At 36.5% G+C, this 72,089-nt stretch overlaps 2 protein-coding genes across 2 annotated transcripts; one reads left to right on the forward strand and one right to left on the reverse strand.

Annotated features, from left to right (window-relative positions):
- The first annotated feature begins 1,252 nt into the window (after positions 1-1,252).
- TDO2 (tryptophan 2,3-dioxygenase) lies at positions 1,253-11,933 on the forward strand. Its single transcript, XM_053941051.1, has 12 exons — positions 1,253-1,332; positions 1,702-1,807; positions 2,974-3,064; positions 3,881-3,951; positions 5,668-5,795; positions 7,216-7,402; positions 8,140-8,247; positions 9,191-9,302; positions 9,429-9,486; positions 9,994-10,073; positions 10,654-10,744; positions 11,594-11,933. The coding sequence occupies exons 1-12, from the start codon at positions 1,298-1,300 to the stop codon at positions 11,745-11,747; spliced, it is 1,221 nt and encodes a 406-aa protein (XP_053797026.1). The 5' UTR covers positions 1,253-1,297; the 3' UTR covers positions 11,748-11,933.
- Positions 11,934-12,203: 270 nt separating this feature from the next.
- Positions 12,204-22,169, reverse strand: CTSO (cathepsin O). Its single transcript, XM_053941052.1, has 8 exons — positions 21,890-22,169; positions 21,190-21,295; positions 20,047-20,180; positions 18,827-18,994; positions 17,302-17,423; positions 15,963-16,126; positions 15,410-15,502; positions 12,204-14,057 (listed from the first exon to the last, which is right to left on the reverse strand). The coding sequence occupies exons 1-8, from the start codon at positions 22,034-22,036 to the stop codon at positions 14,023-14,025; spliced, it is 969 nt and encodes a 322-aa protein (XP_053797027.1). The 5' UTR covers positions 22,037-22,169; the 3' UTR covers positions 12,204-14,022.
- Between the last annotated feature and the right edge of the window lie 49,920 nt (positions 22,170-72,089).

Below are 72,089 nucleotides of genomic sequence, written 5' to 3' on the forward strand. Positions count from 1 at the left end.
GATGTGCAAGATTTCCACATTTGTAAATCAAGTTGTTTGAGTGCAAAAACGTGAAAAGTGCTTTCAACATTTAATTTCTGATGTCCTCACTTTCATCTCTAGTTGTCCACATCGCTGAGCACATGTGTAGGTGTGCATAAGGAGAGGATTATTTTCTTCTGTCAGGTTTTATATCATGAAGGAAGAACTCCTTGACCTTGCTTGGTGAGTTGCTTCAGTGAAGTCCTACATTTCTTGTGGCTTAACTTAATTTTAAGCTGATTTGTATAAAGCTTGACAAATGACATCTGGCTGGACAGGGTATCCATCCCATCACCCACATCCTACATCTGCATTTTTTTATGAGATGACCACTCTTAAGTGACTGGAACAGCTGAAACCACCACACAGACACCACTAAGCAGAATAAGTCTTGCAGAGAGCAAATGATCCAGGGTCACAGAGGTGCTGTAGTTTTGTTTGCAGTGAAACGGAGCATTAACTTTTTTTCCAGAAAGGGCTGGCAGGCAGAAAAGAAGCGTATGCTAGTTACATGTTACTTCATTGTGTGTTGAGCTGATGACCAGATAGAATTGAGTAACATTTGTCAATAAATGAGACTGAAACTTTTGTGCAAGGAGATAAAATTAAGAAATTATTCTGAATTATACAGTTGGAAGATCAGCATGAGAGGTTCACGATGCTTTTAGTACTTTACTTAATCTGTGTGCATTTTTTTAAATCATATATATTACTTGAAATCTCTTTGAATAAGCATTATTTAGTCTGCCGTAGAAACATGTTTTTCCTCTTCCCCCACCCCCTTTATCTCTTTCCATGTGTCTGATTTTTTAAACTTAATAGTGTCCTGATACAAAAAGCTGCAGGTTAAAAACCTACGTTAACAATTACTGCATTTATTAAATATTGTCTTTTTATCACACACAGACCTCTCATTTGACTTACACACTACACCTTACACCTGCATCCAAAGAAGCAACTAGTGGAAGCCTTGCAGTATAAACCAAAAAAAGCTTATGCCATAGGACAAAACAAGCATGTCATCGATTCATTTTTTAACTGGCAGAGGAAAACACAGTCCTGGAGAGCCAACAACACATGAACTTCCTGACCTTTGTGCTGTGATAGTTTCTGTCATTATTGAATTGTGGGGATGGGCTGAGGGCTAAGGAGAGGAATTTGGGGGTTGGCCTTGGCAGTGAGATAAGGCTACATATAAGGGAGCTGCAGCAGGTTTGGGAACACTAACAGGGAATTTTCCCCGATCTGCAGCTCAGCGAGTTTGGATCCTGAAATCATGAGCCAGTGCCCCTTCGCGGGGAAGAATTACCTGTGAGTCCTTCCTCTCTCTGTTTTTGCTTTATAAATTCAATTCAAATGATAAGGTGTTAGTGCAAAATATGAAAGCTCAGAGAGGAATTACTTATTATCAACAAATAGACAGCTGTAACTATCATTTAGCTATTGCTAAGTGAGTACAGATTATACAAGGACTTGTCTGAGCACTTGTTATTTTATGTGATGTTACCAGCTGTTACTGTGACAAGAGGAATTTCAGTTTTTATCAAAAGCCTGCTTTACTTGTTCTGTTTATCAAAATAAAGCATTGTTTGAATTGTAGATGCATCTGTTAGTAAAATGCAGGTATATTCATAATTCTTTAATTAAACAGTTTATATATTTACTTCATTTTCTTCTTAGATTTAATTTTAACAAGCTATCTTTGGAAGATGAAAATGATGACAAATCTCAAGAAGGAATAAATAAAGCCAGCAAAGGTGGGCTTATCTATGGAGAATACCTACAAGTAAGTTTAAGGATTTTATGTTTGCTGTCCTGGTTTGCTGTCATGTTTGCTGTCCTGCCTCTTATGACTTGAGGCAGCACCTGTGACTGACACTTCTCCCAGCAGTCAGTCACTTACTGAGACAGGTCTCCAGGTGTTACAGGCACAGGTGCCCGTCTCAGCTGTGACCTCAAGGTGGACTGTGGGAAGACTTCTCAAGCTGCAAGGAATAGGGATATTTTGGGAGGGTTGGTTGGGAATTATCCATATTGGTAAGCCTAAACTGTAAAGTGACATACCACTAAAAGCTTGCTTTGGTCTGACAATAATCACTCAGCAATTTCTGCATGTCAGCAGGCTCTGTGCCACGTCCTTGAAAGTCCAGAACACTTGTCTGGAAAAATCTATTTCAGAAATCTAGGGTGTAGGATGATAACTAGGGGGGGAACATAAAAAAAAACCCAAACAAAAACTGTAAAAGCTAGAAGTAATTAAGAAATAAGTAAAATAAAATACCATAGGTAATAAAAGAATCCAGAAGCTATTTTTTTTTTTTCCCAGACAGCATGAAGTGAGGGGAATTACTCTGTGCTTTTGAACTAAAGTATGAAGAGTATGTCAACTTTGATTTGTTAACATACTCTTTAGAATCTTACAAAGATTATTTGCAAAAAGCTAGGATTAGATTGTAAATTTGACTATGAAAAAAATTGAGTAATATCAGAACTGAAATTATTATTATTATTGCCTCAACTCAGATCTCTTATGCTGATGTTGCTGTATGATTACTCAGAATATTGCTATAGGAACTCTGTTTTCATGGGACACAACAGTATAGATCTAAAATCTGGAAAACATGCTGGATATTTTGTTTTATCGATTTTTTTAAAACTATAAATATATATGTATATATTTATATAATTAAAATTACCCCTAAAATTATTTTCAAAACTTTATTACTTGAGGTACCTAAATATTCCATTTCAGGCAAGATTTTTTTCTAATTGAAAAGTAAAAGTCATACCTGAGACAATTAAGTCAAACTTCTAATGTCACCTAGATTGTGAGGTCTGTATGTGTATTTTTTAAAAATATTATTCTTAAAAATTAGCTGTACGCAGTAAAACTGCCATTACTAATAGTAGAATCGCGAGCTTTACAGAACAGTTCTTACCTTTATTTTTAAGCTGAACAAAATATTGAATGCTCAAGAACTTGAGAGTGAGAAGAAAGGGAAAAAAATCCATGATGAGCATCTTTTCATTGTGACACATCAAGGTAAGTGGAGGAGTGCAGTGGTGGTTGACCACAATTTTTGCCACAGGGAATTATTTGGTGCTGACACATGCAATACACGATTTGGCTTCATTTTAGACACTAGCACAGCTATATCTCTGTCTTTTATCTGTTTTTATATATGCATATATTCATATATACATTGTAAGGCAGTAATCAACTCTGTGCTTGTAAAGCTGTAAGTACTTTGGATTTGGTAACCCAAGAAATGGATGGGTCTATTCTTAGAGAAATTAAGGTGGTGAAAACCTTGGTGTTGTCCAAGCAACAGGTTGCTATGCGGGTTATAGTAGGCAAATTTTGTGTGTTGCCTTGTGCCTTCTCTGAAACTTCAGTTTTAGCCATCTAGGCTCTGTCTAGAAATCATCACACCAGTTAGGCACTCCCTAATGCCCATTTCTTCCTGTTTTTCAGACCCTGGCCTGATGGTATTTTCTGTTATTGACAGAAAACACATAGTTTGTTAGCAGGTGTAGAGTTAGATTTTATTGAAGTATCAGATCTGGATTTTCTCTTTCCTCCTTTTGTAATGAACAATCTGCAGATCAAACATCTTATGTGTAAAACATATTTTTAAAAATTCTGTCAGTATTCTTGACTCTAGATTATTTTGCCTAATACTACCTAGGTAAAGGACAGAATACTGTAACAAGTGTATGTGTCAGCATCTTCTTGCACACTGGCAGTGTCAATGTAGGCTGTTAATTTCAAATCAACATGTAAGAATTTTTCTTTCTCAGTGCTAAGAAGAACGAAGTAATCTTGAAGTTGATGCTAACAGTGTCTTTCTTGTTGTAGCATATGAACTTTGGTTTAAGCAGATTTTATGGGAAATGGACTCTGTGCGAGTGATCTTTCAAAATGGTCATGTAAGTTAAAAACAGATACTAATTTTGGGAAAATTCAGCCCTGATTTTCTCTTGCTTCCTGCCTCTCAGTCTGATATACTTGGGTTTACTAAAACAAAACGTGTTCTTTTTAGAAACAGCATCAAAAGACCAAATAAAATTTGGCCGAGTGGCTCTTCTATCCTGATAGTATAGATTTTTGATCAGCAAAACCTTATTTCCTCCTGAAGTATGCATTTTAGATCACCTTAGTAGATGCCTTAGTAGATCGCTTTGCAAGGCCAATTTAATTGGCCAAAATGCTCTCATGCTCTCTTGCTAGTGCTGAGTAACTGCAGAAAATTAAGTTGGAAATATCTACTGCAGATAAAGCAGGTTCAGAGACAGAACTGAAAAGCAGAAGGCTCACAGATATTTTTATGTTAAAAAGTAATTTCTCCTTTGTTCAGTTTCTGAAATCTACATACTATCTCTTTCCATCCAATATCTGCTGTGAGGAGAACTCATTTTTGTGATTTGTTTAATATTAAATCCAACAGAGAAGTAAGAATCCAAAGCACTATAATACTGTGCAAGAATTTCTGAAAATTACAAATATAAGCATATCTTCACTTTTTTCCAAAGCTAAACACACGTTATAACAGTAGGTAAGAATGGAAAACTCTTGAATTGATACTACATCCACAGAAAAATCTGACTGCATGCAGTTTGAGAAATACCTTGAGTACATGTGTCTATGAAGCAAATTTGAAATTAGAACAGTTGAAAGAAGGAATCTTCTTTTCATAAGATCCAATGAAAATGCTCTCTGTTGTCTACTATATTCCTAATTTCACTGGCTTTTAGTTTAATATTTTATCAAATTATTACTGACCATAATCAGGTCTTAAGAAGAGTAATTTTTTTTTTTTTAATGAAGCCTTGCTTGTAATCAGAATTTGAAATGTCAGTGTTAAGGTCAAATACACAACTAAGCAATTAGGGAAATGAATATCAGCTGCCATTTTTTGTAGTTTGATATTTCCTGGTTGCATGCCCAGATTTTAGAGAGAAGTTTAATCCCATTTAAACTGAAAGGAATTTTAGCAGACTCCTCTGCAGGCAGAGTGTTTAATTTAGCAAAAAAAGAGAATTTCTGTGTTTTCCATTTAATATTTTCTATTTCCCACCAGGTGGAGTCTTTTCTCTTCTTCTCTGCTTGCTAATGCACATTTCTGATGAATGTGTTTTAGATGTGCTCTCCTGATGTAGCTGTAAGATTATTTCACTTCTCAACTTTTAAGTAATTTCCTTACCTGCCTTATGGCTTGTAGAATGGAATAAGAATAGAACTTATTCTATAAGTAATTATAACAGAAATTATATAATTTTCATAGATATATTAAGTTACAATAATATTGTAATTATTGGAAATTATAAATTATTTTTAAAATTTAATCTTACTTCTATTTTAGTCAAAAACATAGAAAAGAAAAAAAAGCTGTATTAGGCCAATAGGCCTACCTGTAATGTAACATCAGTCAGAAAAAAACAGATTTCAGTCTTTGAAAATTAGAGTTTCAGTTTTAGGTTAAAACCAGAGTGCTCTATTCCATATGAGATTCTGCCTCTATGGATTTCACATGGAACGGACTTGGAAACTATAGTGATGTACAACAGTGAAAAAACATGAAATAACTAGGTAGGATCTAGAGAAAACACCATTCTGGTTATGCTATTTTTTTTTTTTTTCTACAGGTAAGAGATGAGAGGAACATGCTGAAGGTTATTACTCGAATGAACAGAATTTCACTGATTCTGAAATTACTTGTGGAACAGTTCTCAGTTTTGGAAACTATGACTGCATTGGACTTCTTTGATTTCAGGTAAAGACTTATTCCTCCACAGCAATCCACAAGCTGGTAATTTCCATCCTTGTAACTGATTGTGAATTTTGCATGCGTACTAGTGTCCATCAGCAAGCTAAGAGCTCACCTTGGAGAGGCAAACATGACATTAAAGTGCAAGGGTCAATTATGAAATTGACCCTGACTGTAAGTCCAGCGTGTTCTGCAAAGAAGTACAAGTGAATTGTTGACGCTTTTGCGTAGGGTACTGGTGACTGATTTCAGGGTCAAAAGTTAAAACAGCAGAAACAACAGAAATGGCTCACAGTTCTGCTAGCAATTTAGTTGAAACTTGACACTGCAGATTGATAAATCGTAGATAATCTTGGGGGAGAGACATGCACTCTCTCTAGATTATCAAACAGGTATTTTCAGCTGTCTTGGTTTGCATGGTGTTGCCTTGGGTCTGCCTTGTGACCTCAGTGCCATCCAGCATCCCATCCACTTCTGTGTTTTGGTACCCTTGCCGTTCTATCTTTTAATGCTCCCTATTGAAAAGAGCAGGAAACTATGATTTTTCTTCACTTGTTTGAATCTAGCATTACCCTACAGCAGGGGAAATCCATGGGCTAATCATCCGTTTTGATCCGTACTTGCTTCAGCTTTTCAACCACATACTCATTTGATAAGTAAACATAAGAGTAAATCAATGATGTGTCTCTGTCAAACCTTGTACTCGCAATTCAAAATGCATTACAATTATCTATGTGGGATTACAGGTTGCTTTTATTAGTAATTGTTTTTCAGCATGGTCAGATGATTTAACTCTTAAGATTCCCGTTACTGAATCCCTCAAAAAAACCCACTGGAAATTTTCTGAGCATTATTCTACTCTATAGAATAAGGCAGTATACAATATTGCATATATATATATATATATATATATATATATATATATATATATATATATTACATGTTAGAGACTATTATATATAATAATATATAGGAATTATGCTGTGTAGGAATTATGCTGTGTATCAAAATTATTTAAAATGGCATGTTATTGGCATGTTATTGCTGTGAAAATATTTGTAACAGCTTTTTGGGGTGCAGCTGCTTAGTCTATTTGGAAAGGAAATTATATTCACTAATATAATCTGTACATGACATGCACAAAGCTGCTCTTTTAAAGCACAAATTCACATGTTTACGTTTGTACTACCTGTGTATGCACAAACAATACAGAACTAGAAAATGAGATTATATGTACACTGTAGTTGCATTAAAATTGCTTGGTTTTTTTTCCTTTTCCTAAGTGCAGTCATATAAAAAAGTCCTCAGATAGTTATTTGATATTCTTCAGATGTGAAATATGGGGGGCTTTTAGAGAACAAGAGAAATCCACCATTGTAAGAGAACATCCTGCATTTTTGTATCTTCTTTCCTTCTGTTCTCAAAGATACTACCTAAGCCCAGCCTCAGGTTTTCAGAGCCTGCAGTTTCGCTTGCTAGAGAACAAGATTGGTGTTCCCCAAAGCCTGAGAGTCCCCTATAACAGAAGGCATTACCGTGATAACTTCAAGGGAAAGGATCATGAACTACTGCTTCAATCAGAGCAAGAACCAACACTACTGCAACTTGTGGAGGTAACAATGTCTGTCTTGAACCTTGCTTCATTTTCCCCATCTCCCAAGAATGTCCTTCATTAGTGTCAGTGACATATTCTCCTACCTTAAGAGAAACAAGCATGTTGGCAAATTCTCTGTCAATTGTGTTTTGGATTCTTGACAAATTTGGCATGAAAGAGAGTTGTTAGTAAACCAACTGACTTTTCACAGCATCTCCCTTTCATCTGAAAATTCTGGCTGCTAAACTGATAAATTGAATTGTGGAAGTGTAAGCTAAGAATGTAAATGCACAGTTTCATTTGCATTGTTTTTCATGACTATAAGCCCTTTTGGGAGGAATACTTTAAAAATAGTCCCACTGTTAGTGATGGATATTAGAGAAGTTAAAAACTACAGATGGCTCTGTCTTCCTTCTGAGATTTATCATTACTCTTATCCTATATATTTAGAATAAGATTTGTTTTCCTGTAGTTTGTTTTAAAGATATCCTTAGAACAAGAAAGCTTCTGTCTTCCAACACCGGCCATGCAATTTGAAACCTGGGGGAGCTGGTATGGCACCATTATGCAGGTGTAAATCATCCACATAGACATGCTGAATTTAGCAATAAGGACTTCTACAGGATACTAACCCAGAATTGTAGTAGTAGAATTTCTGTTGCTATAACTTGCAATTATAGGATAATGCAGTTGCATTGTTATTGTTTGAATGTATTATTATTATTACTACTACTACTACTGCTATTATTACTAAAGGCATGGCTGGAAAGAACTCCGGGACTTGATTCAGAAGAATTTGATTTCTGGGGACAATTTGAAGAGAATGTTTTAAAAGGCCTAGAAGAGGAATTTGCCTTGATACAGGTATATAGTTTACTCTTGAACTACCTATAAGCAAAGACATCTGGCAAAATTATATTCTGACATAAATTTAACTTTTGGCCTACTCAAAGTTTCTCACTCACTTCACTTAATCTTCATCAGTCTTTGTCTGCAAGAAGCAGAAAAAATTGCAAATTTTTCAGGAAATAGGAATATTTTTTAAATTTGACATCTAAGACAATTTAAAGCATGAGATACATGGATGATTTGGATTGCAAAAGGGGTGGATTAGTATCAATGGAAGGACTGAAGTTGATTTTACTGAAATTACAACTTCACCATTAGTTAGTACTTGCATCTATAATCTAGACTAAATATGAAGTTTGGGCCCCTGAGCTGTGGCTATGGAATGCCACTATTAACAAGCTGTTTCTGTTTAACAGTATACAGCAATTTGCTGCTATGTGATAATTTGAATTGCACTGGCAAATAAGCACCAAAAAATCCCTATTTTAAGACTTGCAGCTTTGAATAGCATTTTTTAATATTTTCATTTTTAATGAAAAAAAACAGTAAGAATTTATCAACTTATTGAGAATATCTGTTTATGACTTTCTAACTTATCTAAACTTTTTATTTACAATTTTCTTGCCCACAGCTCTGCAAAGATGTAATTTTTTGGCCTTGAAAACAAATAAATCAGACTTCAAACAAATTATGATTAACTTTTTTAAGGCCTCTAGACCAAGAAATGTGATAAATTGCCGGTTTGTTTGGATATTCATTTATCTGAGTTGTGTTGGAATCTATTTAATTGTACTTTTCAAAGGACAGTGACTCATGTATCTTATTTGAAAATAGAGTTCTTACATCTAAGATTCAATCTTCAGAGTATTCATTTAAATAAAAGTTGCAAAATGAGTTATTCAAGTGCTTAATTTTTCCTGTTGAATTCTAAAGCTTGTCTTTGTTTTAAATACCAAAGGCCAAAGCAGAATCAGAAGAAAAAGATGACTTACTGTCTGAATTCCAAAAACAAAAAGATATATTACTTTCATTATTTGATGAAAAACGCCATGAACATCTGCTCAGTAAAGGTAGATTTTATTACCGTACGTCAATATGCATTTTGTATGTTTTATACATGTTATTTATAAATGTTTGTTATAGCATTAAAGTTGCAGAAGAATGAGCAACAGACTGAGGACACTTGTATTTTGCAGGAGAGAGACGACTGTCCTACAAAGCACTGAAAGGGGCCTTGATGATCTACTTCTACAGGTAATGTTGTAAGGTGTGTCTTTGGTGGTGGCTGGCAGGAGGAGAGGTGAAGGTTAAGAACAGCAGCACAGGTTCAGCTAGGCTGGAATGGGATATGGGAAGCAATCAATTTCAGCCCTCCACAGGAGCCCTGATTAGTCAGTTACAACTCAAAGGTCAGACCAGGCTGCTCAGTGCCATGTCCTGCTGGGTTCTGGGTATCTTCAAGGATGGAGGTTGCACATCCCCTCTGGGCAGCTGGTCCTCGCTTGACCAGATGCTGCTTCTTAGATTGTAACTGGTAAATGCCTTGTTCTACCTGTACTAGAAAGATCTGGAGTCCTTTTCCAAAAAATAAAGGGGCAGATCAAGACTTACACAGCAGAAGCATTTGTTAAAATATCTAGTGATATTCCAGTACCAATTTAGGAAAAGCATGCTTTAAGTCACTAAGCACTGGTGAAATGCAACTTAGAAAAATACAGCTTATGCCGAGAGGTCTCACTGTCTCCTCTTTCTTTTTCCAAGGGAGGAGCCTCGTTTCCAGGTTCCCTTTCAGCTTCTTACCTCCCTTATGGATCTTGATGTGCTCATGACTAAATGGAGATGTAAGTTTGATTTTTTTGACTGTGACACTCCCTCTTCTAGATGCAAATAAATGGTTCAGGTTCTGTCTCTGAGTTACACCCAGTCTTAGAATTGAGCTTTGGAGTTCATGCTTTAGGAATGACTTTTTTTGTTTGTACTTCAGCCAAGAGGAAAGATATAGAGCTGCTTCTGTGATCATTAGGTACATGGGTATAGCTACCACTTCTCTGACCTGCTTTAAGTGTACTACCTTATTTAAGGGACGAGTATCTATTTTTCAGCGCATCCCAAAAAGTCATAATGACATGTCTTTATATGCAAACATTCCTTCTGCCTCCTACCCTATCTAGACATACATAAGTGAATGTATAATTCTGTATTAACAGAGCACAGTAATGTGTAATAATTAGTGTGTTCATTCTGAATTAACAATAATTTTATATTAATTGACTGAAGAATGGCAGAATGAACTCCTGCATTGCTGAAGACCTAATAGTTCTGTATCCCTGTAAAGATCTCTGAATGACCTTTAATAAGTGTGACTCTTTAGTTCTATTTAAATACTGAACATGTGCTATTTTCTCCTATTGTATCATTTAGATAACCATGTCTGTTTGGTGCACAGAATGATTGGTGGCAAGGCTGGTACTGGAGGCTCATCAGGCTACCACTACTTGCGCTCCACAGTGAGGTAGAAATAACGTGGTTCCCCTGTTACCTGCAACAATGCAGTTCATAAATACTTTAATGCTGGGACACATATTTCAGATGGCTCACTGGAGGCCAAAGGGTTGCTGACTCTTCTGGGACTCTAGCGTATCTCCCCTTGGTTGCTGTACATTTATTTATCAGTGACATATAAATTCTAAGCCTTCTAGGGCAAAAAGGTCACTTTTGATCACTCATGCAAAGTGCCATCTGTAATTCTCAGTCGAGGGGCCCAGGTGTTACAGTGATAGCAATAATATTAAACCTGCATTGTTCAGCTGGTGGGCCAGCTAGCCCAAGTTAATGAGGTGACACAGGCTGGAAGTGAGCCCCAGCCACTGTGTGACAGAGTTTCTTTATTCCCTAGCATGACCTCTAATTGCACAACATCCTTAAAAGAGGATCTTCTTTGAGGTTTGCTCTCAAAGAGCCATGAACCACCATGTAGTGCTGTGAGCAACTACTATCACAACCAGTGGAACAGAGTGCAGAGTAGAAAGCAGATTGTAAGACTGATGTCAAGGACTGCCTTTATTAGAAAGCTCTCCCACTCCACCTTAATGTCAAGTTAACATTATTGTTCCTAGATAAATTCTACTAGAGATCACATCCTATGGACTCTGCATTTTCAGAAGAAAGAAGTTACTCTAGATCCCTATTAAGCCTAATATGCTATGCCCTGGGAAGTCAGGACTGGATTCTTGCTCTGCAATATTCAGGAGGGTTATTGCAAGGAATTAATATTATTTGCATGAGAGGGAATGATTACTGAGGATTTAGAAATTATGGCCTTCTGTGCTGATGGAATTATTGTTCCAATTGTCTTTTTCAGTGACAGATACAAGGTGTTCGTGGATTTGTTCAATCTTTCAACATTTCTAGTGCCAAGACACTGGATACCAAAGATGAACCCAAGCATTCATAAATTCCTTTACACAGCAGAATACTGTGACAGCTCCTACTTCAGCAGTGATGACTCTGACTAGCCTGCCTTTCTAGGCTCTTGCTGTAAAGAACTTCCTGACTTTCACCTTCAGTGGTGCTCCCAGCCATTCCCACAAAGAGTGTGGGTGTGTAAATACGTATTTATGTATGACAGCTTTGTGAATAGTACAACTGGTCTGTGGAAGAAATTAATTGCTTGTAGAAAAAAATAAATCTGTATTGAGTTAGCCTATGTTAAGACTAGAATGATACTCCAATTCAACCCAATTTAACTCTTGGCTGGCTTCTTAAAGCCTACACCTAGAGAAAGGGAGAAAATTACATGCAGTTATTGTGATCATGACTTATTTGTACATATTTTTATATTTGCTTGTTTGCCTAATGGCTGCTACTAATTTATGACTAGTTAAGTGTTGCCATTGAGGCAGGACAGGAATAAAGAAGGCTCCAAGTCAGAAGGCCAGAAGAGAACTGAACTGATTTATTTCAAATACATCGCTCTTTTTATAGAGAACATCGTACAGACCAATTCCATTGGTCTTAAAGTAAAAACATCTCACACCCTTGGTGCGCTGTGAATGACGCACGGTGGCAGAACATATCTATAAACAAATTGAATAACAAGAGAGATAAAGAATTATTTACATTCCTTTCCAACTCTTTCCCAGGCTTAGCCTGGTAGAATCTCTCTCCTTTTCTCTCTGACTGAACTGAGACTATCCGTAGTTGAGGATATAATCAATCTCATCACCTTAAGAAGAATATTGGTTTTGGAGTTCGAGTGCAATTTCGAAAGGAATTTTGGGTTAAAAGTTTCAAAAGCTAGATTCAAAAATTAAGTCCTGAATCTATAGAAACCAAACCATCCTGAACTTATAATACATCAAGAAACATGTTGCTATCTCTTTACATGTGAATGTAAATCCCTTATGTAGAAATACTGTTAAAAACAGCCGATATAAGTACTTTGCATTTCAAATAAAGCAGTATTAATGTTCATCTTTTGTTAAGTCTTCTTCTAAAGCAAACTATGAAGTTCAAACAAGACTATGACAGGCATATAAAGTGATTTTTATTAATACTGGGATACAATAAAAGGCAACTTTGGCTATAGAATACTGATAAAGCAGTGTCATCTCATTAAATGGACTTTTGTCTTTTTAAGTGCTTCTTTTGCAAAGACACAAACCCTGTAGGCTGGAATTTCTGGTAAGTTCCCTCTACTACAGCACTTCAGGTACTTATACCTGGAAGTGGCACCTCAAAAGCACTGGAGGCATGTCTGTGTTTCATATTGCTATAACTACATCATTCTTATCTGTGCCCATTAGGGACCTTGTTTTCCAGTTATGGAAGTGTGCTATCTGTTGTTTGTAAGCCACTCAGGGAAGGCCAGACTACACAACACTCAAGAGTACAGAAGACTTCACAATTTTTAAAACTGAAGTTTTCAGCCAAGTAAATTCAGTAAGTAACAAAACCTGAAGTAAAGAAACATCACACTTGGTCTTCCGTTCATTTAAAATATTAACAATTAGAAGGAATAAAACAGCAACGCTTAACAATAGACAATTATAAATACTCATTGCATTTGTCATAAAAGTTATAAAAAAACTAATCTAAAAACATGGTACAGTAATTGTGCAAAAATTACAGAATTGCTTCAATACTTTTCATAGAAGGCCTTCTTAAAAGATACAGATAAAGCATTTGAGGTGAAAAATTCAGAGAATTTTAGAATTACATGTTTCATTGTGAGTTCTAGTTATATTTGCCCACAGCTGCAGTTTCACAGCTCAGCAAAGCTGGAACACCTTTTTATTGGAGTCCCACCTCTGAATTCAATTAATGAGAGAAATTTAGCACTCACTCTATTGGATATGTTCTGTAATTGCTGACTTTCTAAACTGTTACTCATGATTCTTCTTATAGTCAAATGATTTCAAATATACTGTTATACTATTGATTTTTTTGATTCAAATTCCTTCTTATTTGTTATAATTTCTTTCCTTTTAAGATTTTTCTATGGACTAGTATTCAACACCTGGATAAAGCTTACATTTGAGACTTCAGTCCATCTTTATAGCTTCTATTTGTGCACTCTGCAGATGAGTCTTCTTTCTCCATGAGAAATTTGGCATTCAACAAGAATTGCAAATAAAAACATTTTTAAAAACTTCAGCCAGGAGTTGCAGGAATTGCCCTTATAGCCATTTCTTATATTTGAAAATGGTGTTGCGAATTACATCTTCATATACAGTGTCTGTCCTCATGATACTTGTGGTCTTTGACCATTTGTAGAGGCCCAGAGGAATGTCAAACAAATACCGCTGAAACTGTATCTGCTATACCTAGAAATGATGCAAAATTTGGTTTTAATAAATCCTGGAGACATCCCAGAATTCATATTCATATAATCCCCTCTCCCCTCCACGCCATGACAATAGGAATCCAGGGAATCATCTGCAACCCTTTTATTTCTTCATTTCCTGGCACTGTGTGTAGTTGAAACCTAATCTCCTCCTTCCTCTGCTTTTATATTCAAAATTTATTATCCTGGTGGTCTCAGAACACCTCTAAATCAGAAGACTTTTCCTCTGTGGGAAAAGGAGCAACTACTGTCCTTTCTGGATAGCTCTTGTGTGGTACACTACAGAAAATGTGAAAGATCCTGCTTTTTGGAAGAACAGGTTTTGAAAACAACATACCTGTTCTCCCTGCCATCTCTTATAATTGACTGGCTTTATCACTACTTCTAAATTTCTTTTTCCAAACAGTTTATACAACAACAGTAAGAACAAAGATTCAGTAACGTCAGAAAGCTACGACTGGATACATTGCTCTGATCTTTACTAAGTGCAGGCAAAATTAATATTGTCTATTCTTTATGTGCAGAAGACTTAGGTAATCTAACACCTCCTGCAATGACTGAGAGCTGCTGTGAAACACACATGGAAGGGAAAGCCAATGGGTTACTCTAACACATAAAATTACAACAGATACACACTTCCAATCTAGTGGAAATATCCCACCAATTTGGCTCAGCAATCGCAATCTGATGACAAACCAGAGCTTGACTTGCCTTACCTCCATATCTAGCAGAAACTGGGTATTTAATGCTACAGAAATCCCTCAAACATAAAGAAAAAATTCATGCAAACTACAATAGGGCAGGATATTGAACTAGTACTAAAAGGATATATCTCTGTCCTACAAGAAAAGCCACGAGCAGGGTACACAATTCCGAGGTAGATTCGCTTTTCATACTTGTTTGTTAAACTGAGCCCAGAGAAAATGGCACCCACCAGACAAGGACAGCAGCTGTTTTAGCTACAGGGAGTACAGTGATGCACCCACCTACAACCGTCACACATAGCTGGATACTTTACAGTACCATTACCTCTGCATGGTAAGGGACAACAGTACTTGGATGTTTGTTTTGTCTGATACAGCTTTGCCTTTACATGGTGCTTTTCAATCATTCAACTACATGCATTGGTGAACTAGCAACCACTTCATTTATTTTTCCATCTCGACTCATTTAACCTCTTTTAAAGCATGGCAATGATTTGTACTGCCTCTCTGAGGATCCCATTATATCTTTATTATATTATATTATAGTATGATGATATTAATTTGTTGTAGCCACTGAGAAACATATCCCAGCCCATGGCCTTTAACACTTACTTTTTGTCAGACTTACCACAGACATTGCCACCCATCTTAACACGAACGTAGCCATCTATTCCCCATGTCGGCCCCCAGGAGTTCTGTACAATCCAGTAAGGAATGCTACCTGGAAGAGGCATTTCATGAACAAGAGACAAAATGAGACTGGGGGAGCTCTAGCCTCCTAACACTCCACAGAGCTAATTAGCATTTCAGTGTCCCACAGTTTCTGATGGATTGATGAGACAGGCCAGTGAAACCTACTGTTCACATAGATAACAGAGCTAATATTCTGGTATGAGAAGACTGGATATGGGCTCTTCTAGCATAAAGACACACACAGTCATGGTCTTGACTTTACAAGGATGAAGTCCCAAAGAACTGAAGAAGCAATGACAAAAATAGTTTTTCTTCTGGCTGATGTGAAGATGATGTGATCTTCACAGAACTTCCAGAACTGATGTGACATCAAACCCAACAGCTTCCAACAGAAAAACGAGTTCTGGATTTTAAGCACTTATCCCACAAAAGGCAAGTTGCAAGTAAAAGAAACCTACTGTGCTGAAGTTCAGCTGGTGGAAACGCACCTGTTCTGTCAAAACCAGTGATAAGAACAGCATGATTTGCTCTTCCACTGGAGCAGTGATATTGTATGATTCCACCAAGATAATCCTGCCAGCTAACGGCATCGACTGTCACTGCCAAAGGGCCCCAGCTGACAAGCATCCTCATCATTTCCTCTTCTTGACCACTGCAAAAGAAGTGAGTAAAAATACCAAGTTACTTAAGTTAGCACACTGAAGTGATTAGGGTGATTGTAATCTACATGTTAAGAACAGTTTAAAAATCAAATAATTAAACTCTTTCCTCCAAGTTCTACATATCACACATCAGTAATTATGTATTTCATATACTACAAAACAGTGATGCAAATGTAGGACACACAAACTATGGGACAGGTGTCGATCCAAACACATCACACTATTAAAAAGCAGAAGGTTTCTAGGTCAAGCCAGTGGGCAGTGGAGAGCACTACAGACTTTTTGTACATCACTCTTCTCAAACAAAACCAGCTTTGAACAAACCATTAGTCTGTATTAGAATTTCCCACTGTTTTTTAAACCTACAGAAGTACCTCTTAACATAATAATATACTAAAGTATGTGTCTCAAACATCAAAACACAGGACATTTCCACTATCAGACATTTATCATTAGCACCCTTATAGAGTTTTATTTATCTGGAGCAGGAAATTTTCATCACTGAAAATATTTTCATTAACTAAATTTGGCAAATACAGACTGGCAAAGATATGATTGATTTTGGTTACTTATGTCTAGAAGTAACACAATTCCTAGTCAGAATAATACTTCTTGTCTTTATTCAGTAGCTGTACTGTACTGATAAAAATTAGAAATGAAGTTTCTTCACACAGAAACCTAAAAAGCTGAAGTTTTTACAGTGTTCAGTTGACAACACTGTTTCTAAAGTCATGGGCTGGAGAGGATGTAGGTAGATATGTAAATACATGAACACTGAAGTGGTTGAATGCTTCCTTCTTTTTTTAATAAATTCCAGTTACTATTGGTAGAATTTACTGCTTCTGACAAAAGCAGTGTAATGTGCATATATTAAAAACTGTAACTGACTCTATGTTCCAGTCTATAGTCAATTTAAAAGACCTAATTTAAAGACACGAGCCTGTTTGAACAGGCTCAGTGATGGCAATATTGAGTGGATTCATTGTGGCAAGCCTTAACTCTCACAGGTACTAGGCATTAATCCTTCTCCAGCACACAGCTACAAAACTGATGCAATCAACCTCACAACCTGGTCAATGTACTGTTCACGCCATGCCACCTAACTCCACGACTGCTGAACACAGAAGGAAAAGTACAGTGAAAGAAAAGAATGAATAATAGCTACCTGAAGTCATACGCAGCAAATCCTGTTATTGAAACTCCAAAATCTGAGCGCTCAAAATAATGGCACAGTCCTGTCTGAGCTTTGAAAGTGTATTCTGAATCTCTCACGAGTTTTACTTTGGTCTGCAAGAAAGTAAATGAGTAAGAATTTACTGCATTTGACTTTACTACTATGCACCTCAAAACTTTTGGAGAATGACCACAGAACCCACTCAACATTCAGTGTGTAGTGGGCAAGATTAGAAGTAAGAATGTCACATTGTGAAATAACTATTTACTATCTCTAGTTTCCTTATTCACTGAGCTTCAGAAGGGATTCAGAAATCTTTAAATAAGAAACTAAATTTAAAAGGCATCTCTGGTTTAAACGATCATCATAAGCAATCCTGTCAATTTCAGGACACATTCATTCAATTCATTCATGAACAATTCATTCTCTTAAAATGACTTCCACACTCAAAATTATACCATTGGGACAGTTCAAGAAGCACAAATATCTCAAAAAGTTATATAAAATACTGTAAAGTCCAATTCTGTTCTTAGCATGTAATTCTCATGCTAGTATGTGATGTATGCATCAGCCTTTTATACTTTTCATGTCTTTTGGAGTACAGCATATTTATGACAGTGACTTCTTCAGCCTAATTCATTTCTGGTTCCTCTGCTGCCAAGAGGGAATTTTCCTTCAGAGGAATAAATATGAGTATCCTCTGTTGTTCTTGATATTCAAACTTATCTATAGTGTTATTAGCTGTGGGTATATTACTCTTCAGGGGTAGAATTACAACTTTCTTAAATTCTGGGGTTTTTTAAATTCAAAAAACAAAATAATTATTTTTATATTTTTGGAATTCAATCTGAGAGGGTACTTTTTATTTCAAAGATATTAAAATGTTTCTGTTTACCTATGTTATTAACACACATTTTGAATTTTTAACTAAATGAAATGTTAGCAATAGCAACAACTGAAGTAGAAACTTTGAATGCATTTTCAATGTTTAGGTCTGCAAGGGAAACAAAGGTAAATGCAGTTCATTTTATTTTGAGGTTTTCCACACACACTTGTACATAATTTTACAGTGTTTGCAACAGAAACTACTGAAATTTGGAAACAGAAAACATCAAGATCCTTCCTTTTCCCCAGATGCTGGTGCTTTAAATCCACAAAATGCCATATGCATAGGTGGCTCTGTCTACAATGGTACTGTATGCCTGCAAATGAATTCAGGAACTTTATTTTCAGCCCCTGTGGACTGATTTGTTATGTTCACAAGCACACGTATGGACCATAAAGTTCCAATCAAATTTCAATTCTGCTTAAACTAATTCTCTCTTGGTTCCAAACAAAATAAATAAGCATATATACATATACACAAACACATATGTGTATGCATATATGTACACACACATATGATTAAAAAAACCCTTGTACATTTCACCTTCCCTATCACTTTTTTTCCAATAAATAAGAATGCTACTAGAGAAGCTGATGAAGTCTTTTGGGATTTTTACAAAGAGTTTCAAACCTGGTTCAGCCAACTCAAAGCGCTAACAGTGGATCCCCCATTGCAGCCGTAGTTATTGTATGAGCAGTCAATAACTTGCTGCACACTGAGCTCTTCCAGGATGTTTCTTTTAATTGCATAGGCAGACTCTATGCCACCGACAACGCTGAAAGCCCAGCAGCCTCCACACTGATAAAGAGAAATGGCAGAGAAAGCAAAAGTCAGCTTTGTTTTTGAAGCCTGATGTGAAAAAAGAATCTTCCAGTGCTCTTCATTTAATACATCATCCTTGAACTCTGTTTTTAAAGCAATAATAAAGAAATGTTATTATCCATTTAAAATGCTGAACGGGTTTTCCCCCTATATTGCTCTCTGAATGCTAGAAATGCATTATGGGTGTCTTATTTTAAGGACTCCTTCCTGATGAATTTTTGTTCTTGATGATAGGTCTGAGGATGCTTTTACGGTGAGATATCTATTTTCCAAAAAAAAAAAAAAGGTGGCCTCATGATGAAATTAATTTTTAACCACCTTAGTAGGTTTTTCTAGAATTTTGTAGAAACAGATTACAGTTTAAGAAATGGTAAAGGGAAATTAAACATAATAGAAAAAAATCTTGGACAATAGCAATTTATACTGCAATTATAGGCTCTTTAAACTGTGACATTTAAAATAGGCAGCAGAATTTATTCCTTACAAGATCTTATGTGAAGCATGGAAAGGAGACACTGGGGATTGAGCAGCTTGTTTCTTACCAGGGACCATAACCACTTTGGAATAAACTGTAATTGTGTGGGGTCTGGTTACTCTGCTATCATGAATGCATCCCCTGAGGAATTCACTGGTAAGGATCTAGGTGTTGACAAGGCAAGGGGATTCAGTCATGGGAGGAAAACAAGAGGAAAGGATCTACACCTCTCCAGGTGGGATGAGATCAAGTACTGAACTTACCTTGGTTCCTTCAGAAAAATACAAAATACACATGGTTCAAAATATTTGGAGATTCACTTAACTAGATCAAAAAATATATTACAGTTTCTGAACACATAACTTCTACACCTCATTCTTTTAAGCCTAATACAGCTTTGCATAAAATGCTACATGACTTTGTGTATGTTTCACTGGCCTCTCTTGTGCCAGTGCTCCAAGGAACCTTCAGACAGAGCTGGTCCCTGCAAAACCTTCCCTGTGCTCCACAGCCTACCTGCTGAGAACCAGGAAGGGAAAACACCAGCACTTACTGTCTGCTGATTTCTCACTTCTGCAATGACTTTCTTGTCCCTCCAGTCAAACTTCTTTGGCAGAGGCTTTTCCTTCCCCGTTGGCACTTTTATGTATCTGGGAAGTTTGTGAGGTATGCTTCTCAAGTAAATAGCTAAATACAGAACACAAACATCTTTAAATCTACGGACAAAAAAAAAAAAAAAAATAATCCCATGAACAACTACTTTACCAAAATTCACAGGTAACTTTGATCTACAATTACAAACATGTGATTGTATCTTATTCTAAAATGCATAGAAAATTCATGTATTTTAAAACAATCTTTATGGTCCAGAATGAATATAAGTATTTTTACAGTTTCAGAAAGAATAGAATGTAGGTATTTTCCCTACGTTCTACTCTATGTAGAGAATGTGGGTAGACAGTGTGAAGATTTTCTGAAGTTGAACAATAACCATAAACACTCCATAAAACAAATTTTACTTGAAAATTTCCAAAACATTTTACTTACTTAAAAAATACATTGTTTTAGCCATGTACAAGGGGAAAATAAGAGTAAAGATAAAGATTCTGAAACACCGTCAAGTTGCTGGGTGTTCACTAAAAAAAAATGCTGTTTAATTATTTAAAATTAAAGCAAGATGTTAAATCCTCTGATGAACAGAAAATGTAACAACAGACATGAACAGCAAGAAGGGAAGGTATCATACAAGTTTTCTAGAAAAAGAAATTTAAGTATGTCATATTGCTTGAGAAAGCTCCAGCTGGCATTATGCAGCCATGGACCTCTAAGCATTGTTTGGACTGTAGTCAATTTTGTGCTGGGGTAGGGAATATGAACTTACTGCAGAACCTTGTGTATCTTCCTTTCTTCTGTTACAACTGAAGAAAGCTTTAAAGTGCAGTGAGTAGAAAGGAAAACTAGAACTGCCTGAATACTAAAACATGTTCAAGCTGTGGGCAAATCAACCTTGCAAAACTATAGAACAGAAGAGGATTCTTCAAAAGGATCCTTCAAAAGTACTTACAGTTTGGTACCAGCCATTGTAAATTAGCTGACTATCAGCACGGGAAGAATCTGAAAGTGTGAAAGATACAAGGTTCTGGGAAAGAATTAAAAAAATAACAGAAAAGGCATTAGAAGAAACCAGAAAATGTACCTTTGAACTCTTCGGGAAACAGGTGAGAAAACTGATTTATTCCATAGACAGCAGTTGTATTATCTTTTGATAATGAATTCAATAATCTAATTCTTTTAGCGCTTTCCTGGAGGAATAAAAAAAAAAAAAAATGTGGGCATTATTAAGTTAGCAGCAAGGACAAAACTGTAAAAGCAGAAAAAGGTTAGTAACAGTAGACATGAAATTAGATAACAAGAACTGTTCACCTCAAATTCATCCTCTATCCCTAGCAATAGAAAAGCCATTATACTAATTTCAACTCCAACAGATACCAAAAAAAGCATTTATTAAGTGCAAAGGATTGACATGAAACAGACAAAACAGGCACGCTGAGAACAAGTTGTGTCAAACTCATCTGATGTCCTTCTCTGACAGCACAACAGACCTTGTGGTTGAGAGATATGCAAAAACGTCTTCAGATACGAGTTAACCCCATCACTTCACGCAGCGAAAGAACAGCATAATGACCTAGAGGCCTCCCCGCCTCCTCCCGGCGGCCCGATGTCGCTGGGCAGCCGCTCTGGCGGCTGCGGTGACCCGCGGGGCCGGCCGGGCGTCACGGGAGCGGCACCGGGCGGGCGCGTCCGGGACTGCGGGAGGGGAGCTCCGCCTGCCCCCGCCTCCCGGCCTCCATCAGCCCGCAGAGCCCGCAGCAGCCCCGCAGCATAGGGGTACCTACCCGCAGAGCCGCCGCCGCTCCCTCTTGCTCCCGGCCGCCGGCGCCCCCGTCCCGCAGCCGGGTGCCCGGGGGCAACGGGAGGGCGGCACTGCCCGGCCGCAGCAGGCAGGGGAGCAGCGCCAGCACCGCCATCGCCCACCGTGCCATGGCGGGGTGGGCCCGGGCACGCACCTCCACCCACGGAGCTGAGGTCCGACGGGTTCCGGGTGGGAAAGGGGCCGAACCCTCCTTCCTTCCCAGCCCGCGGCCGGAGGCTGCGCCCGCTGCCGCTTCCCGCGGGGCCGGCGCCCGGGGCGGAGCATCAAGGAGAGCCCGCCCGGCACCGCCGCTCCCGCACCGCCGCACGGGGCTGGGAGCGCTCCTGCGGCTCCTTCTCCTGGGGGCTCTTGAGGGGTGTCGCCCAGTCTGAGCTGTGTTTGAGAGTGCCCAGCCTGGGCAGAGCCGTGTTTCCAGCGGTGTTTTCCATGTGGGAGATGCGCGCCGGGCGCGCAGGGCTGAAAGGGAGGGGCGAAGGGATGCTGAGCGTTCAGGTATCTGCCATAAATTCGTGCAATCCCATCTCCGAGAGGAGAGTCAGTTGGTACCTTCAAGCTGGGCTGCTAGTAGGAGAGGGAAGCAGCAGGAACACAGGTTGCAGGCTTTAGCAAGGGAAGGCACGGGCGGGCAGAGCAGAGCTGCCCGGGGCTGCACAGCCGGTGCCCGCAGTCCCTCCTTCCCAGTGAGAGAGAACACACGCACAGAAACCATGAATTTCTTCAGAGTCATGAATTTCCAGCAGAGTACCTCATGCTGGTACTTGGGTAAGCAGATCAGTGTTCAGCATTTAAAGTCTCCATTAGGCCACTACGAGTTAGTAGAACCCTCTTAGTTAATTTCCATCAGCAGGCATTTTTACCCAGTGCCTGTAAAGAGGGTATTTGTACGTTTTAAACCTGCTGTATGTTTCAGTTCTCTCCGCTGCCTCGCCCCACGTACCCTCTTGTTAACACAGGTGTCCTGTCCTGTGGTGCCAATAGCACACCCGGTACCACTGTGCTCGGGGAACAAACCTGGGGGATCATGATCCAGCTTTGCCTTTGCCCTCCTGCCATGGAATTAGCTGGAACTAAAGAACTTCCACTGGTTTTGTTACAGGGAAGGCTATTTATGGCTTATAGCCAGTGTATGGAAGGGCTTATTAACAGAGAAGATTTTATTGGTTATTCTGATACGGTTTATCACTGTAAACCCAGGATTGGCATTGGAGATGTTATTACAATTTATTACAAGCTCAAATTGACAGATTGAGGTCTGGGATCAGCATAGGGACTGAGTAGGATGACATAAAAACTGAATGGTGAAACCTTGCTAAGTTTGGTTTGAAACCTTGCTAAGGATGGTCTGAACCTCAGCAGCCAAATTCTGAGGCAAATGCCATCAAACTGTGACTGAGCACTGAGGCCCTTGGGAGAAGTGCGGCGTGTAGTGCTTTATTTAAAAACATACTTTTCATTAAAAACTTAAGATTTTACATCAGTCTAACATGATCAACTCTCTCTAAATTGGCCTGCTGCCCTTGAAATCTGTTGTTCTGGGATTATGATTATCTCAAACTGAATACTTTTTCTTGTTTTTAATATATAGTCATTAAATTTTTAAAAAAACCTAGCTTTAATAGAAAAAAGACACAAACTTTCAGCTTTTTTTGGTTATTATTTGTATAGACTATGTCGTTTTCAAACAGAAGTAATCTTGATTGGAGAAGCTGTTTTGTTTTGTATGTAGACTCCAAGGGTTACTTTGCCCGTGAAACACATGAGGGCAGCAAAGGACTTCTGAAATGTAGTTACAAGCTACACAGCTTTCATTTTTATTTTAATTAAAATAATTAACCCCCCAAACAAACAAGCAAAAAAAAAAATCCCCTCCTATTTTGGGAAAATAGATTTATCTCAGATTTATTTGTGTTAAAAATTCTGTATAGTATAGGAAAAGGTTTGTTTCCCCTGGATTTGCTTTCTGTGTACTAAATAGATGTTTCAATATATCTTGTTTAGGAGGAGAGATTGTAAGAAAAGTCAGTGTCTCCTCTGGTGGCTGGCTCAGGGGAAAGAGAGTGTAACAAGCAGCCAAAGGTAGGTGACTGACAGCTAAAGTGTTTCAGAAGGTCTTATTTTTCCACTGAAATACCTACTGTGCCATAAAATATTTTGTGCCTGTGCTCAGATGAACAAAATCCCACCAAAGGACGTAGAGAGCTTAGGCATGAAGGCATGCAGTCCCTGCTCTGCTTTGAATTACTCCAGTGTATATTTAGCCATGCTTCATTAAGATAAAAGAAAATACACTTGTAAAAATAATGTATAAAATGTATAATGTAAAATAATACATATAAAAAGAATAGGGTATAGTGGTGTTTGGTGGGTATATTGTTTTGGGGTTTTTGTTTGGTTGAGTTTTTTTTTTAAAGGCTTTATGGGTACAATTCTTGTTGATTCATTGACACAGGTAAGCCATATATTAGTTACACTAGTCATCACACAGATGATGAAAACATTTGTATGCTTTCCTCCGCCACAGAAAAATCTGATTAGAATTTTATAATTATAAATAGTTTTTTAAAAATATATTTTAATGAAATTTTACGTATCTCTATCCCATTCTGGCTATTCATTAGAAGTATTTGATGAGCTGAAACAATGCATACAAAGGGAAGAAGCAATGACGAATATATATTTAGGAACCTCTAAACTCATTGTAAGATGTTTTCTTTCAATAAGGATGTTCCTTTACTAAGACTTGGAGACAGGTGTGCCAAGGATGGGTGTTGCTGCTCCTAAGGGCATTAATTAGATGTATTAATGGATCTTCAGGTGGGAGTGATGCCTTTATAGTACTTGGGGAGGTATTTACTTAGCAGCAGTTTGGACTTCTGTTTTAGGCATATGAGATGTATAACAAATGGAAAATAAGTCTATTTCTGTTGTGTGGTCTTCAGTCTCAGAGAGAAATTGTCCAAATCCAGCAGATGGAGCTAAGTGCCCTTTCTTAAAAAGGCTTGTGGGGAAAAATTGTGTTCAAGGATTTGCTTATTTTGAGACCTTGCAGAGGTGTTGTTTGCTAATACAGTTGCACTGGTAACAATTATAAAATGTAAGCCAAGCAAGTGGGAATTGCAATCTTGGGATGAAATGTATTCCTGTGAGGGTAAATGAGTGGTGTTGATGTAGCCAATGTTCAGAAGTCTTTTCTGAGTCCCAAGGTGGACTTTATAAAATTTGTGAGAAGCAAAGAAATTTACACATGAGAGCACTTGGGTTTGCAGGAATAACCAAACTGTGCCAGGGGCTGCCTTAGGTAGATCATGAGAAACATCTGTGTTGACCATGAAGTCTCTCCTGATAGAATGATCTTCCATTGCAAATAATGAAATAACTGTAGGATCTGCTTCTCAAACCTGGCCTTATCTCAGCTGAATATCATAAACACCAATAAGTCTCTAGCTCCTTTAAAACGTTTTTTCTTCAGTCTTGTCAGTAAGGGATGAATTATGAATGAAGAAGGCTGGCAGTGGAGCTAATATTCAAAATTAAACAATGAAGCAAAAAATAAAAACGCAGAAAGGAGCAACACATGTTCTGAGTGAGAATGAAGTAAGAAGTCTTGTCAGTTTTAGGGATCTGAGAATTGGCTTTTCTCTGAGAAATCTGATTTGCTGGTACTGCCAGTCCCACTTGCCAGAGTCTACAGATTCACATTAAATATTCTCATCTGAGAAAATTTCTCATATCCAGGTCATTCAAGTCTTATTTTCTTGTTGGCTTTTTGCTTGTTTGTTTTTGGTCTATTCAGAAAGTGGGTTAAATGGCCAGTTTTTCAGGAAGAATTTCAGGCAATATTTGGTGCAGCTTGGCTTAAGGGCAAAAGTACAAATAAACAATTTTCCACTCTAATTGTTCTGATTTCTTCCATCAAACTTTTTGACCATGGAATGTGGACAAAGGGCTTATATGTAGAAGTAATGCTGTTTTACAGAGTCTACTTTGCAGATTTCTGTAAATCCTCCAGTTAATTTGTTTGTGTATCCTTCATGAATTTCTCATCAGTGACTTTGTTGGTAGAGGAATCCAGCAGGAGATTAAGACGGCTTTCAAAATTCAATTGAAAGGAGAAACAAAATTAAAGAAAAAAAAGCACCATTTAGGAATCAAGGTATTTCTAGCCTACATAGGTTTTTGTTCTTCTTTTTGAGGAACTGCTTGCTGACTTTCTCCATGGGTGATTAAATTCAAAAATGCTGTTGAATCATCCCAACTTTATATTCTTTGTTTCATTATTCTTTCTGTTCCATATGCAATACCTTCCTTTTTTGTTTTACTGTGGAACTTAAAAGAACGGATTTTACAGTCACGTTGATGTGAATCAGTTGTGACTTACTGTTATGATTATAATACTATTGAAGTTATTCTTTGTCCCTGTAGTGCTTTTTATCCATAGAACTCAAATGCCCTTTTTGGGAAGGTCAACAATGTAAAACCAATGTCAAATTTGCACCTCAGGCCTGAGGTCTGTGTCCATGATTAACCTGTGCACAGAAATAGAGGGTCTGTTTTGCATCAGTGGTTGAGTTTTTTATTGTGTAGAGTTTTGCTGGAAGGTTAACTTGTTTTGTTGCTTTAGACTTTGGTCTAAAGGGCTTTCATGCAAGAGGAGTAACAGTCCTGCCTTCCCTGCTGCTGCTTGTGTGAAATGCACCTCCACATTGCCGCTGTTTCTGTACATGTTGCTGAAGAGGATGAGCTTTTCTGAAGTCTTGCAGCTCTGACATGCTGGGAGGGTATTAGGACCCAGCTGCCTGTTGAAAATGGGAGGATTAGTATGCAGGAAAATAGATTTAGAGAAAGAGGTGTAGGACTATGCCCTTGTTTACCTCTTTTGTTGCCAAAGGAAGCACACAACCTGCCATGGTTGTCATCTTCAGTCTGCATCCATGGCCAGTATAAGAGTGCCGTGTCATTATCCTGGTCTTTTAATCACAGAATGGATGAGATTGGAAGGAGTCACTGGCAGTCATCTAGTCCAGCCTCACTGCTCAAGCAGGGTCCCCTAGACCATGTTGACTGAGGATTGTGTCTAGATGACTTTGAATATCTCCACAGAAGGAGACTCCGTGACCTCTCTCGGCAATCTTTAGTGCTCAGTTACCTGCACAGTAAAGTTTTTCCTCATGTGCAGGTGGAACTTCCTGTGCATCAGTTTCTGCTCACTGCCTCTTGTCCTATTACTTGGCACTGAGACAAGCCTGACTGTCCTTCTGTCACCCTCCCTTCAGGTACTGACAGACATTGATGAGTTCCTCTGTCAGTTGTCTCTTCTCAAGGCTGAACAGGCCCAGCTCCCTCTGCCTTTTCTCATAAGAGGGGTGATCCACACCGCTCATCATTTTTGTAGCCCTCCACTGGACCAGCCCCAGGAGGTCTGTGTCTCTCTTGTCCTGAGGAGCCCAGAACTGGACACAGCATTCCAGATGTGCCTCACCAGAGCTGAGCAGAGGACCTGGATCATGTCCCTAGTCCTGATGGAACGTTCTTCCTAATGCACCCAAGGACACCATCAGCCTTTCTGGCCACAAGGGCCCTGCTGGCTCATGGACAGCTTGGTATCTGCCAGGACCCCCAGGTCCTTCTCTGCTGAGTTGCTTTCCAGCAGGTCACCCCCAGCCTGTCCTGGAGCTGGTTGTTTCACTCCAAATGCAGGGGCTCACAGTTGCCTTTGTTAAATTTTTGACAGTTCCTCTTGTTCAGTTGCAAGAATTGATTCTTCTTTTTAGAAAGAAAAAAGTGCAGTAAGAGTGTGCCATTTATACTTACAGTAATAAAAGTTTGGAGACAAAGAAAAGGTAAAAATGCTTTTGTTATGCAGAAAGGAGGAGTGCTTCAGGATTCATAAAGGTGTTCTTTCACTTGGCTTAAAGTAATCATCTTATAAATTGAAATTTGAATGTATTTTGAAGTTGGAGGATCATAGGATAATTTATTATTTATATGTAAAGCAATAGTCAGGAAAATTATGGGCTTGTATTGGTTTATACTTCATGTGAATTTTGGACTTAAATTGTTATTTTAACATAATTTCAAATAAATGTTGACTTTTCAAGTGAGCTGATGCTTTTTTATGACTGTAAACAAAAGTTTATTTCACCATTATGTGGTCCTAGTGGTAGTTTTAGATGGTGTAAACCAGGAGGAGCTTTGTGAGTATGTAATTATAGTGATGTGGAATTAATCTTATGGTGGGCACAATTGAGCCTTGTATATTTGTCTTAGTTACAGACTTTGAACTTGTGTCTACAGCTTGTCAAGGGGAAGGGAGAAATCCTATTACAGCTTCTAGTTTTCTTACAAACCACTACAGTTGGCCTCCTGTGTAAGACCATACATGGCAGTGCACTTAGCTTCCCAGATGATTAAATTACATTGTTTCGGAAAAATTAGATGATGTCAGGAACTGTTGCAAAAAAAAAAAAAAAAAAAGGTTTCATTAATTACTCAAATATTTCTTGTGTTTGGGTTGATTTAAAACAGAATGACAGCTTACTTCACCCTTTCTCTGTTAGTAAAAGTTAATTGTGGTTTTAAAAGGGTAGTGTCAGCTTTTGGGTCTTAAGGTCTGATTTTTTTTTTGGTTCATGAGGATACTGAGCTACTCTTCTGATTTTCCCAAGAAGTAGAAACTTTCTATGTAATATAAGGCAAATTCTTAATGATGGGGTTAGCATTCTCTGTTCTGCACACCACAGCTTCTCATGTGTAGCTGAGCACAAAGGAGAACTGGAGAGGCAATTTCTTTTGAAAATCCTGATCATGGCAGGTGTTACATGTTACCTTCTAAAAAGCAAAACTTTTTTGTATCTCAGCTTTTCCTTGGCATATTGAGAGCTCATTCAAATTGAAGCCCTTCATATTGGAGGTAATTGGAAACATCATTCTTTCAAAAGGACACAAGAAATATGTTTTGCTTTTAAAAAAAGCCCTTGAAGGTATCATTTTTCTCATAGGTTCTTTTTTTAGATGTGTTTTAATTACCACACTAGCCATGTACAGAGTGTTTGTTGTGATAGTTCAGTATCCCAAGGCTATGAGTACACAACATGGTAGAATTTGAGGAAAAAGAATACATATTTAATATTACATGAAAAGGATTTAATATCTAATTTGACACCTACATTTAAGTTTCACTTAAAATTAACAACATTACAGCAGTATTTTTTAAGCAACAGTTTTCAAACAGATTGAGGTAATTCTTGAGGGAACATTTTGTCTGAAGAATAGGTATGTGTGTGTTCATGCTAAAATTGTGTTGCAGCTTTTTAGACTTTGAGCCTGTCAACCCCACCGAGACGTCTGCATTGAGTTACTAGCATGTCACTGGGTTTTAATACTGATGGAGAAACATTGTGTCAAACTATGTTTTTTTTTTTGTCTTTTTGTGGTCATTTCTGGGGAATGTAAACATAATATTCATGGCCAGAATGTGGATGTGTTGCTGAGATTGGTACATGCTCTAAGAGAAGCAATTATCTCTACTAATTGTTCAGGTTGTGTTGCCAGTTGCTCTGAGTAGAGCATTACTCTTTATTGACAGGTTACCATGTATGTTTCTATGCAGACAGCATTTGGGTGGTTGTTTTGATTTTTTTTTTTTTTGTTTTTTTTTGAGACTGAGAGGGTTATCTTTCTTTTGAACTTAACATAATTTCTTTTTAGGATGGTTAAAAAAATTGTAGTAATCTCTACCAGGCTACCTAGGGTCAACATCAGACATGCTGCTTCTTTTGGTTGACCATGAATATACAATAAGGTTAATATTTTCTGTGCTCAAAGCAGTTTTTTTCATTAAGTTAGTCATGCTTAAGTATTTTGAAATGATGGATAACTTAGTGAAATTAAATAATATATAATTTGATCTGAGAAAAACTGCAGATGTTTGGACTATCTTTTTTAAGCCAGTGTATTTCATTTCAATGTTGAGAGGATATTTTTCGTTAACACCACCATTCATTTCCAGCCAAAATGAATGCAAAGAGAGTATAAAGATCTACAAAATTAGATATTTGTAGACTGCAGGAGGAAATGAGCACTAATGAGTGCTTAGAAGATTTTTATTATATACCTTTGTGGTCCAGTTTTGGGAAGAATATTCATTACCTGAGATGTCATCCATTTACAGCGCAGACTGGCTGGCCCTAACAGTTAAATAACCCAGATGTTGTTTGCTTTAACAATTTGTTGTAATTCAGAGGAAATATGTGCAATTAAAATGGACACTAAATGCTGTGGCAAGAGGTGCTTACCTAAGCCCAGCTTCCAGAGCTTTTAGGAACTCATTTTCCCCAGCAGGCCTGCCATATTAACAGTCTGCCCTTGCTAATTGCACAGGCAGGCTGCCTTAAATAGTGCTGAGTTTGAATTGCCACAGGACTTTTTCTTTATAAAGAATATATTTCTTTGGAGTGTGCAACCACCTTGCACAAGCTGCTCCTTGTGAACTCATCTTTGCCTTGCAGTAGGCAGCAGAGATAATGTGTTTATCAGGGAAGCAAGTGCTGGGAGTGCTCTTTTCCTTAAGTTTGGTCTTATAGCTGTGGGAGAAGTCTACTCAGAGATCCTTTGTTTTGAATCTGAATAGACTTGTGTTAACTTTGTTCCTTTGTTTGAATTTTATTAAAGGGAATGTAATATTTCTCATTCTCCTGTTCTGTTGAGTGTGAATCTGCCCAGTCGAAGGCACCCTCTGGGCCATGCAGCAGACAGAGAGCAGCACAGGTAGCCAGCTGGGCAGGGAGGCAGTACAGGAAAGCACCACCAGGGAAATGGCCAGAGAGTGATGATTTCCAGGTGGACCTGGCCTGGCTGTGTTTTCAATGCATTTCAGAAAATGAAGTAAACCCACTAGGGTGGGGTGACTTTACCCTTTCATAGTATTAGAAAATACATTCTTGTTGGAGTCAAACATATTGGAGAGAGAGTGAATTGTGCCTTCACAGTGAGAATGTGTCCCCTTCAAGATTCCCAGTTATATCCTGCAGCAGCCAGGGCTGACTGCAGGCTTGCCAGCCACCCATGCTCCTGGTGTGCAGCTGGTGCAGCCATCTCATGCTCAAGATACCAGGTGGCATGCAAACAAAAATGGAGATATTTATTGTCTTATTTGGATGTTGGGACAAATGGCTGATACTATCTCATTTTCCTTTTAATAAAGGTGTTGACCATTTTAAGGATCATGAAGTTAAGACTTGAGTCAATGACATATCATTTGAAAGCCAAGTATGTCATGCACTGTCTTTTCCTTGTTAAGCAGAGGAATATCCCATCAGACTGTATTGTTTTGATCACCCCTTTAGTCTAATCCTCTTGGAAAGTGAAGATTGTTTTCCAACCTTTTGCAAATTAAAATAAGAAAGAAGACAAAGACCAGAAGCCACTCTGTCTGCTATTAATCCAAGCACAGTTCTCTCCTAAAATGTAGATATAATGCCTAACAAGAATTGCAAGAAGAACTGCACCATGAAAACTTGATAGGTCATTGGTAAGTTTCACACCTCTCTGGCATGCCTGACTAGCCTTCCCTAAATTTATTGAAAAGCTCTCAAGTGGATTTTAGCCTCTGTCTGCTTTTTTTTCTGGACTTATCATGCAGTTATTGAATTACCACTTCTGGGGACTAGAAAGAGCGTGTTATAACATGATAAAAATCAAAATCTTTTGGACCATGGCTTGCCAAGTGAAATATCCTTACAAATGAACTTGGTTCATTGAAATATCAAACTCCAGATTGTTGAAGTATTGTTCGGTAATTGTAGAGAAGATAAACTGGTTTGAATACAAGTTTAGTTCTTAAATACTGATTAGTCATCAGAGATTACTCCAATTTTGACTTCACAACTTAGTCCTTGCCTGCTTCCCTTTGATGCTTGTAACCACTCTGAAGACTGAAAATATCAGGGCAGCAGCTGTGTCACTAGCCAAAATGCAGCACGAAACTGGGTGCTCAGTGAGTTTTGCTGAGCAGTGTTATGTTCTGTGAGTAGGAAAAACATTATTGAAAATAAGTGGTCCCACTGCTTTGGGAAGGAATAATTGAAAAGGATGATTAATTTATGAATTCTTTTCACTTTCATTTAAAATAAATTACTCTGGAGGCAATTAAGAATTTCTCCCTATGTAATAAGTTAAAGTGATGAATTGTGGTGTTCTAGAAATGGCTTAGATTTATTTTGGGCAAGTACAGTCTATCAAATTAAAAGTTATTAATACATTTTCTAACAGTCTTTCGATAAACAAAGAAGCCTCAGTGGTACTGATAATATAAATGCTGTCTGTAAGTGATTTATCTTCACCTCACTCTTTGAGGTCTTTGTCCATGACTTAAGTTCAACTTTTATGTGATATTTTTTCAGGAAGACAAACAATTGATGCTTTTGAGTCAATGAGTTATGGACAAAAGACATTCATTTGCTGAATAGTTTTAATCGGAATAAAAGATATTTAAAGAACTATTTGGTATTTAGGTTACCACCTTTGAAAATACTCTAAGCAGTTTTACTTTTCTGCATTGCAGGTACTTAGCAATAGTCAGGAATTTAAAGCACAAGTTTCCTTGTGTTAAAGAGCTATTTTTTTTTCCAATTTGTCCTTTAATGGTGTAAGCCTGTGGAGAACCTCTATCACCAGTTTCTAGTCCTGAAGCATCTTGCATCTTTTCTAAACACAAAATCCAACTAATGGTTTACTGTGGAGTTAGTTTACTATTAATTATCTATAAACCCAGAAGGATCTGGTAAAAAAAAAGTAGGGTTCTACAAAAGGACTTGAACAGTATATTTCATCAACTCAGCTAATTCTCATTAACTTGTAGCTAAAGAAAAACTGAGGTGCCCCAGCTAATAGCATGGTATTTGGGGTATTGTGGAGACATCCAGGTGTGTTCCTGCTGTGAGCAAGGAGAGGACTCTTCCAGGAAAGCCAGAGACAGAGTAGAGAACATGGTGGAGATGCTGCCATTCCTCCTTCAGCCTGATCCATGCCAGTTTATACTGGGTCCATGATATTCCATTCCCAATCTAAAATGCGAACTAATTACAGAGAACTTGATGATTATGATGATAATAATAATAATAATGTAGTAATAGAAGATAGTAATTACATGTATGTAATTAACACAATGCAGTCTTAAAAACAAATGATTTTACAATTCTTTTCACAGTTACTTAAAAAAGAAAGTATTTTAGTTAAATATTATTCAGAGCGTATTTCAACAAATGACAGGTTTTTTTCCCAAGAGATTCTGGATGCTGGTGGTAAAGACCTACATTTTCCAAAGACCTGCATTTACCAAAACAGAGAGGGTCATACTCAGTCTCAACTGAGTACCCATTATTTTAATAGCAGAGCCACCACTTGATGTAAAAGTATTTAAAAGGGTGCCTGGCTTTTTGTTGCATCCTCTTTTTATCTGTCAAACCCTGTCAGTCTGTGGGAAAAAGAATGAACGCTTAAAAATATCTCAGTGCAGCATAGGTAAACAATATGCTACATGTGAGCACATTGTTTTAAAAATCTGTAGCTGGACTATAATATCACAATAAAGTTGGGCACAGAGGTGATCAGAACTTTTAAGATCTGGTTGTCTGGAAACTATCTCTAAGTGTTTTTCACAGCAAGAGTCAAGCGGGCTTTTTGTACAGAACAGGAAGTCAGATACAAAAATGCATCAATAAAAGATATTGAATAAACTGTACCACAGCGACATGTATCTGCTTTTAGAGTTTCAGGGATTAATTTAAACCTCAATCTTGTACCATATTACCATTTGAAACTTTGTCTGGTCTGATGCATGCCTGTGTATTCAATCAGGCAGTAGCAGGGATGAAAATGGTATTCTGGAATACTGTATGTAGGCTAGAGGTGTTGGTTGAAATAGATCTCTGTGCAACTGTTTGTTTGACAAGAGAATCAATTGCAGTCAAACATAATACCAGGGAGTAGTGATATTATACATAGTATCTAAGTCTTATTTCCCACTACTTTTTCTTCAATCATAATTTGATGCACTGTGTAAGAATGTAGCCATTTAAAGGATGGTTACAATGGGTAGCTGTGAAAACATCAACAAAAAGGTTTTCTTATTCTTGTGCTGTTACATGCTGGCTTTCCTGAATGACAGCTGCCTAACCAAAAAGCTAAAGCAGTCAGGACTTCTGTGCCTTATTTTTAGTCTAAACCAACCCTCTTTCCTTGTCCTATCCCTACATATCCTTGTAAAAAGTCCCTCTAGTTTTCTTATAGGCTGCTTTTGCATACTAAAAATGTCTTTATTTTAAAAGCTTTGCTTGGTCAATCCGAAAAAAACAAAAACCAACAAATAATTCCCAAATGCACTAAACTCCCAAGTTGTTTTTTTTTTTTTTTTTTTTTTTTTTTTGTTTTGTTTTTTTTTTTTGTTTTTTTTTTTTTTTTTTTTTTTTTTTTTTTTTTTTTTTATTTTTTTTTTATTCTGATCTTGTTCAGTTAGCTTTTCTCCACTTTCTGTGATCAGGAAGCGAGCTTTTGTTGCAGTGTTTCTTCTGTTGTGTCATGCTTCATATCTGAACTTCAGATTTAACTAAAATTGACTTGTTCTTTTCTATCCTATGTCTACATTATACCTGTTTCAAGAAGAAAAATCTTAAGAGTGGCAACTGAAATTTTCCTCCCTGTGAAATAGGTATAGATTTCAAAGAGAGTGCTACACCTACAAAGATGTACAGACTAAGAATGTCCAGAGGGTACCATTTCCAGTTGCACCTCCTTGTGCAGGTAAGCATGATTACTTCAGAGATTCATCTAACTTTGTGGCTTCTAAATATGCTGTGTCTTGAGAGTTATCAGTTGTGACTTCTGCTTTTGTTATTCCCTGTGCCCCCTGCTGATGCACAGGGTTCTGTGTGGCTTAGGACTCTAAAGACTCTCCTGCCTCCACAGGCTCTAGTATTATGTCTTGCATGCTGCTCTGTTGTCCCTTTCTGCAATCCTCTGTTTCACCCAGTCTTGTTCTAATGAGGCTCTGAATAGGGTTTCTGAGTCTACACCTGCCTGACAGGTGTAAGGGCAACTGTCTCAGGCTGGCAGTACTGCAGTATCTAAAAAAAAAAAAAAAAGATGTTTTACATTATTGTTACAGTACTGCAGTTCTTAAAATGGATTCCTTTTATTAGGTCAACATCATGGAAATGAGTGCCTTAACCACTGCCATAACCTCATTAACTTTTCTTGCTGTTGGTATAGAAGTACATATTTACAGTGTTCTGAAATAGCTAAGCAAGTTAACAAAAGGTGAAAATAACAAGAAAACCATGAAGGTTACTAGTATTTTACTTCTTTGAAATCTGTAGAATCCTGTTACCTAAAGTAGATATTGAAATAGGAACAGCTGACATTAGGCAGGTGTTACATAATTTTTAAAATAGTGTGTGCACAATCCAACTCAGGATATTCTATAGTTCTACATGTTCATACTATTGAATTTTCTTCTGGATCTCTTGTCTTAAATCCTTTTATATTATCACCAATCTGTAATACATTTCAAAGTATTCAATGCAGGGGTTTTCTGCTGTTCTGTTTGTGATTCTGTGACATATCATAGTTAATGCACAACTTTTATTGACTCATGTACTTGTCTATAAGATGGCAAGAAAGAGAGTCATATTTTTTTTCCTTTTTTAAATGCAGTAGTAGAAGAGGAGGTAAGAAGTAGGAGTCAGTACCGTATGACCATTCTGCTATTTTTTTGATAGATGATGTGTCCATACTTAATTGTTGCAATTATTCCTCAGTGCTGCCTTAGTATTATTTTACTAAATCTTCATGGATGCTCAACTATGGCAGCATTGAGTTTTACTGCCAAAACGTTTTGTTTCAGCAGTAAAAATCAGTTTCAGGTGTAATGGCTGCAATGAATAGAGATCAAGATCTTGGCAAAATCTCTTTGGGATGTTTCACAGATTTCACTCTTTGTTAAAAGCAGAAAATGTCTTGCTAAAATGGTAGCATTTTACTCCCATTGTTTACAGATGTGTAAGAACACAGGCTGTAAAGGAGTAAAGAATTAGGCGTTCAGTTCTGATACTGGGCTGGTAAGATCATTCTGCTCCTAGTAAGCTACACCAGGAAATCACAATATCAAATGCCTTGCAGCTTACATTTATTTTTCCAAAGCAAAATTTTCAGTGCATGATGTTATATATCACTCTAACTTCTGCTTACAGATACATTGATCTTTATATTGAGGGAAACAGTGCAAAGAAAATGAGACTGAGATTTGGTGTCTGCTCATAATGAAGTAGTATTTCCAATCCCTCCTCCACAGGATTAATTACATAATTTAGTGGTCAGACACCCAGTGGCATGACAGAGATTGTTTTTCTGAGCCAAATGAAAACTAAGAAATACTATTTTCTGTGCATCACATATCAAAGGACCAGGAAAATGAAGAGGAAGTAAATGATAGTATGTTCACAAACAAAAATCATAAATGCTTATTTTGTGGCTTTAAGGGGATGTTATGACGACACTCAGGTTGGTTTAACCTTACAGCATTTGAGAGATGACTCATAGCAGCCTTTTTCTAGTTCCATATGAATGTGAGCTGAGTCCAGGATTTATGAGGTGATACACAGTAACTTTGCTTTCTGCCAGCACTGTCTTGGCCTTGGTTGAAAATCCAGGTTCTTTTTTGGCTAATGAAAAGGTTTTGTTTGCCTTTAGTGCTTACATGCTATGCTAGAGTAGAGCAATAAACAGAGCTTGTCTAGTTTGCTGTGAAGAGTTATGACAGTGTGAAGTGCTCAAAGATGAGATACTGTAGCCCAGATGCTCTTAAAAATATAAGCAATGAAGATGAGTTTACTATCTACAGGAATCGAGCTATAACAGTCCAGTCTGGAGATGTGGAACTGCAGAAAATAATTTAGGTGTCCCTGTGGACAAGCTGAACATGTGAAAGTGATGTATCCTCTCAATAAAGAAGGCCAACTGCATACTAGACTAAAAGCAAGGGCATGGAGAGCAGGTGGAGGGAATTATTATTTCCCTCTGTTTGGTGCTTCAGACTGCATCTGAAATACTGTGTTCAGCTCTGGGCTCCCCAGTACAAGAAATACATAGATATACTGGAGTGAGTCCAGAGAAAGGCCACTGGGATGCTAGAACAAATCATGCACAAGGAGAGGCTGAGAGAGCTGGGATTGTTTAGCCTGAAGAAGAAAAGCTGCTGTTGCTGTCCTAAACTGTCTGGTGGGTAGTTACAGGGAAGATGAAGCCAAACTCTTCTGGTAGGTGCACAATGACAGAACAAGAGGCATCAGAGAGAAGTTGCAATGAGGTAAATACAATTAAATAGTAGAAAAAAATTTTGCCTTGAGGGTGGTCAGACATTAAATATGAGAGTGATTGTGTAATCTGCACCTTCAAAGACATTCAGAAGTCAAGAAGAGAACCTGAGCTAGGCACATTTGATCTCATGAGAGCTTTTCAATCTGCTCTTATTCTGATTCTTATTTTATAGTCTGCCAGAAATGGTAGAAAATTTTAATCATAGATATTATTCCACAAGAGGCTTGCCTTGAGTTTCGAAAGGGATATTTTAAAGCAACCTGAGGTTGCTTTCAAAACCTTCTGATTGTGGAAGCTCATTCCTGTCTCAGTTGAATGTAGCCTTTATTTATCAGAGTGCACTAGAGTGAAAAAATGTTCAGTCATTGTTGTTTAAGCCAGCAGCTCTGTCTCTCTCCAGACAGCTAAGAGAGAGAAAATTACTTTCCACCAATGGATGCATTGGAGAGGTCTGATGTACATCTCAGTGTATGCCTTCAAACTTCAGCTTTCAGAAACTAAGTGGGTTCACTTGCCCTTGTGTTGAAGCTGACATTTTATGCTAGAGTATGACAGAGCAATTAGACTTTATTGCCATGTTTTGCCCTAAAATTTAGGATAGTCTCTTCCATTTTGTTAGTGGTTTTTTTTTTGTTTGTTTGTTTGTTTTTTTTTTGTTTTTGTTTTGGTTTTTTTTTTTTTTTTTTTTTTTTTTTTTTTTTTTTTTTTTGGGGGGGTGTATTTTTTTGGTAATAAGGTATTAGGAGCACTTGAAAAAATTATAGTGTTCTTTAAAACTTTTTCCATTACGTCAATTAAAATATAGGGTTTGAATTGGAATATGTGGGCAAGGACAGAAGAAAATCACACTTTCTGTGGATTTATTCACCAAGAGGTGCATAATACACATAGGCTGATGGTGAAAGCTCTCATGTAAATTGATACTGTACTTGAGCCTATCTGAAGCTTCTCTTCCTGATTGCTGCTGCTTCTCAAAGGAAAGGAGAGCTTTTGTGCTGATGCCACTTTTGGTGAAGACCCCAGTCTCAAACGAAAAAAATACCCAGTTCCTGTCTTAAACTAATGAATTTCTTGCATACAAAATCAATGTGATACTTTTTAATGCTCACCTGCATAATAATCCATGTCATTTTAACAATAACAGGATTATTTAAATTGTTGTTTAAGGCTATAGAGACTAAATCATCTGAATTGTTTATTTTTTTACACCAGTAAAAATCAGGGCATGGATTTTTTTTTACCTAGTTATTTGCTTACATAATTTTCTGAGGAGAGTTGAAAGTTGCGGTATGAGTCATGTCCACATCATTTGTACATGGGAAATCCAATAAGATGAGAAAAACTGAATGTGAAAAGGGACAAAATTCATTAACTTATCTTAGCAGAATAATTAAACTTGTTTTAGTGAACAGGTTATCACTATATGATCTGATGTAATGAACAATTTGTCTTGTAATCAAGATGATATTTTATTCTCTTTATCCTTGTTTGTTTTGACAGAAAGACAAGGTAACTTTTATTAAAGGGGAACTTTTCTATTTGAGCAGTTTGAAGTGCTGTAGAATTGTTATATATGAAGTGTGTGTTGTTATAGTGACTCCACCCTCCTGTTGTATTTGTTTGTTTCATTGCATGTTTCACTAAAACCTGTTTTGTACTTGGGTGCTGCCTCTGTGCCCAATTATGTTCTGTGTAGCTAACAGGTAACCCTTAATTTAACAAGGGATGGCAAAAAATTTTTTAATATAGATCTTGCTTTTGTTTTAGTATTTTCTACAATATTTGTCAAACACATGTAGTTAGCTTTGGATCACAGCTTCACAATCTTAGGCTCAGTTTTGTAACTCTTCAGTCGTTTGTTAATAATTCAGTTAAATTCTAAAGGTTTCCTAATGTGTAAAGGACTATATGCCTCAGAGGTATTCATACTATCTGCACTAGATAATTTTCATCAGCTATCTTAATCAGTTGTTGGGCATGATGACTTCACAGTGTTGCCTTTAAGTAGCTGAGAGTAGGCGTTATTAACGTTTCACGTTTTTTAGAGATATTTATCTGTTTTTTTGCAGATTCTAAATTGGATCGTCATCTGTGCCCTTTAAACTGCAATGAATATGTTAGATTTAAAGGAATAGAAATGTCACAATCTGTCTTCTTTATTCAGAATTCCCAAACGTGAGAAGAAACACAGGGAGTGTAATGGTGAGAACGGTGTCTTTGAGTGTGCCCAGATGTCATGGGATGACTAGCCAGCATCTAAGCACCCACCCAGCCACTCATCCCACAGTGGGACAGAGGAGAGAATTAGAAGAGCAAAGGCTAGCAACCCCTGGGCTGAGATGAAGCAGCAAAGCTAATGCATGTGCAAGCAGAACAGCAAATCAGAAATATATTCATTATTTGTTGTTGGTAGGCCAATGTCTGTCCAATTCCTGAAAAGCAAGCATGCACAATGGTTGGTTGAGAAAATGAAAGCCATAACCAAAACCCCCATCCTCCTCCTCCTTTCCCTGAGATTTTATTGCAGAGCATAATGGCATATTGTAGGAAATGTCCCTTTGGTCAGTTTGGGTCCACTGTCCCTACTGTGTCCCTTTCCAGCCTCTGGCCTACTTGCTGAGGTGGGCAGGGTTGTGAAAAGAAAACCACAGTGCTGTGAAAGTCAGAACACTGGTGTGTTTGTAACACTGGTTTAATCACAAGTCCAAAATTCACCATGGTATGGGCTGTACTTCAGGATTAACTCCTTCCCAGCCAGACCCAGCACACCAGGGAAGGCAGCTTTTATTCAGAGGAATCAGTTGCTTTCCCTCTCCATGTAGTAAAGTTATTAGTGAGAAAAAATAGTAATAAATAATAGCTGATAAATATAATGTCTGCCTAAAACTCTGCTTCTTTTTTGCTTTGTATATGTTAGACTAAAAGAAGGGAACTGTACAAACTTATATGTACTTATTAAAAAATAATAAATTGATTGGTTGTCTTGAGCTCTGTGATTGTGCCACCATTAAGGAACTTACACCATTTTCAGCCTTGCTGTTTTTCACTTTTTACATCAAAATCAATATTAGTTGTCAATGTTTAATTAGTCTATTTTATACACATACATTTCACATTCTGAATTGCCTTCGGGTAATTTCTTTTGTGATTATAGCTAATGTTACACTGATTTGTATAGAATTTTTCAAAATAACAGATGAAGGTTAAAAAGAAAAAAAAAAGAAACAATTGATTAATCAATGTTTTCCTAAAACTAACCCACTGAGGAATTTCTGGCTTTCTGTTAGCACTGGCAGCAAAGGAGGAGAAGGGAGAAAATAATAGATCAAATGCTGTGCTTCATGCATAAAATTTTGTTTTTATTTGAACATCCACTTTATGGTAGAATGAATTTAGCTTGGTTTGCAGGAGCAGGAAAGGTCAAGGATGTATATAACTTTGACTTAGAATGGTTTCTGAGCTAGCTGCACTTAAGGCCTGGCAGGAGGTTGCCATGCATGACTTCTGTTGATGCACAATCACTCCTCACGCTTGTGAATATTTTGTGCTCTCAAAAATGAGGCTAGGTCAGATGTTTTTAGAGAGATCTGGGAAAAAGTTGTCACCTTGTTGATGTAAAGGTCATAATGCAGAGATTTGACTTTTAGACTGTTCTTAGTCCCTCTCAGTTCCCACAAACACACTTTCCCATATCACTAAACCATTGTGTGGTTTCAGCAGTGAGCTTTGCCTGATTTTGTAGAATCACATGTAGAAATCAAGTAGAGGCTACATCTGGTGCAGTATTGTTGACTTCAGTATTCATTTCTTGCCTGTTTTTTTCTTATTTGCTGCATTTATCTCTGCTGCAGTTTTCTGTCTCTGTGAAAAGGAAGTAATTTAAGACAATCCTGCCTGTAGCCAGACTTTTGCATGGCAACCTAAAACAACTGAAATGTCTTATTTTGCTAATAACAGTTCTTGTTGGGTTCTAACAAAACTAGTGCACTGTTTGTCCAACATCAGTGTGCTAACTTTGTGATAGTACTGTGGTTCCCTGAGATGATGATGAAAACTAATATTAAAGCTATGCAAATTTTGGAACATAAAGGACACATTTCAGGTGGCCGTGCATAACTGAGCCGTTGGTATTTGGGCAAAGAGTTGATTTGCATACTTGAATATATTTTGCACTTTATTTGATCACTAACTAATCAGTGCATACAGATGGCAATCAGATTTGTGATCTGAATACACAAATAGTACCTTGTGAATTCAATCAAAGGCTGTGAAGCTGCAGATGGGGAGCCCTACTCAGTTGGAGTGAAAAGTTATTAATATATCTCCTATGATTATGAAAGTGGAGGAAACTTTTTTTTTTTCATTAGTACTTTGAAAGGACTTGCTAATTTATTCATATGTGGAAGATAGTTGAGAAAGTAAAAATTGGCTGTGGACTGACTCCAGCTCCACTTCCCAATTTTTATTTTTAAACTTTATCTGCAAGAGTGCTGTAAGTCTTATCACTTACTGAGGAGAAAATGAATGGTATGAGAACTTTCAATACTTTCAGAGTACTTTCAAAGATTTTTCCCATTTCTGTCCTTCACTTTGCTTAGGGAAAAGAAGAATTTCTGTGGATGCTATGTGAAGGTGCCCACATGGGCATGCATATTCCAGAGAAGGTCACTGAGTTTATAACACTGGAATTGATTCTTGCTTCCTAATTGCTGTAAGTTTTGATAGTAGTTAAAGAATACATATGGATGAGTCTGAAATCTGAAGATTCCATTTGCTGTTTTCTTTTCTTTCTCCTAATTTTTAATTCTATGTTAATAGTTGGACTGGTTAAATGCAAATGAAAGATGCCCCTGCCCATGGCAAAGAAGTTAGATGGTCTTTAAAATCTTTTCAACTTAAGAAATTTTGTGATCTATTTGAACATCAAGCAACTTTTATATGATCTTAAGATTTCTATATTTTCTTGTAAAACATTTTATTGTTGTTTTGTATCTCAGCTTCTGGGAGATACATTACTCAGCTTTACTTATCAGTCATGCAAGTAGCATTCTATAAAAAGTTGGTAAATGGTGAGCTTAAACACACTGTGACTTGTAGAGCTGCTTTTTTTTCCAATCTTGTTGTTCAGTGGTCCATAGCCATTTCAGCCTTGGAAGTTATTTTTTTCCCGAATGTTGTCAGATATAAAACTCAAGCTATTGACCTATCAGCAGGCTTCTCCCTGAAAACAATTCAACTTCAGAACCCTGTTCTTTCAAGGAACTTGACTTCTAACTGGCTTGACTTTCGATTGACTCCCCAGCCTGCTCTGCACAGAACTGAAATTTCTGTAATGGTAACATCATTAAGAATGCAATTTCCTTTCCCTCTGAAATATCAACTACATTGGCAAAAGCCATCGTGCAAGCATTTTCATATGTGCAAAAAGCTGCTGTTGGAGGGAAAATGCTGGTGCTGCTTCTTGCAATAGGGTGTTCATTAGATATGATGTAGTGATAAAATACTACGGTCCCTCCATTAAATGAATCTACTGGCCTGTCTCTTATGACTAAAAAGCTTTTAATCCAGCATTGTAATCCTGGCCAGCATTTTAATATCTGTGTATTTTACTGAAAGATGCAATTGATATGCAAGCTGTTTTTTTGTTATCTTTTATGTTGCAAGCCAAGCTGCTGCTGATTTTTAAATGGACCTATTGTGTGGCTGTTTCATTACTAGTTGACTCAGCAGCAGCTTACAACAAGATTATTTTTAATGTAAGAATTATAAGAGAAATGGGGTTTATGTTTTGTTATTTAATTTACATTCCTATTAGATGGACTAATCAAGTAGACTAAGGCAGCTTCTTAAAATAATGAGATTTTCTGTTATCAGAGTAGACCTTTATTTTAAATGAATCATTAATCTTGTAGTTAAAACACTGATTAAGAATATTCTTTGATTTGCATTCCTTTGTCTAAATTTGATTTAGGAGAGAGGCTATTATAAAAGAGGTTGACAAACCTATTTATTATAAAAAATAATATCTCTGGTATCTTGCATATCCTTTGCTATTCATCATCTGTGCTCTGTTTTACTTATTGGACCTAACCTTTCAAGCTCTGAGACAAATTGGTTTAATATTTTCCTTTTCAATAACTCAAGAACTGCGGGACTAGTCAAATTAATTTGAAATACTCAGTCTGCATTTTCAGAGGTGTCAGTGAGTGCTCAGAACTCTGGCTTCTGGGGCTCTCCACAGGCTTTTGCTTCCCCTGTTAGCTTTGCTGTGGTGGCCACATTCTACACAGCCTAGGGAAGGGCAGACACACTGTGCAGGGCCTGTGCAGGGTTGGGTTTTGGGTGGGAGGAGGCAGCTGCTGTGTGTGAACTTGCTGCTGCCTGGCAGCACAGCCCAGCAGTGCAAGGACCTGCTTTCCCACCTCTGGGAAGCAGAAGGCTTGACGTTCAGAGGTGTGAAACTTAAAAGATGTGGAATCATTGTAAAAAATGAGCTCTAGAAATAGTTACAGAAACCTGTCTGTTAGATGATATATATATATATAAAGACTCAAATATTAGCACAGATTTTTATGCTCTGCTGTTTGAAATCCTTTTTGTCATTCAAGTTTAAGCATGTAGGGAGCTATTAAAGAAGTGCAGTGAGTCACAACTGCAGCAAAACAAGCTTGATGTGAGTGTCCTGTAATGGGCTCTGACTGGTCACTGTTTCTACTCTATCCACCTCTCATCTCTTTAATTGCAGGTAGGGTACTCTTTGCATTTTCTGGATAAAGGCTTCTGTTTCTGTGCAAAAGTGTAAGGCTTTCCACTTTTGCCCTTCTTCTTTCTCACTTGTTTGCTTGCACTGTATTTTGCTCTTTGTTTGAAGAAAATAAAAAGTGTAATAATAATCTATTCTCTTAATTCAGAGGACAGGAACCTACCAGAAGTTTGCAATTTATCTCCCTTGCCCTCTCTCCACTTGCACTGACACATTTCAGACCTGAAGCTTCTGGTTTCATAAGTTTTAGAAAAATTTGACTTCTCTTACCCAAAATTAAAGGCTCTAAATAAAAAAAAAAAAATGTTTCCCTTATGAAATCTCACAAAGATGCTGCAGGGAAAGTAAGAAGATTTTTATGTGACTGTAAACATCTAATTTCTCCATTGCTGAGCAGCCCACAAATATGAAATATTTATCTCTTAAGCAGTTACCAGCTAAAATGGAAAAAAATCTTTGTGGTGTCATTTCAGATGCTAATTGTATTTCAGAAGCATATCTTTTAAACAGAATGCTTGTGTAAGAGTCTGAAGTGCATAATTTTGAAATGTAATGTAAAATAGCAGTTCATACCTGTAAATTATGATTTTTTTTTTTTTTGTTATTACTTTCTTCCTTTTGTGACTTTGAAACTTTGCCTCAAGGTCAGGTTAGCAAAGAGTTGTACATAGTCAGTCATATGTTCCTGAAATTCAGTGTTTACAGGCAGAGTTACGAACATCACTTTGTAAAAGATTCTGATAAAAAGAATGTACCACTCTAATGCTCCAGACCAAAGGAGGATATGGAAGTGATGTTTGTCTGAAAGAGAAAACATCTCCTTCATGCAAAACTGTGAACAGTAGTGCATTATAAATCAAGAACATTCAGGAGGTGGTGCTCCATCTTCTCTCCTTCATGAACACAAAGACCACTTAACAATGACTGCAGATACTCCATGCAGGAATTTAGAGTGGTAGGTTGGGTTTTCTTTCTTGGGGTATCCCTGGCATGTGTTGTCTCAATGGTTTCTTTTGTTAAGTTGCATTGATAGATTTTTCATTGACATAAGTTCCACAGGTCTGTTTTAGTTCTGCAGGTGTGTGCTAGGCTGGGCTGTGCTTTGTTACACACTCAAGTAATGAGATCCCAAAAGCAGAAGAAATGTGTTTTCAAGTCAAGTGGTCAATGAGGATTTCTAAGCTAATTTAATGCTCCTTTTTAAGACTAGGCTATTTTGTGATAAAGTTAATACTATTAAAATTGGACATTATTTTTTATTTAATTAACTTTCAGAGCTATAGGAAACCTGTAGGAGAACTAGTGCTCACCTTCCCTCAGGATGCCTTTCCTGGGGATTCTTCCCTCATGGTGGCCGTGTCTGGGCTCCTTGTTTGAAACCATGCATTGAACTGGGACATTTGTGTACCTTGGCTGTAGCTGAGGCTTTGGCTTGTGTACAAACTGCTGATTATTACTGGACTTGTTAAGTAATGTTTTTTGCTAATTTTTGTATTGTCCTGCTTTTGCTGGTTCACGCAGTGTTGCAGTCAAAGCTCAGAATTGGCTATCTTTTGTTTGGTCAGTGAGGTTTTTTTGGAACTCTTCACTGTTGGTTTCATGTCAGATAATGATAATTTCTGGTGCTTGAGTCACTTCTATGCGCTCACTGGGAATTATTTCTGCCTATGGCTTTTTTGTAATATAGAAACAAATCTTTCTGCAATAGTATCTTTATACTTTCCTGTAAAATAGTTATGAGCAGTATTTTTGTACTTTACTACATTATGATGCATTGTGGATTTCTTCTTAGATTGAGCTTTAGCAAAATATAGTTGTTTTTCAGATTTCAGGCAAGATCAAAAAGTTGGAAGCAGTGTGGAAGCTTTTAAAATGTTGCAGTGGGCCTCTCAAATCTGGAAATGTGTTTGGAGGAAAAGGGAATGAAATCAGGAAAAAAAGCAGGCAACTGATACTACTGGGCAGAAGTCTTCACAGGGAAGGGAGAAAAGAAACCTGGGGCAGGCAGCACAGGGAGACAAGCTGAGATCTGAGGCTTCAGGGCACTTGGTGCCACTAAGCATGACTGTCTCAGCACCTGTGAATAACAGTGTGCTTTTGGGAGGAAGGAGTGGGGGATTGTTGGTTTAGAACTAAATTCTAGGAACAGTTCTCTGCAGATAATACATAAGGAAGGGATCAACAGTGGGATGAAAGATTAGCCAGTTGGATCATTGGTTTTTGATCCATAAAGAGAAGTTCCTAAGTCAAACCTGAAGAATGTAGGGTGACAAATGCCTTCCTAAGGATATAGGTATAAGAACAAGAAATGCCCAATGAGCTGCCTGCAAAGCTTCAAATGTCTAGGTTTGAACTGTATGGGAAAGAAAAGGTCTCGTGCAGGACCTGTAGAGATAGCATTGCTCCAATGAATAAACACTGCTGTGGTAGTCTCGAGACTCAGATGCTTCTGCAGTCCTATCAAAACTATATTTTCTGATTGCCTGACTTCTTTTTCTAGGTAAATGTAAAAAAATCTCCTTTGTCTGAGAAAAAGTCAGAAATTTATACTAAAATGTGGGAGATATTTCCATTTCTTCAGAAGTAAGATTAAAGAGAAAAAAAGATTTAAATTATGATGTCGTTTTGTGCCTTACTAAATTTCTTCTAGTGTGTATATCCTCCTTCTTACAATAAATTTAATAGAACAGAAATGGTTCATTATCATGCTAGGAAATGTCTTACACAGATGTGACCATACTGATACCATAATACCACAATGTAACCATACTGGTTATTCTAAAAATCATCCACAGTTCCTGGTTTCGATTTGCTGGTGGATGTGATTGCAGGAAACATTGCATTTGTTTAGAGTTTTGGAGTTCAAACATCTTAACTGCAATCTGCAAATTGGAGAGAAATATTAAGACATATAACTTAAATATCATGCCTGTTTTAATTACAGAGTCTCCCCAATTTACTGTGAAGTTTTGAGATTATGGGACTATTTAGGATCTCTGTATTATCTCTGGCCCTTTAAACTCTCTTACCCAGCTGTTCATGCAGAAATGCTTGTGCCTTTCAGGGTTATTTTTTTTCTTGTTTGTTTTGTTTTGTTTTGTTTTGTTTTGCTTACTTTTTCTGTGTGGAACCCAGCCTCTGAGATTTTCGGATAGTTGTGAAAAGCATCTTTGTTTCAATGGTAAATTGTTGTTTTGTTCTGACCTGTCTGGGGATTAGTATATTTTCATTCTTCTCCCAGTGTGTTGAAAAGAAAAAAAAAATGTTTTTTATGGCAAAATATGCAATTAAGAGATAAGTAGTTAATTTTCATTATTTATTCCTTCAAGTGAAAAATATCCTCAATGTATTTTGTCATTAGGATCTTTGCATAGATCAGGACAACATAGACACCCATGAATAATACTTGATCTAACTGTGCATTTATTCATCAAGTGAACCACACAAGGCCTGTCTTTTTTTTTTTTTTTTTTTTTTTTTTTTTTTTTTTTTTCTGGAAAATGAGTTTTTTTATCCTTAGGCCACTGCTTTCTTCTTAGGCCACTGTTTTCTCCTTTTTCATGGTCATCCAATATACTAGTATATAGGCAGTTTATTGATCATCATTCTTTACTCTCTGGGAAAATATTCAATGTGTGCAGTGGGCACAAAATTCTTCAGTAAATGAACTAGATGCGCTATTTTCTCCCATAAATCCAGACCTGCTGGAACAAACCTCAAATTAAATTTCCATTATCAAATCTGCACAGAAAAAACCCCAACCTTTGTCTGCCAATTGCTGTTGTAAACAGGCATGCTGAGAAGCCAAAAGGCTGCAGTAGGAAAGTGCTGGTTTTCTATTCAGTGGCTGGTCGTCTGCAGTAGGAGTCCTGGATAATCATTCTAGTGTATGATTTTCTCTTTTTGATGGAAATTCAGAATTCTGCTTTATCATCCAGTAAAGTATATTAAGTGTAAAATAATTCTGTATTGAAATAGAAGAGTTCAAAGGTGTTTCATAGGACAGCTACAGCAGTGTAGCTAAGAAATAAAGTGTGGACTGAATTGAAGGGGAGGAATTGTGCCCTTTAGTTCATATTATAGTATGACAAGTGTCAGGCCTCTAATGCATCAATCTCCTTGTTTTCACAGGTTACAATTTACAGGGTCTCAAGAACATTGGTTAGCTCTTATCCCTTATTTGAACAGGATGAGTTTCAATGTCCTGAATATACTGGCATATTGTTCTCTGTTGGCCCTAAGGCAAGCCAGAGCATGTGGCACTGGTTAAGTCTGTGTGTCAATGCTGGTTTATGGAACTGGTGTGGAAGTCAGTGGAGGTTTGAAAATTGAAGGGTGGTGAGAATTTTGTTGTTGTCTTTTTTTTTTTATCTCACTGCAGAGAATCCTGCTTGACTTCTGAAATAGGAGAAATAAACATTCAGAAAACACTAGTCATTCTATATTCTTAGTAAATGCGTTAAATGCATCATAAATGTGCCAAATTATATTTTTTTAATTTAAGTAGCCATTGGAAAAATTACATATTGTCTTAAGGGTAAAAATTAAAGGTGTTGCAACTATTCAGTAGTTGTAGTATGAGTGGCTCAGAGTTGCAGAGCAGTTATATTTCTCATCTACAAGGAACATATTCACACATGGTCACTTGTTTTATAAAAGTGAGCATGTGTGAACCTGTTCCACATGCATAAGCATAACATAAGCTTTTGATTTTCCAGGAAGTCTCTTGGGAGATTAGACTTGGCCACAGCAGTAGCCTTAGAAAGTTTTCTTGATCTCCTTGCATCTGGTAAGTGTTAATATGGATCAAAATAAAGACTTGTTTACATAGTACATGTATCATAGTACATTACATAGTACGTGTGTCTTACCTTAGAAATGAAAGCAGAGGTTACAGCAACCCAACTATCCCTGGATTTTTCAAGCACATGCTGGCCTGGTGCCTCTCTGTAATTCATTTTCTTTACTCATTCATCTTTTTTTATCTGCCAGGGAAATCTAGTAGAAATGATTGTACCTGTTTCAAGTGCAAAGATCATATAAAGTGCCAGCACAAAGCTTTGAACAAGTTTGTAAAACCATTGCAAAATATCACCTTTGCATTTTAAAATGATGTGACTGTAATTCTTCTGGCATATCTCTCAAGTCTGTTACTAGTGATATGCTGTCTTCTTTGCAGCATGTTTGTACACAGACATATCTCCCATGTTCGCCTTAGCTGCCACTCCAGTCAGTCCTAGGAGTGCTTTTGTGCTCTCAGTGATTTCCCAGTGCTCTGACTTCCCTGACAAAGGCCACAGCAAATGGTGACTTCTGCATGTGACCTGTGTCTGTAGCCCTTTTAGCAGTAGGGCTACACAGACTGAATGAAACTCCCTTGTGAGACCCCGCCTGCATTACCTTGTCCAGGTCTGGGGTCTTCAACACAAGACGTGCCTGAACCTGTTAGAGAGCGTCCAGAGGAGGGCCATGGAGATGGTCAGAGGTATGGAGTACCTCTCCATGAAGACAGGATGAGACACCTGGGGTTGTTCAGCTGCATGAAGAATTAACTTTGTGCTTATAAAAAGGAGAGAGAGAGAGAGAGGGCCTTTGTATGCTGGCAGATAGTGACAGGACAAGGGGCAGTGGTTTTAAACTGAAAGGGGGCAGGTTTAGTCAGATGTTAGGAAGAAATTTTTTTACCATGAGGGTAGTGAGATACTGTAACATGTTGCCTAGAGAAGTTAGGGATGCTGCATCCCTGGAAGTATTCAAGGCCTTAAATATTTGGGTCTAGTGAGTTGCATCCCTGCCCACAGCAGGGGTTTGGAACATCAAGATGGTCATTAAGGTGTCTTCCAACCTAAACCTTTGTGATTCAATGGTTCTATACTGATTATTTGGGACTGTAATACAAATTATTTGGGAAAAGGTTCAGTGCCATTTGGGCATACAAGACACACTATCCTGTTTGCAGTCCCAAAGTTCAAATTCAGACAGTTAAGCATATTTCAATGTTTCATTTGTGAGAACTTGCAAGCACTGTACAGTAAGCATGAGATTATTCATATGTAGAAAATGTATCTCAACACTTTCTGTTAGACTTTAGACATATACTTAAAGTGTCTCAATACTTCAGTGGGTTGAGTGTCATATAATCTTTCAAGCATTCAATGATAAATCTGTCAAAACAAAATCTATTTTCCTTAAGTTGTGCAATCAAGAGTTTCTATTTGGTTATAGTGTTTAAGTATTGGCAGACTTTACAGAAGAGATATGTTTAAGGTGTGTTTTGTGGCCTATTCACCTTACCTTGATATGAAGTCCCATTTTGTATACATAAGGATTGAAAATCACATGGTTTGTTGTAAATAAACAGGAAACTTTATTGTTGTCCAGAGTGCCATGGAGAAGAAACTCTTGCATGTTTAACTTCCCACCCCACCCCCTGCTCCTTCACTGGAATGCTGAACTATTGTTTACTGTAGCCAGTAACACTAAGAACTGATATCTATAAAGCAGTATTCCTTCCAAGTGTCTCATAGTTCACATTCATAGTCCTTGCTACAATTACAGATTAAAGGCAAGCTCCGTCTCTCCTCTCAAGGATCTCTAGAACTGTGCCTTATATTACTTGTAATTTTGAGTGGTAAGAACTCGGATAGGCTTTATTCCTAAAATAATGATTTCAGGGAAGTAGTGATGGTAATGAGCTGATAGCTCTACCAGACATAAAGTGAAAACATATGCATCTAGTTCCAGTCACACAAGCTTTTATGAAATAAAAATGTTGCAGGGCAACATGCATGGAGGTGCTGTTAACTATTCAAGATACATCTACTGAATATCCTCTGAAATAATTTAGTGACAAAGGATACCTCCATTTTTGTTGGTTTGAGGTTTTTTTTTTTTAACCAATATTGTATAAGAAGTCATAAAAATGTTGTTTGAATGAACAAGTTACTTATCATTCCCCAGGTTTGCTGAGAAAATACAGCAATTCCATGTATGTTTCCATAAAGATTTCTGTGATAAATTTTTATTTTTTAAAACTTTCTTAATTATTATTCAATTAGATCACTTTGAGTGGTGGTATTTAAATTTTGCAGCATTTATTGCCTTAATTTAGGGTGTCATTCTGAGAGTACCACTCCCAGTTTTCAGGTAATGGGTTTTGCTTAATTTCAACAATTTTAAATTGTGATGCAGCATCAAATATAAAACCTTACTTTGGTTTTCTTTTTACTTTTTTTTATTGCCTTTACTAAACATGGATTTCTTTGAGTGCCATTATTCAGTAGGAGAAAATGGGTGCCAATATTCACACATTCTTCCTCTTTTAAAAAAAAATATTCTCTACAAGGTGTATATGTACTATTATGATACTTTTAGAGAAATATCTACATAAAAGAATAGATAAGTATGTTCTCCTAGGGAGAAACACAGATGTATAGTTTTTATTACGGGGAGGGAGAATAAAAAACTTTCTTGGCCATAAAGATTTCATCTGTGTTTCCACATTTTTTGAAATTGTAATTTCAAATCTGTATATTTTATAAGTGTTAGGAATCTTTATTACTTTATTGAAGTGAATGTATGCCAACCTTAATACTTGAATATGTTTTATCGTAAATAGTTGTTTTTTCTTTCCATTTTTAAAATTATTACTTGTACAGTAGTTTATTACTGTTTTCTAATGGTTTCTTTTGCTCTTTTTGTCTGGCATAGGTTTTTTCTTCAAAGATATGTTGGCATATTTTGTGTTTTACTCCATGATTTCATTGAGACTGACTTACTGACTCACTAGTTCATCTTTTTTTGTGTTGTGTCATGTTTTACTTCTGCTGGTGTCAACAATAGTAGCTTTATTTTAACTCACTTGGTATAATTTTGCTATAATTTGGTATAATTTGCAGAGTAAGAGCTATTTTGTAAAAAATTTTTGAAGACTAATGTGTAAGAGAAAATAGTATGGGGCAATTCAGCTATCACTTGTGCAACTTGAAAGAAGTTCACCCTGTATACCTGGTGAAGAATAGTGAGCATGCAATAATTTATTCAAGTTTGTGATGAGCACAGAGTGCCAGTGGGTAAAGACAAATAAAAACTTGAAGGTCTGAATCAATACCACTGAAATGAGAAAATTTCCATCAAGTTCTTAGATTAGTCTTAAGGAAATGCAGCACTCACTATTGGTGATCTTGACATTTCAGCTGGCATGTGGAAGCATACCATTCATTACCATAATTTTGCACAGGCTTGCAAAAGCAAATCCTCAAATCTGCTTGGGAATGCCTTATATAAATTTCTGAGAATATGGCTGCTTATCCTATAGATACATTCTGTTCAGCTCAGAGTTTGCATATGGGCCACAGAGTGAATTCCATATGGTTGTCCTGGTCATGTGAATTTTGCTCTCTAAAATGTTGTTCAATATTTTTCTCAAATACTTAATTAAAAAGAATTTTTAACATTTCTTTTTTTTATGTGATAGAATAATATTTACTTATTTTGGACTCTTTTGTTCTAAAATTTAAAAAAAAGAGTTGAGTAATATGCAAAGCTTAAAACTATTACAATTGTTATAATTTATATAGCACTGTACTTCACAGGCAGTGGTGCAACAGAAAGAATACATAAATGATTTTCAAAGCATCACATAAGGACTTTGTATTAAAAGTAAAATAGTTTTCCAAGTCAGTAGTTAAAGGTAATTTTCATTTGGTCAACCTTTACCTTTTCTTTTATGTTTCCAGAGAATAAGTCCATTGTATTCTCAATCCTTGAAGAAAATAAAATCAGGTATCTTAGATATTATTGTTTGTGGGTTTTTTTTGTCATAATAAATTATTTGAATTGCTAAAGATGTGGTTTTGATTTTTTTTTTTTTACCTTGAAAATGCACAGAACTTGTGTGGAAATGGAGCAGCCTGTAAAAATTTATCTGGAAACACTATTCCAACTCAGGAATCATATGTTGACCTATTCAAGGTTGATTTCTCACAGAAATGACCTGTAAGAAGTATTTGAAAGTGAAAATAAGGTAGCCTGTCTGGGTAACTAAAAGTGAGACTGAAATGGGCAGATAGACTGGAAAGGAGTCATTTCTGTCTGGCTGCTCTCTTTTTGTTTGCTGCATGAAAATCTCAAAATGTCTTAGGTCCATTATAGAATAGTGTAGGAAGTGCTTACATTTTAAAAAGGCATAATGGGTCATGAAAGCCAGTTCTCTTCAAGCTCTATGAAATGTAACCCTCTTTCAGGGTTTTTGTTTTGTTTGCTTGGTTGGTTTTTTGTGTGTACAGAACCTGGTTGACTTGTAATCAAGAGTGGGTAAGTGTTCTGTAAATATTTGTGTCCTGGTGGTGTGATTTGGCAGAATAAGAATTAATCAGTAGGAACCTGACTCCTTACTTCATCCACCTTCTACAGGGTGGATTCCACCTCTGTGTGGAGTCTGGAGCTTCTGTCAAGGCAAGAGCTTTAAAATGCAAACAGTCCATTTTAGTAATGTGCAAAGAAGCCTCAGGTAATTTGGTTGAGGGTCTGTTTTTGTAATTATCAAGAAAGATTTGCCTTGATCGTGATATTGTTTTGGAGAATGTATGATTTTTTTGCAAAGTTGACTTACGTTTAATGTTTTCTGGGTTCAATTTTTATTTTCTCTTTTGTAATTATGGGATATGCCCCTTTAACATAATTCAAGTAAATGCCTTTTGTATGGTATACAAATACAGAATTTTAAAAAGCTCTATAGGTTGCTACTGCTATTTTAATTGAACTAAAATTGGTAATAAAACATTTGATACAGAAGTGACTATGAGATCTGTAGGAGTTTTTTGTGTGTTTCTTTTATGGAATATACTGGTTATATTGTTATTTCAGAAAATGTTATCTTCTCATCAAACAGCTTTGAGTTTATGGACTTCTCCTAGAGGAAGGCTTCTGTGGATATCCTGCATTCCCTATCTGAAGTATGACATTGAGCTCCTATGTCAGGCATTTTGCAAAAAGACTTAACACGTGAGACTTTCCGTGCTACCCCTGATAGCCTTTATTTAAGAAAAAAGTTTAACTAATCTCTTGGAGAATCCTTCAGTGATGCATAGATAATGATTTGGTGATGAAGAAGTACAGGAAGGAGGGCCAAGATGACTTGTGATTGTTTCATCACTTTTGGATAGTCTTGTACTTCCCATCAGGCATTTAGTGTATTATACTGGTATATGGTTAGATGACAAAACTTTTTAAGTTTTTATAGTAGCTATCAACCTTTATTTTCTAGTTTAAAAGGGGAAAATTCATTTTATTAAACACTAGAATGTAGAATATAAAATTTAAGCACCTTTTTTAATTTTTCATAGTGACTCATTAAAAATGAATGGATATGGAAAGGCAGGAGTTGAAAAAATTCACCCTTTGCCAGTCTTTTTTCTGGTTTCTCTTGTTCTTCGTGGTAGATTATAAAAAACATGAAGTGTTCTGAGCTGTGTTTTGTGTCTGTTATTCCTAGTAGTATTGATACCTGGTTTATATTCATACAGGTAATCTATTCATATTCACCTGTAGGTCATTTTGTATACTGTCACATGTAGTGGAAAGTGCATACAAGTGATCCACTGAATATTGATTTAACAGAATTGTGCGGTAATTCAGTTTGGAAGGGCTCTAAGGAGGTTTCTAGTCCAACCCACTGTTCAAAGCAGGGTCAGTCCTCAGCTCAGCCTGGGCTGCTCAGGGCTTAATCCAGCTGGATCCTGAAAACTTCCAAAGCTGGAAACTGCACAGCCTCTTTGGGCAGCTTGTTACAGGGAAAAAACATCAGGCTGATCAGGCATGATTTATCCTTAGTAAATCCATGCTGGCTCTTCTCAATCAGCAAGTTTGGCACGTACTAGGCAATACGAAGGCTAAATAACTTCTCAAGTGCATGAAATGTGACAGATTTGTTAAGCCATTATCCTAGCGAGTCATTTCAGAGGAACCTTGGTGTACATTGGAAACACAAATGGAAACATTTTAAAGGTCTGGTGGGTACTATTGACCTTGTAGCCTTTATCTCAGATTCATGGTTTCTCCATGTCTTTGCATTTAATTTCTGTTTCTGCTGTATAAAGTTCCGGGCACAAGAGAAAGTGGAAAAATTTTTTATAGATTTTTTTTTTTTTTACTTCAGAATGTGAATGCTGATTTTTTTTTTTTTTTTTTGTAGTTAGTTCTAAAATTTCTGTCAGTGTTTTGTCATTCTGAAATATCTCTGAGCCACTGAAAATCTTTTACTTGGTAGTGTAGTAAAAGTAATGGATATTTTAAGAAATTAATGGTTCTGCAACTGATAAGCCGATCTAAAAGCGTGCATCTTTGCTGTTGAGCATGAAGCAGTTGACTATAAATGTAGCAATACTTCAGTGAGTATTTCCATTTAATCAGCTTTCAGTCAGTTTTTATTAGAGGAAATATTAGAGTTGCTTAACAGTACAAAACCATCACTATCCAATTTTTAATGTCACTTTCTTTCCTATTCCTTATTTTTTTATGATATAGACCAACATGGCATGACATGACTAAACCCAAGCTCCTGTGGAACGACATATTCTATTTTCTAGTCAGATTGTTCAGGTCTCATATCTCAACTGGGACAGAAATCAACCCCAGAGTTGAAAATACATGTACTTTACAGCCTGACTGAGATACGTGGTCCATAGGTAGAACTATTTTTTTTTTTTAATATGTGTAAGGAAAGAATTAATGAAACCATAGTTTAAGATGGATTTGGCAATGGATTCTGCTAGCTATGGACAGAAATGAGAAAGAGGGTAAAGGAATGATCTGTAGGAAATGTTGAGGCAATCTTGAATAGTGAAATTATTTGGCACAAGGTCTTTAATAAGTGTATTTCTTTTCCATTTGATTTAAACATGCCATAAATGTTAAACTAATCTAAATAAAATCTTAAAAAAGGTGGGACATAGAATGTTTAAATATAGTAGATCCATTGTAGCTAACAAATCAATTCTACATAAGTGTTTAAGTGTTTCTTTTTCAGTCTATCTGAAAATTGTATTTGTTGGATGCATTAAAGAACAGCTAACCAAAAATATGAATATTTTTAATCTTGTGTAGTAGTGATAACTGTGATAAAAAAGTGACTGCTGGAGTCAGCCTTCATTCATTAATATGGAGTTAATGAGCTAAGTTTTATTACACCAATAAAAATGCTTCCAGTTCATAGAAAGAATTTATATTTCATAGAAAATAGAGTGTATAAACCATATGTTGTAAATGCTTAATGAGAAGTGTTTATATCATGATTTTAGATTTTGATTGAGAATGATTTCTCCCATCCCCTTTTGGACAGAGGAGTTTGCCCATTGTGCAGTTAAATGAAATAACTGAAGAATACAGGAGTTACAGGCTGGTGGCAGTGCTATTACTGTGCCTAATATATCTTACAAGACCTCGAAATGCTGCCTGTGGAGGATATTCCTAAGAACACATTTTCACAACTGTAACTCCGCTTTTTATGTGTCTTGCCAATTTTAGCTTTAACATATTTAGTAGGCTTTTAATTTCACCAGTCCATTTCAAGAGTGCAATGAATTCTGTTGCTAATACACAAAAAAAACTCCAAAAAGATACTTGTGAACACAGACAAAGCCAGATAAATTACAAAGGCAACAGGGGTTTTCAGTTACCAAGCTGTTTGGGTATGTAGTCAGAGGTTCATCATGCAATGCTTCTTTCTATTAATGGTTTTTATTAATGGTTTCTATTAATTGTTTTTATTTGGTTCTCTCCTCAAGATTTACAGAATGAGAATTAGTGGCTTATATGGTGCTTGAAATTACTTTTCTTTCAGTGTAAAAAAATTGCGGTAGAAGTAAAAAAAATTGAGAACCTCTATTTTTTCTGTACAAATTAATATATTTGAACAAGGAAAAAGATGATTATGGTTTGTATAATCCTCTGTCACATGGATGTTACAATGCAAAATAGCATTTGAAGTTATTTAACTTCTTTAACTAAACTCATGACTTTGGACAGTTATGTCTAATGATCCATCATTAATAATAAAGATTTAAGCAGCCTTAAGGGCTGATTTTAACTCATGGAGAAAAAAGACTGTTAAAAAATAAGCTGTAAAAAGGTAATTCAAGTCATATAAAATTGTTCTCAGATCCAGATAATTATTTTATTCTGGTCTTTTCAATAATTGAGTTGTGTGTTACATCACTCTTTCCATTTCAAAGGTACCTGCAATAAACCAGAAAGAATACTCCTAGTTGACTGTCATCTTAGTACCTATTTCCCCCCAGCCCCATGCTGTTTCTTGCCAACTTGTGGCTCAATTCCAAGGTTACAATTACATCATTAGAGAAATAGAGCAAAGTGCCCTGTCAGTCAGCTATTAGCAGGAGATACCAGAAATCCAAAAAAAACATATATTTGTACTTGTTGGGTTATGGAGCAGAAATCATCTAAAACATTCAGGACTACAAATGCATACACTGAAAGAAGCAACTACATTCTTTTAAAATAAAACACCCCCCCCCCCCCCCCCCCCCCCCAGATGCTTAACTGATGTTACCACTGGCACTTTTTTAGGTCTATTCCCTCTGCTGTGCTGCCACTGGTCTTTTCTCAAGATACTGTTTTTTGCATTGTGACTCTTTTTCCAGGGAAACAGGGAGAAGGGAATTGAAAAAATAGCAAGGCTAGTCTCTGAATTGGTTTTGCCACTACTCTTCAGAAGATTTGTTGAGATGGACCCAGAGCACCTATTACCTTGCTGACCATAAAGTAAGTGTATTCAAATTCTTTTATTGATAAATGGAGAGCTCAATGGCTGTTCCATCAGTCTAGATCTCTAATGCAGTGTCCAGGTATGCAGGATCCCTCCTTCTGTGAGGATAACCTTCTCTTCCTATAACAAACAACTGCACACAGCCCATAGCAAAGCTTTTTGTTTTTTTTTCAAATGCAGAAAACTGGCAAAGTTTAGCAGAGGAAGTCATGGGAATAGGGATGAGTGTAAAAAGGAAGGCTCCTGTCAAGATGAATGGATGAATTCATTACCTTAAAAATAGATGACTTTGAAACACATGAGACATACTGCCTGCTTATATATCTTACAATGAAGAAATTTAATCCAGTTGTGGTTTAAATTACCCAAATCCAAGCCCTCTATGCAAAAAAATTCTTCACTAAAAACCAAAAGTAAACTCCCGTGAGGGCTTATAAGAAAAATTACAGCAAAGTAAGCAGGCATGATTGTAATGAAATTTTTTTTCAATTAGTAAGAAAGTTCAGCTAGATCATGAATACAGGTTGTTTACTTGTTTACTTGGTTTTGCTGAGAAATTAAAACTATATTAAGTTGAACCTGTCATTCACTTTGAATAATCAGTTTTTTAAAAATTACCTTTCTGTACTTTCTCCATTGACCCAGTAAGTGCTGTCCTTTTAGTGAGAATTTTGTTGTGTATTTCCCTGCAACTCCCCCTTTCCATGTTATTTACTGTGAGAATGTGACCTTATTCTGGGTCATGATTCAGTTTAATATTTTGGTATGATTTTTATCATGGAAGAAAGGACAATATGTAATAGATCACAACATGAACAAGGTTTTTTTCATGAAGATTATTTGCTGCAATTTTTCAGTAGCATGCTAGTAAAGAACCTTTATGGTTGCCATTAACCCTGAGTACAGGGCTATTTTATCCTTCCTGAATTGCTGAAAGAACTTTTAATGAAAATAAAGCCTTCTGCCAGGAGAAACTAGAAATTTCTGTTCATAAAAAATGCTTAAAGAGCTGATAAACTCTCAAACTAAGACAGAGTAAACATGAATGATGTGTACAATAATTATGTTACTGTAATTTATAGAGAGGGGGTTGATGGACAAGGCAGTTCTCATCTGTTTTTTCTACGGATTCTAAATTGGGCCTTGCAGATTTCTACATAAATATCTAAAACAAAAGCCTATGTGTTCAGGCAGACAGGTGTAGAAGAACTATTGGTGTTACCAGATAGCCATACATTTCAAGAAATTTACCTTCCATGTCCAGAATCTAGGCCTATGTGTGCAGATGTACTGTAAATATTCTGCTCCACCAGAAGCAGCCCTTCCTTAAGCATTTAAAGATGTCAGAAGTATTTTTAATAATTAACAGAAGGTCTGTAAGAAAATGAGGAATGTGAACTACCTAGGCTTTTTAATGTATTGACAGCCCAGATGTTACAGGTAATAAGAGAGATCTTACTGGCTTCACTGGTCTGCTCTGATCCATCAGACTCTCCATAGAGGAAATTTACGTTGATTATGAGTCTAATTATGATTCCTTTTTTGAAATCGAATTGCTTGTAAAAGGTACAAGAATGAACAAGTAGGAGGTTGCTACCCTCTGTACATGTTCGGTAAAATTCCAGCTGGCAGGCCACTGCTTTCCTCATCTCATTTATCCTCTGTGCTTTTAGCTTTGATGTGAATATAACAGTAGCTTCTTTTATTTTCAGCCTGATTTGGGTTTCACATTCTCTGGGAATTATTCCTGGTCTACAGAGATGTAAGGGAAAGAAAAATAGAACTGTAATCCTCTTTTGAAAGAATCAGGGTCTTTTGGATATTTATATATATATATATATATATATATATATATATATATAATTGGCAGCTGATTCAGATTATTTGGAGGGCTCTTTTTCTTTCTGTGCTTAGGATGTGGCCAAATACGAATCTCTAGGAATAAAAAAAATCTGTGGGATTGAGAGCAATGAGGTTACAAAGGGGAAAATAGTTCCAAGGTTATTCCTCCCTCAGGTATGTAACTGTGAATAGATTTAGTATTTTCACATGGAAGAGTCATTTATCAAAACTGAGAAAGCACTGCAGACTCAAGAAAACAACAGAAAAATCCTGTGAATTCTGCCAGAACTGAGATTAGTGCCATAGGTTATAGAACCACTTTATGATGATGACACCATTCTCTTTCAGAAGTATCTATGACTGTACAGCTTATTGGAAAACAAAGAACAGAATTTTGGACAGAAGTAGTGGCATAAGTACTGTTTGTGGAGCCTTAACCTGGGCCCAATAGGCATTTCCCAGAGGAAGGAGCTGTCAGGGGAAATCTCCTTTGGCAATACCCTGTGGGAGACCTTTTCTGGCCCTGTGCATACTTTAGCTCTGGGTTCTCTTTGTCAATCTCTCCCTGCCAGCCCTAACTAGATGGTCAGATGAGTCTTTAGTGTGGACCAGCAGCCATGACTCACAGAGAAATGTTTCAGGGGAAATTTCTTTTGTCAGCCTTCGTCTTTGGCAGGCTTTTTAGCCATACTTATACTGCAGCTCTAGGGCGTGTTGTTTTCTCAGCCTTAATTCTATGTCTTCATCTGAGCCTTAACCCAAGACCTATCAAAATAATTTTATGCAGTCCCCCTCTTGCTTTGGCAGCCCCCTTTCACACTTATTTGGCAGCTTTAGGGTTTCTTTGTTTACAAACTCTAAGAAAAATTGCAGATCTTAACAACAGTTTATGAGAGCGTGTTTGGCAACTTTTATTCTTTTAGGAAAATGTATCAGTCCTTCATTGTTGTGCTGAATGTGCTGTAAATTCATATGCTGCATGCTGTATAGGCAGGCTGTTAGTGATACTCTTCTTGAATACTTACATAATATAGTTTGTACTAAAATTCATTCTGAGGGGAGATAGTTACTTTTATGATATGGAATGAATAGAAAGAGCTGTCTAAACTCCTTTGGATGAATATATGTGGCATCTAAAAGTCTGTTTAAAGACTATGTAAAGAAGATTGTCTTCTATCATCTAACTGCTATATTCTCTCACTCCCCTAAAGTAATTGAATACCTAATTTTGTAGATGTTGCATTCATGATTCATACAGAACCAGAGTGCATAACAAGGATATGAGCATGTCTATATTTTACTTCAAGGAGGAAGTGGTCTCTGGTGATTTGAGTGAATATCACTGTCACACTTATTTTAAGAGCAAGTCCAACTACATTTTAAACTTGAAGTTTAATTATATATGATACCTTTCACTAGAGCACCTGTCAGAAAAAAATATATTTTCTTGTCTGTGTAGAGGGAAAAGAATCACCTTTGCTCATTAGGCACATGCAGAATGTAATTTCATCTGTTATCTCTGTTTTACTGGCAGATTTTGTAACATGGCTGGAGTGATAAAGGTCACAACATAATTCAAGTGGCAAGAGTTTAACAATCCCCCAGTTTTATTGCTTAAAACATAATTTTTTTATTTATTTATAAATTTTATTGCTTAAAACCTGATGGTGTTTCAGAAAATCATGAGGTTTTCAAGAGCTGGGTATGATAAAGTATGATAAAGCTACTTCATCTTGAAATAATCAGGAGATGTGGAATACTAACCCATATGAGGATGACTCTATTTTGGTAGGAAAAGGCTTAAAAGTATATATGATCAAGGTCTTAAAATCTATAAAAGTAATAGTTTAGGAGGAAAACGATGACAGGAATGTTACAAAATTCCACAGTTCTGGAGTTAAGGGGCAGTCCCTGAAACCACTAGGAAGTCAGTATGAAATAGATTTTCGTGCAGAATGTAGAAGTTCTGAAATTTCTCACTCCAGGAAGTTATGGAGTGGCAGAGTTTGAGACAAACTTTAGCTGCATGGAACATAGGACATCACAATAGAATCTTTTATGTTCTTAAATGTCAATCAGTTTCACTTATGTTCTGGTTTGTTCGTTTTTTCTTAATTAAACCAACACCTTTTCTGATAACACCTATCAAAAATGAAGAATCTAATAAGATTTAAAATTTCTTTTATTTAAACTATTAAAATGAAATCTTCCATTTATGACCCTTTTCCTCAGTAAATATTGGAAAATCAGCATAAATATTTATTTCTCCTATTCTTACACACCAATACCAGCAGTCAGATAATCATGTCATTGTTCACTAGGGTCTTCCCTTGGGTCTCTCACAGAGGCTTCATGAGGGTATGTTTTAGAAGAGACATCTAAATATGAGGCAGCCAGCTAGAGTTCCCCTGGAGGAGTATGAACATCTTAAGTCTATTGGAAATACTTTTTTATTTATCAGTAAAACAAGTCAAATTTTTAAAGATAAGGAAACATGTATGTTCTAGACCCAAACAATTAGCTCTAAACAGAAAATTTGCTGAGAAATCATTTGACTAAATTCTCGCCATGCAGTTTGCAAGAGTTCATGATGGAAGCTAGTTAGAACATTAAAGGGAAAACGGATGGTGGTTTTTTTACCTAGAAAGGGATTGAGCTGCTCAGCAGAAGTTGCTCCAGAAAACTGACAAAACCTCCTCTACCATTAAGAAGGAGAAAACCAAGGATCCATTGCCTTTTCTTCCATACTCTGAGCTTTTTAAGTAGCTCTTTTCCATCTTCATCCTATGCAGGATGGAACAGGTGATCTGTTCACAAGGATTATATTGTGCAAAACTAGCAGGCATGCTTTTCTATGTCCACTTAAAATAGAATAGTATTGTTGGTAGATTTTTTTTAAAAGAAAATATTTTAATCATTGCATACAGCAACCCAATTTAAATGATGGCACTGCAGTTTTTCACTTTTGTTAGTTTTCTCTCAAAACCTGTTCTGCTAAAGGCTGTGCTGTTGACAAGATGATCTCATTTCTCTTTTTGTGAAGAGGACTTTCCACAAGTTTGATTTAATAGAAAACAATACTTATTCTACTAGCACTAGGGGCTTAGAGAGGATGTTATTTCATTTTTCTTTTCCTGAAGTAAACATTTTCCTCAGAGTGATGCAGTCCATTCTGAAATCAGCAGCAGAAATTGAGATAATATCTACAGCACAACCAATAAGAAGCTTGTCTGTACTTTTGTATCCAATCACATTTTTGGATTTTGGCTAGGAGAAAATAATTTTCAACTCAAATATATTCATAATGTCTATGCAGAGAAGGCAGTAGACTCTAATTATGTTTTTAAAGTTCCATTTAAACATAAAAGCAAGGGTAACCAAAATTATTAGAAAGAAAGTATTCTTTGCAAGAACACAGAACTTTATTTCTACCTACAAGAAAGGCTTAAGAAATTGGAAGAAGATTTTAAAGATAAGATTTCTTCAGTCACAAATGTGATCTCTGCTTGCCCCCAGTTCCCCGTTTTTATTTTCCTAATTTCTTTTTTTCTTTGATATTCGTTCTAATTTCAGGGACCTGACTTTTAACTGACCAGGTGAAGTGTTGCACGTTCTTGGGAGGAGTTGTACTTAAAGGTTTGAAAATATTTGGGTTTGTCAACTCCTTTTGTAATACCCCTCTTCAAAAAAAGTTCTTGACAAGAACCTTCTGGTTGTGGGAATTCACTCATAGTCTGAGTTTCTCATGTCTGTTTCTCATTGTATTGTTTACTGTTACGTTTCTGTTGTGGAAGCCTGTCATGTTCACTGTGAGTGACTAAGGTATAAAATGATGGAAGCATTTTTTTTTTTTTAATCTCACTAATGTTTCCAGTAAATGAATGGAGATTTATATATGATATTAAAGTAAATTTCCTGCAATTTTATTTAAATAGATCTCTGCCATTCAAGATAAACAAAGGAAAATATTTAAGTATAAATTATGTTCTCTATTTCTTTAATATAGAGGTAGATTTCCCTGTTTCATTTTGTGTGGTTTGTTCCCTACCCTTTGATAGTATTGTTTTCGTAGCTTATGCTTCAATGAAATTCTAGGAAATATCCTATATTTAGACAAGTATATCTTCCCAGAAACCTGTTAATTGCTGAGTAACGGCTTTTTGTGGTGAAAGCATATTAATTTTTCATATTTTAGCCATTTTAAATGAGCTATTTGTTTCAGAAAAAAGTCATACTTGTTATCTGATGGTGAATTACTAGAAATAATTAAGCATTGGTTTATGTACTGGTAAACAGGATATAATGTAAATTTGTCTTCTCAAACTGTGATAAATTGTAAAGTTTCTTTTCATTGTTTATGTAGTAATTTATTTCAGATTTTCTGTTTATTTTCTCCTAGGTTGTTCCTGATGATATAAGTTTCAGATTTGTTTTACACAGAATATCCATCTTTGATGAAAACGCATCATTTACTTCAAGTAATGATTTCTAGAAAATGTAAATGATGGATTCATATACCTGGCTGAGCCATAAAATTAGAATTTTAATTTATAATTATTTGTGTTTTGGCTATTCTCCCTGAAATGTTAGGAACCAGGACTTAATCCCAGCAGACATTTGTATATTTGATCTCAAATAGTTTCAAAGCAATCTTTGCTTGTAGGAAAGTCAGAGCATACGATTTAATGTATTATTGCTGCATGCCATGGAAAGTTTAATCTTTGTTAGTATACAGTGAAATAGCATATTTTCTTAGATCCAGAGCCTCAAAATCCCTTGGGTCTCAGCTATGGAATGGAGTGCCCAAATGAAATTACTTCCTGACATGGTGCTGCCTAACTTGTCTTCAGTTAAAGTTTTCTGGGCATCTAGGCACCTACAGAGAGTTTGCCTCCATTTTGGGTGCCTCCATTTTGGGTGACATTTGGGTCACCTGGTCCGTGTTTTGTGCTTGAGTCTGCTCCAGATCCTCACAAAAGGGTCCTTCAGAAGTTTACAGACAGAGGCTACATTCAATAACCCTCATCTTTGATGCACCACAAGCATGTGCTTGTATTCCTTTAGCACAATATTGTAACTCCATTTTGCAATGGTATGGTAGTCTGAGATCTGTTGTCTTTTAGAGTGTGAGGGATTTCACCCTACTTTTTCCATATAGGTGAATGTTAGAGCTGGAGGTTTTTGCTAATTTGTTTGCCATTCTTTCACTGAAATTGTTCCATTATGCTGTGAACAGCCAAATTATTGTTGGAGCAGAAAAAACAAGCAAAACTCTCTGAAGGGATTTGGAAATTCTGAAGAGACCTGCTCTTCAACTCATACTTCAAGAAAAGTCAATTTAGAATAGACAGATTGAAAGCACAAATCCAATCTTCAAAACAGGTGTCCTTGCAATTTTTCTTCCCCTGCCCGTGTTCCCTCTCCACAAGGTTGAGACATTTTGGGCTGCTGCAGTGACAACACTTCTTCCTTCCCTGTCAAAATCTCTTATGAAAATCCAGTAGACAGTTGTTATTCTAGATCAGTTATTTTCAACTTTTTCTTACTGTGTGAACCTCTTTAGAAAATTCCTATTAATTGTGCAATGCAGCATAAGAACTTCCTTGTCTTTATGTACTGTGGCTTTTTTAGAGACAGTTGGGACATACCTTGTATTATCTATAGAACAGATATAGTATTATCTGTAGAAGAAGCAGAATTGTTGCATCTTCATGGTTCTCCTCTGAGAATACCAATTTAGATAGAAAACTGAATTTAGTTTTTGTTTGCTGCTTCAAATGATCTGGATTTAGGCTAACGATCTCAATAAGAAACTTCATCAATTACAAGTAATTTGGTTTAAATTCCACAGGTTTTTTTTTCAGCAGAGGAGGTTCAGGGCTAATGACTACTTTGGAGTAAATTATTTAGTGTGAGTGTATAATGCATACATTGTAATATATTTAGTTCTTCAGATACTCTGACTTTTAGCCTGAGATACTCAATAAAAGCATTAAGGCTATATTTAGAATACCTTTAGTTCTTTTCATAAAGACAAGCCCTCTGCAGCGTCTGTGTGTACATACATTGTGGGAGTGGGGCATTTAGAGGTTATATCTCTAGCAGTCTGGTTCACTTAAAGTTAATTTATTTTCTTATGTAACTTGATTCCTTTTCACTGAGGCTGAAAAAAAAAATCAATTTTATGTTACATCACCTCTTCAAAGTCATAACCTATGCTGTGATTCATGACATGATTACCATGCCTTCAAAACTTCAATTAGCTCAATCTGAAATAGAATTTCCAAAGGCAATGTTGTCCTTTGAGGTAATATAAATGTCAGAAAATATGTACTAGCTGAATAAATACCAGCCACTTACAGTTAAATATTAAGACTGCAGATGGATTATGGCACTTAAGCAAATAGAGCCATATTGTAGAAAAGGTTGCAAAGATGCCTTTCAACCCTGCGAGTTCTGTCCAAGAAGAATCAATATTAACAAAAAATAGACTTGCAGAGTTCTAAAGTAAGATGCTTCTCTAACTTGTGTATTTCTGTGAATTTTTTTCTGCTTTGAAATCAAATGGACTTGAATTCATTTATTTGCTGTTGCTTTTTTTTTCTGTACTGCTGATACTCTTAGTTCTTAAGTTTCACTAAATTTCAAATGGAACTTCACAAAAATTGAGAAAACAGTATTATTTCTGTTTTGAAAGAGTTTAGCTTTTTTGGTGCACAGAAGATTTGGTACTCAATGCAGCATCCATGGATATGGGCTGGGCTCTTCAACTTTGCACATCATGGTTACACCTCTGGCTTTTTTTTGGAGAGGTGACAATTGCATGCTTTGTACAGTCTTCACTTGTGTTAATCTGGTGTTATGAAAAAGGGATTTAGGATAAAAGTAGTCACTGGGAAGAGAGGTTGATAAACAAAGTCATTTAAACCTAGCCCAAGGTTACTCTGCGTTTTTTGTTAAGGGGGCAGAAGAAAATCCCCCAAAAAAACTCTGATCTGTGGTGACAACTGTGATGAATGCTTGACTGGCAGGTTTATATGAGGGGTCTTAATGGTCTTGGATTGTGCAGCATGTAATGTGTAACAAATCTGGCTTTAATAGTTTGCCTACTGGGCCTCAAAGTCTTCCAGTAAGTTGTCACAACAACAGTTTCTTTTCAGAATATTTGTACTCTCCTTCTCTTTGTGTTGCTGAGTGACTAATGTGGTATGTGGGGTATACAGCTTACTGTAACAGATCCAAGGCTTAAGAATAGTATATGTTTAAGGATTTCACATAAGAATATGAACAATAAAAAACAGACAGTGGAAGTCTTCAGAAAGAAAATCAGAAGCAGTGTGGTTATTGGCACTTGGATTTTTTGGGGTATGTGATTCAGTGACGCTGGATTCTCTGGATTCAATATATCTCATAGAGTATTCTAGGAGCTGCCTAGGCACACAATGATGTGCCCTGTCCAGGAGTTGTCAACATCTTGGTGTTCTTTTTACATCAGACCCTAATTTAAGAGAATCTGAAAGCATTTAAGGAGACAGTAAGTGAAGGAAAAGCAGTATGTTTGGTGGTTTTGCAACCCCCTTGTTTAATCTGTGTTCTGCAAACCCACGTGTTGTGAAAAATATGCAGAAAATAACTAAGGTTGTATTTTTCTTCAGCCAAATGATGACATTAGGGAACAGGTTGGGATTGCAGTACACAGCTGAAAGTTATGGGGCAAAAAGGAATAATTTAGTAGGGATGCTCCTCATTCTAGCATTAAATCAATCAAAAAATGGTTTGGGTTCAACATTCTCATCAGCAAAAATTCCTCCATAAGCCAAAATGGAGAACAGGACAAACTGTTCATTTTCAGTTCCTGTGCAGTGAAAAAGGTGGTGGTGTTATAAATCAGTTTCTGAAAGCTGCTAGAACTATCAGGCTTAATCCTAGCCCAGCAATATATTTTGAAATATTATTCTCTAAATGGCAGATTTTAATGCTGCTCACCATCATTCTTTCAACTTCTGGTTGGTGTATCTGAGATATCACAGCAGAGCTGTGATAATGACCTTTATTACATGGAATCCAGTGTAACAGCTGAAGCATTTTTTCCAGGGCATAATGGTTGGATTTGATATGAACAGCTTGATTTTAGGTTTAGTTTTGGAATTTTGGAAAAAGTAATTACTACAAGGTAATTGCAATGCTGCTGGGTTTGTCTGGAACATAAGGCAACTATTCCAGCACAATTTAGGATGAGATCTGGTTAGGTTTTGATAAAATCCCAAGTAAATATGCACCTGTAAGAATCATGCTCTGTCTGATAAATATCCTGTATCTATAAACAAAAGTTGTAGTGGAAACCAAGCAAAATTTCATGTTTCTTACGTTAATCAGATGACCCTGGTGCTGGACAGGATGGATGTTGAAGAGAAAAAGACCCTTGATGCTGGTTGAATGTTTTTTTTTTTTTTTTTTTTTTTTTTTTTTTTTTTTTTTTGTTGTTGTTGTATTTTTTGTTTGTTTGTTTTGTTTTGTTTTTCTTTTTTTTTTTCTTTTTTTTTTTTCCCATGGCATGTCAGCTTTTCATTTTGCATGGTATTTATCATATTCTCTATTTTACATTTTCTTGCTTAAAAAGTAAAATATTAACTTGTTGTCGTTTGGGAATGGTGTTCTCCAATTTAATAGTCTTGCCAAAACCATGCCGCTGCTCACTTCTGCTCTCCCTCTACAACTGGAAGCCCAAACGTCAAAGATCATGGGTGGAGCTGCCTTGTGACATAGGAACTGGCTTTCTGACTAATTATTTTTGTAATTACCAGAAATGTTAACGTGAGCATAGAATTACAGGAGCTCAAATAGACTCCTGTATTGTTCACTAAATAGTTACACCTCTGTGATGTTGTAACTGGTTGTTGTAGAAAGGATTACAGGGTACCAAAAAGAATTGTGACTTGAAGTGTTGAGTAAGAGAAGAAGTCAATTAACACTTGTGGGAAATATTTGAATGATCTCAGAAAGAGAGATATAATTATCTTGATTTATTCCTAAAATAATATTGTCCAGGTTTTTGAAAACTGTCAGAGTAAACACTTTTCTCTTGCTGGGAGATACCCCTGAGGTTTGTCATATGATGTTATGCAGAATATATGGTGTAGAAGTACAGACATTTGGAAGACCTTGTGGTACAGGTGAATGAAAAGTGTTTGCAAATCAACTTTATCAAGTCTTTAAAGTATTGGCATAGAGAAGACAATTCTCTGACTGTATAAAGCAATGGGAGGCAGATACTTTTAGTTCTTTCCAAATTCAGATCTTAAGCTGCATTAATCTCTTTGAAATATTTGCTTTTGATTGAGTCTACATAACATACACAGTGTCTACTTCATGAAGTTCTGATTTTTTTTTTTGTAAAACCAAGTGATATCACTGAACAATTTTGAAACAAAGCTATTATACTCTTTTTGAGGAGGAACAGAAGAATATGGCTTTACTGACTAGAAGCCCAACAATACAGAAAAAGTAGAATCTCAATTACCTTATCTCTTCAGGACATAAATTAAATATGTATGGAATCTAAAAAATGTTATTTTTGTAAAGCTACACATATCTTGAAAATAATGAACTTGTGCAACCCAATCAAAAATATTTCTAAGTTTGCTTTATGTTTAGAAGTGTACTTTTCATCAGCTAAGAAGTATATTTTTAACTGAAATGTGAGTCAGAGAGTGGCCCCACAGTTATCTGTGTAAGACACAATGGAATTGGAGAAAGCTGTAAAACTGATTGAAGTTCAAAACTGTTCTAATGAATAGGTTTATCCAGAAAGAACTATTTTTTTAATAAGGACAAAGAGCTGCTTTTTTTAATGTTGACAAATTAGAAGCACTGATGCCACTGAGACCGAGACACTTTCTTGATAGGTCAGTGCTATTTAAAGACCACACAAAAAACTATCAAAGGAAATACACAAAGAAAGGGCACACATTTGACTTTTTACTAGAGGTGACCAATAACAAATATAATTTATGTGGAACTTGTAAGGAATGTGATTATTTTAGGAGGTCAGGCATGGAAAGAAAAATAGGAACACCTGAATGTGGTAACACTTTGCATTTAATAAGTACTTTGTATGTAATAAGCAGTGTTATTTGTAATTGTAAAAGTCATGTTCTGAAGCCTTTAACTTAAGATATTTTGATGTGACTTTCAGAGAGTCAGAGCTAAAGGATATGGAAATAATAATGTACTCCAGAGCAGAAATTATTATAGGCTTTTGGCTATGCAAGCTCTGAAATGGGGTTTATCAGTATTATAAAATAGACAAATTGTTAGAATGACCAGTTTGATATTAGATAATAGAAAAACTAGAGAAGGATGAGTGGCAAACATGCAGCATGAAATAAGTAAGAGAAAGAGGAATGACTTTCAATTAAACAAGTAATATTTTCCAAAATTAGCAGTTACTAGATTTTTCTTCAAACCAAAACCAAATGATTAAAAATATTATCTTATAATTTGCCAGTTGATCACAACTTACAATATAGAGCTACTATATATTTAATTGGTTGCAAAAATTATTTTAAAACTTCTTGAGAATATTTGGGAACATACAATTGTGCAAGTAATATTGTGCTGCCCTTGTTTTATGCTGTGGTAACAAAAGCTTTAACTTTTCTTTTTTGAATGCTGCTTATCATTCTATGTGCTCTTAGTGATGTTCTGTCAGCATTTAGCACATTCATTTTTATTAATTAATTTCCTGAATTATTGTTTACTTTTTAATTCTGCAGTCTTGGATTTCAGTGTTCTTAGGTCTTGTCAGTAGCAGAGATATCTGTATCCTTTATTGATTAAGTTAATGTAGCAGCAGACTTAAGGGTGGATTTCTGATGATTTTATGCATTTTCTGAGATTGAGACAGACTGGATGGCTCCTGTTGTCAGCTATTTTCTTACTCTCATCAGGTCAAAATTGAGTTTTTTTTGTATAATTTGTATTTAATGACTTTAGATTTGATTTTGAATCCTCTGGCATTAATGATTGTGTGAAACGGAGCATCAGATAAATACTACAATCAGATGAAGTCTGGATTAGTAAAGTATCAGACTGAAATATAGGGTATGCACGTTCTCTTTAGCCCAGCGACAGAGCTAGACAACTGCAATCTTTTGAATAACCTAAATTTTTAACTGTTGAGATTTTTTTGTTTGTTTGGAGTTTTTTGTTTGTTTGGGGGGTTTGGTTTTGTTTTTTTTTGGTTTTGTCTGTGTCTTGTCTTCCTTTCAAAAGGAAGACATAGCTCTGTTCTTTCAAAGATGTATATGTATATATATAGTATAAAGAAAAAGTGGTGTACTTTAAAAGCCTTATGAAACAGATCAGTAACCTTAAAGTGGTGTGGAAATAAACAGTTCTCTTTGATCTAAAAGTATAGCAAGATAAAATATACAGATTAACTCACACTTCTAATTTTTAATCCTCTGTGAAGGTGATTCCCTTTATCTGATTTTCTTCTGTCTGCACACCAGAAGTACACTTATGGAATTAGGAGGAGTGGACAACTGGCAATTAGTGAAATACTGATAATATCCAGTTTTGAGTAAAAGCATTAAAACAAACTTTTATATGCTCCTCATAAGTAGTAATAGTAGTATGAAATTAATTTCTTGTTAATAATCAAGTATAACTCTTCTGTTGCAAGCAGTGCTAGGGTCCTCCTTGATACTCCTAGTTTGTCATATGAAAAATTACTGCCCAAGAAGTTGCTTTTGACCTTACCTTGTGTTGGTGTGGCCTCCTGCAGTGGCTGCCAGCATGCAAACGTTGCAGCAAGAATTGATGGACAGTAAAAGGGAGCTGGATTCTCTAACCACTGTAAAGCACAAGACTGTAGGACAGCAAATAGTGCTGTAAAGAGAAACTGAAAGGAATTTCTGTTCACATGTTATAGAATCTTGGGTTCTGTTTCATGTCTCACCAGCTTGGGCAGGGGATGTTCCCTTGTCTCCAACCACATTACTGGGTGGCAGTACTAGAAAACAGAGAGTGGCTGCTGTTTTCAGGGACTTGTCTAGTACGAACAGAAGAATAAAGCCAGTGTAATAGTAAGAACTAAAGCAGTATGTAATAACACTGAAAAGTACCTCCCTATTCTGTGAATTGTGTGAAATGAAAATTTCTTTGGTACCTTTTCCATAGACTGAAAGGACCCAGAAAAGAAACTCTAATAAATCATAGCAAACATAAAAAAAAAAGGTTGGTTTTTTTTTCCTGTATGAAAGCACAGTTTTTTGAACTATACTATTTATATAAAATAGAACGTGGAAGGAAGAAAGGTTTACTTAGAAATATCCAAAAAGTAGGTCTGTAATCTGGGATGTGTGAGAACTACATCCCTATTTCGAATCAGTAGGA

Source organism: Vidua chalybeata, chromosome 4, assembly GCF_026979565.1.
Source record: "Vidua chalybeata isolate OUT-0048 chromosome 4, bVidCha1 merged haplotype, whole genome shotgun sequence".
Taxonomy (NCBI): domain Eukaryota; kingdom Metazoa; phylum Chordata; class Aves; order Passeriformes; family Viduidae; genus Vidua; species Vidua chalybeata.

Bases quoted from the DNA above. Each gene is read 5' to 3' on its own strand.
- CTSO (XM_053941052.1), bottom strand. From the start codon at position 22,036: ATGGCACGGTGGGCGATGGCGGTGCTGGCGCTGCTCCCCTGCCTGCTG. The intron at 21,296-21,889 runs GTAGGTACCCCT...TTATTCCTCCAG, and splicing joins GAGCGGCGGCGGCTCTGCGG to GAAAGCGCTAAAAGAATTAG. The intron at 15,503-15,962 runs GTGCGTTTCCAC...TGCCTCTTCCAG, and splicing joins CACTGGTTTTGACAGAACAG to GTAGCATTCCTTACTGGATT.
- TDO2 (XM_053941051.1), top strand. From the start codon at position 1,298: ATGAGCCAGTGCCCCTTCGCGGGGAAGAATTACCT. The intron at 1,333-1,701 runs GTGAGTCCTTCC...TTTTCTTCTTAG, and splicing joins TTCGCGGGGAAGAATTACCT to ATTTAATTTTAACAAGCTAT. The intron at 10,074-10,653 runs GTAAGTTTGATT...TGTATCATTTAG, and splicing joins GCTCATGACTAAATGGAGAT to ATAACCATGTCTGTTTGGTG.